This window comes from Theropithecus gelada, chromosome 17, assembly GCF_003255815.1.
Source record: "Theropithecus gelada isolate Dixy chromosome 17, Tgel_1.0, whole genome shotgun sequence".
NCBI classification, from domain to species: domain Eukaryota; kingdom Metazoa; phylum Chordata; class Mammalia; order Primates; family Cercopithecidae; genus Theropithecus; species Theropithecus gelada.
This window is the reverse complement of record NC_037685.1, coordinates 28,700,876-28,772,964: the sequence shown is the minus strand read 5'-3', so window position 1 is coordinate 28,772,964 and position 72,089 is coordinate 28,700,876. Positions and strand designations below refer to the sequence as shown.

Genomic DNA, 72,089 nt, shown 5'->3' with positions numbered 1-72,089 from the left:
TTACAGGGTTTCTTATACCTTAGCTATTTGGGTATAACCTAAGTCCTTAGCAACTCCACAAGCTTTATATAATTTTACTTCTTCAAAACTCAATTAGAGTTTTGAATTTTGAGTATGGAAATTTGAATTTCTGGATCTGCAGAGAATGTCTTATTTGCATTTGCTTCCCTTTCCTAATACTACTCTTCCTTCTCTCGATACGTTTCTATTTTTAAATTTGTCCTTCTATACTAATATTTCTATCTCCTATTAAAATAGAATAAAATAACAACCAATGAAACAAATAAAACGTGCCAAATATCCTTAAAAACTCAGCAATTTCCATGACTCTTCTTGGGGTTTATAAATTACACAACACCAGCACTCTTCTGTGAATTTCCCCCTGGCAGATTCTGCTCCCAGTGAGAAGAAACAGCAACTTTACCTCCCAAGGATCCACAGGACTAAATAAATAAATAAGCAAACATCTCTTAAGTTGCAGTTTGCTCTTTTTCTCAAACAACTAGGGGAGTAAGATACATTTAATGCTATTCAATTACTTTTTGGGGGCCACCTTTTTAAATGATTTATACACAAAAATGGTTTGCATTTCTCTTGCTACATAATCTTGAGCTTATTCCAAACAAACAAAAAAAAAACCCTTCACTCCTACCAAGGTCACAGTAAAACAGGGCATGCTAATTGTTTTTCTCCAGTTACAAGTTTTATTTTGGGGTTGCAAACTGTTGGTAAGGAAAAAGACCAAGGGAGATTGGTAGGAGTTGCATCATGCTGGTACAACTGACGTCAATATTCATGATTGTAGTAAAGTTTACCGGAATGGAAAACCAAGGGCTTGGCTTTATTTGTAGGTGTCTACTATATTTTGTACTTATTAAAAAGTAAAATTAACCGACAACTAAAGTTCAGATATTCATTTTCAGATGGGTGAGGTTTTCAGTTTCCTTTGACTACATCTCGCTTATTTATTTCATCGTTTTTATTTCTGTCCTGCTGTTAGGAGGACTCTAAACAAATTTTCTTAAACATATTTTCTTTGTCTATAGAACATTACATTTGGGTTTACACAAAAATTCAGTACTATGAAGTTTGAAAACAATAACAAAGTGAATATAGGCAGTTTTCGAAATGGAAGATGTAAACATTACAATTCTTGGATTCTGTTCAAGCTAAGTATGAGGTTATTAACCAACTAACAAAATTCTTAACTGAGATAAGGCTGACAGGCAGTCATAAGATGTATAGAAATATAACTATTAGCAGTTTTTAATTAAATCATTTTGTTTCCTTCAAGAGTTATTTTATTTTATTACACATGTGCTACTTTAAGTGATTCCAATCCCCTGTAAAAGTAAGTTGGATGGGCATGGTGGCTCACGCCTGTAATCCCAGCACTTTGGGAGGCCGAGGCGGGTGGATCACGAGGTCAGGAGATTGAGACCATCCTGGCTAACATGGTGAAACCCCGTCTCTACTAAAAATACAAAAAATTAGCCAGGCGTGGTGGCGAGCGCCTGTAGTCCCAGCTACTTGGGAGGCTGAGGCAGGTGAACCCCGGAGGTAGAGCTTGCAGTGAACCTAGACCACACCACTGCACTCTAGCCTGGGTGACAGAGCAAGACTCCATCTCAAAAAAAAAAAAAAAAAAAAAAAGTAAGTCAATGCTCCTTTTTTTTCTTTCTGAGATTAAACTCTCAGCATAATTCCTGAGTAAACAAAAAAGAAGTATAACCATAGGCTTAGTGTTACTAAGAAACAAAACAGGGGGAGGGACAGATAGCTGACTAGACGCAGCCATAAAACACCCCTCCCATACACACACACACAAACACAAAAGTGTTGAGTAATCCGTCACACTTAGAAGATATTTTTTAAGAGAAAACACTGAAAGTCAACAGAGAAGTGTCACAGACACTGAGGTTGAAGACGGAGGAAGCTGAGATGCCTGCATGCAGTTACTGAATGCCAGATCCTGGTCCTGAACAGGTTCTAAGGAAGGGTTCAGTGAAAGAGCTCCTGGGTACCACACTACTGCTGTGGACCTCTGCGATCCTAGCTACAAGAGATCCCATTACCCCCACAGACATTTGTATTGACAAGGGGAACTGCTTGGAGAGTGGGCAGTGGCAGCTCAAACCTGTGCAAAGTCCAGAAGGTTTTACGGATAGGGCTGCTACAGCCAACTGCAGTCATAGGTGCCCATCTTTCAAGGCTCTCCATCTTGCTCTGAATGACTCTAGTCCCTGCAGAGCTGGGATGGGAGAGACAAGGGCTGCCTTTCCTGCAAGACTTCTCTGATTTGCATGCCCCCTTGTCTGCCATTCCCTCCCAAAGTCCGTGACTGGATGCTCCCACAAGAGTGGTTGCACAGCACAACCTTCACTGCCCCACCTGATGGTTTTACCAGTGGTGTGGTAGCAATTTGGCCCCCCTAGCACAACCAGCGCTCAACCCCAAGGGATGAGAGGACACAGCTACAGGCCTGTTCTCAACCCCTCAGCTTTCAAGCACACTGCCCAGGGGTACTGAACTGCAATCTGTGGTCTAAGCTTAAGGCAGCAAGGTGCCTCACTGTCAGAACTCTGAGAAGAGTTAGGCCTGGGTTCGTGCACTGGGGCACTAGAACTAGGCATCTCTCCCTTTGCAACACAAGTCCAGAAAGGTTGTAGCCTGTTGGCCAGCCATGGCTTCTGTCCAAGACAGCTCTGCAGCCCAGAATACCTGGAACAGCCCAGTTCTCTGGGCACAGAAGTCTTGGGATAAAATTAGCTTGTTGGGCCTGCTCCTGGGAAAGACACTGAAAGGAAATCCAGGCAGAAGAGCACAAGCTTGGTGGTGCCCATAGCCATCTGCTGGGCAAAACATCCCAGGCCATTAGTGCCACACCAGTTTCACACCTCCAGCACACTGCAGTGCCTGGAGATCCTCATCCCTTGACCCACTGTATATCACTAGACCACCCACAGAAACAGCACACAACATACTTTGACTCTACCAAACTCAGAGGACCAATAAATCTCTGGGGAGTTGCTGGCCTACTGGTGACCTATCTTCAACTCAAGTTGCCCCTAGGGAATGGGGAAGGGCAGACAACCAGGGCCCCACTTAGGGCTAAGTCAAGGTAGGAATGGTTCCAGTGATTTGCAGGGGTTCCTCCAAGGCCTAGGAGCAAACATGGTGCGAGGGTCATCTCTTGCTCCATCTCCCTCTCCCCAGAGCACTGCCACAAATGAACTGGAATACGGAAGAGGCATGTGGCTGTGTGAGAGCCTCTCTGCTGACACTACTACTCTTAAATATCACCTGATGGATTGCACCAAAAAAAAAATAAATGCCTTCAGCATACATCGCCTGTGAAACCAAGTGCAAGAAACTAGCCACAGTGAAGGAACCCATACAGAGGTTTGGCCCTTTGAAAACACCCAGAAATAAAGCCAACTGACTATTCACAACATACGCCACAGTCAAACACTCAAGGGAAAAAATAAAAACAATAAAAAACAGAAAACCCACCCAAATGACAGCAACTTCAGAAAGAAAAAGAAACACCAGCCTTCTCAGATGAGAAGAAATTAACTGTATTTTTAGTTCTTAGAGAAATCTCCAAACTGATTTCCACAGTGGCTGAACTAATTTACATTCCCACCAACAGTGTATAAACATTCCCTTTTCTCTGCAGGTCCTCCAACATCTGTTGTTTTTTGACTTTATAATAATAGCCACTTTGACTAGTGTGAGATGGTTTCTCATTGTGGTTTTTGGGTATTTTTTCACATGCTTCTTGGCTGCTTGTATGTCTTCTTTTGAGAAGTATCTAATCATTTCTTGCCTGTTTTTTAAGGGAATTATTTTTAGGGTTTTGCTTATTGGTTTATTTAAGTTTCTTATAGATTTTAGATATTAGACCTTTGACAGATATAATACATAGTTGGCTAATATTTTCTCACATTCTGTAGATTGTCTGCTTATTCTTTTGATGGTTTCTTTTGCTGTGCACAATAATTCTGGCAATTCAAAAAGTCATAACATTTCTTTACTCCCAAAGGATTCCATAAGTTCTCCAGCAATAGATCCTAAACAGATTGAATTGCCTGAGATAAAAGACATAGAACTCAGAGTTTGAATGGCAACTAAATTCAGGAGAAAATTGAAACCCAAGCCAAGAAAGCCAGTAAATGATCCCAGAAAATCAAATACTCCACGTTTTCACTTATAAGTGGGAGCCGAACACTGGGTACACATGGACAAAAGATGAGAACGATAGACACTGAGGACTATAACTGGTGAGGGGGCAAGTGTTGACAAACTATCTGTTGGGTGCTAGTCTTACTACCTGGATGATGGGTTCAATTGTACCCCAAATTTCAACATCACACCATATATCCTTTTTTTGTTGTTGTTGTTTTTGAGACGGAGTCTCGCTCTGTCGCCTAGACTGGAGTGCAGTGGTGCGATCGTGGCTTACTGCAAGCTCTGCCTCCTGGGTTCATGCCATTCTCCTGCCTCAGCCTCCAGAGTAGCTGGGACTACAGGTGCCTGCTACCACACGCAGCTAATTTTCATATTTTTAGTAGAGACAGGGTTTCACCATGTTAGCCAGGATGGTCTCAATCTCCTGACCTCGTGATCTACCCGCCTCAGCCTACCAAAGTGCTAGGATTACAGGCATGAGTCACCGCGCCCGACCTCATCACAGCATGTATCCTTATGACAAACTTGCACCCTGAATCTAAAATAAAAGTTGAAAAGAAGAAATAAAACCAAAATCAAAGTGTTTAGTATATATTTAAAGCTTTATGTCTAAATATGGTATTAATTGATATGCTTTATTATCTATTTGATTTTTATTATCTTACATACACTTTCTACACATTGAATTCTCTCTGATAGTTCCCATGCAATTTTCTGTGATAATAAACATGCTTATGCTTATTAATTAGTAAGGACATTATTACAGTGGGAATTATAGTAGCTAGAACTCAAAATCAAATGCATATATTCTGTTTATAAGAATTGTCTTCTGGGACCAGGCACGGTGCTTCCTGTCTGTAGTCCCAGCACTTTCGGAGATGATGGAGGGCGGATCATGAGGTCAGGAGATCGAGACCATCCTGGCTAACACGGTGAAACCCCATCTCTGCTAAAAATACAAAAAATGTTAGCTGGGCCTGGTGGCAGGCACTGTAGTACCAGCTACTCAGGAAGCTAAGGCAGGAGAATGGCATAAGCCCAGGAGGTGCAGCTTGCAGTGAGCCAAGATTACATCACTGCATTCCAGCCTGGGCAACAGAGCGAGCGAGACTCCTTCTCAAAAAAAAAAAAAAAAAAAAAAAAAATTGTTTTCCATGGGGATACTGGTTAATAATTCTGAAACCATTATACATATACACTAGAATTAAACAGTTAAATAAAGGAATGGCAGATAGTGGAAGCCAGGTTTGTTACTTTTGGAGTAGGAGGTAACAGATGAGCAAAGGGTAGCAGCTTGGACAATCATGGATTAACGGATTAAAGTTGAGATATCACTATGAATTTAATGTTTAGCTTAATACAGACACAAATAGTTATGCATAGGAATATTTCTAGATATGTATAAAAACTTGGGTTAGTATACACTTATATATTTTCTTGGTCTATGCCTTTCTAGTAAGAGGAACTAAAAATGAGGATGCACAGCTGTGATGAGCAAACCTAGCACATAGATGTTGGTTTCTAATACCATTTTCTAATGCTTTTACTTTGAACACAAACAATTCAGTATCACATTTGACTATAATATTTCAAATGCAATTATATGTAAATGTTAGGCATTTTGTTTGCTTATTTGACTATTGCATGGCAATTAAAGCAAATAGCTGAGAATTAACTTTGTATTAACGTTACAGTGCAGAGTTATTATTCATGGAAAAAAAAGCCAGGAGACTGAACTTTCCTTGAAAACATACAAACTTAGTAAATCCAGAGTAGATTTAGCAAGGGCACGGGGTTTCCACAGGGTGGAAATAGGGCTTTAAGTCAATTGTATCTGAACCTAAACAGAATGACATCAAATTCATCATCTACTTAGAAACACAAGAAACAGGCATATAGTGATAAAAGCAAGTCATGAGAAGTCAAGATAACTAAAATAGAATGTTAAATATAGAAGAAACAATAGGTTTATTTAAGCTAGAACTTTCATTATAAGAATGAGAAACCAAAGTTTCTTGTGAAAGTAAAACCTGGGTGGGCACAGTGGCTCATGCCTGTAATCCCGGCACTTTGGGAGGAATTTGACTTTGTGACTGCTTGAGACCAAGAGACAAGCATGGGCAACATGGTGAGAGCTCCTCTCTACAAAAAAAAAAAAAAAAATTCACATCAACTGGCCCTGGTGGTGCCTGCCTGTAGTCCTAGCTACTTAGTAGGCTAAAGTGGGAGGATTGCTGGAGCCCCAGATTTCAAGGTTGCAATAGTGCGATCGCACCACTGCACTCCAGGTTGGGTGACAGAGCGAGACTCTGTCTCTAAAAGAAAGAAAAGGAAAAGAAAGTAAAACCTAAGGTGGGTCATGAAGAATGGCTAGGAGTTACCCATAATGAACAGAGAAAGAATTTTGAAAACAAAGAAGTATTATGTTACAAAGAACTGGAGGTAAGAAAGTAACATGGTATAAATAAAAACAAAAAGCTAATATTTAGAAAAATTTCCAGATTTGTTTACAACAATAAAATATATGAAATATATCTTTTATGATCTTATTAATATTATAACTGAATTTGTCTTCTCAATGCTGAAAGGGTATATCAGAAATGCAAGAAACATGAATAGATTATTTCCTAAAAAATGTTAAAAGAAATAATTTCTACCTTCATTTCAAGACACCGATATATATACACTATACATATATATAAAACTAATAATTAGGTAATGTATATACTATATCCTATGTAATATATATTATTCATATATAAATATAAATGCATACAAATATATATACACATGCATATATATCTATATAAGTGGTAGAAAGAAATCTGTCAAAAAAGATATAGAGACCAAAATCTCAAAAAAGCAAAATAGTTCTGTGTGGGCAGATGGTTAACATGACCCTTTCCTCTCCTATGCAAACTTTTGTTCTGTGATTAACTGCTTAGCCCTGTTCCTCTAATAATACCTTGATAAAGTGTTATGTCAACTCAATAACTATGCAGCATTGTTTTTGATGAAAAGACATCTGATGAGAAAATTGCATCTAGCCTAGAAGAAGCAAAAATACGTGACAGTAGCCATAGCTTTGAGTTCCTCTGGGCATAGTGATTCCTTTAACTGGGACTGCCACTTAGGAAAGCCCTAAGACTGTTTTTAGATACAGTGGCTTTTCTTAGAAATAAGACATCTAAGCCAGGGCTATTTCTGAAAAAGAATTATTGTAACCATTGAAGTAGATACTGAAAAATATCATAAACTTAGATAACATATACTTATCACTCAATTACTAATAAAGGAAGACACATACATCTTGACTCCATAAAAAGAAGTGCCAGCACAAAACAATGTGAACAAGCTTCCAACAAATATTTACTGAATCTCTGTGTTATGCACCAGAAAAAAAAAATACATTAATTTAAAAAGTATATAATTAGGATATAAAAATAGAGACAATATTTTTTGAAAGACAGCCTAAATTCACAGTAGATAACTTACTGCTTTCTTGCACACAAGTATGTGGCTATAACTTTATATACCAGTATATAATGAAGCTAAGAACATCATTAACAGCAAATATTTTATAGCACGAGAAATTGCTTAGGTAAAAAGTAGTCAAACATATTTTTAAATTAAATACAAAGGCATACCTTGTTTTATTGTGCTTTACTTTATTGTGCTTCATAGCTTGTTCCTTTAATGCCCTGATAAAGTGTTATATCAACTCAGTAAGTAACCACATAGATATTGTGCTTTTTACAAATTCAAGTGTTGTGATAACTCTGCATTAAGCAAGTCTATCTGTGCCATTTTTCAGCAGCATTGGTTTACTTTGGGTCTTTGTGTCACATATTGATAATACTCAAGAGTATTTCAAACTTCTCTATTATTATAGATTGACCAGTCTTTGATGTTCCTATTGTGATTGTTTTTGTTATGTCACTAACCACACCCATATAAGATGGTGAATTTTTTTTCTTTTTTCTTTCTGAGACAAGGTTTTGCTCTGTCACCCAGGCAGGAGTGCAGTGGCAATTATGGCTCACCACAGCCTAGACTTCCTGGGCTCAAGTGATCCTCCCACCCCAGCCTCCTGAGTAGCTGGAACAACAGACATACACCACCACATCCCGCTAATTTTTGTATTAGCAGAAACAGGGTTTCTCTGTGTTGCCCAGGCTGGCCTCGAACTCCTGAACTCAAGTTATCTGCCCAACTAGCCCTCCCAAAATGCTGGAATTACAGGTGTGAGCCACCGTGCCTGACCTTAAGGTGGTGAGCTTAATCCATAAATATTTTTTCTGTACTTACTGCTCCACTGACTGGCCGTTCCTCTCTTGCCCTCTCCTCAGACCTTCCTATTTCTAAAGGACAACAAATTGAACTTAGGCCAATCAACAGCCCTACAGTGGCCTCTAAGTGTTGAAGTGAAAGGAAGAGTCACACATCTTTCACTTCCAATGAAAAGCTAGAAATAATTAAGTTTAGTGAGGAAGGCATGTTGAAAGCTGCAATAAGCTAAAAGCTAAGCCTCTTGCACCAAACATTTCATCAAATTGTGAATGAAAATGAAAAGTTATTGAAGAAAATTAGAAGTCCTACTCCATCAAACACATGAATGATAAGAAAGTAAAACAGACTTATGCTAACATGGAGGAAGTTTTAAAGGTTTGGATAGAAGATCAAACAAGCCACATTCTCTTAAACCACAGTCTAATCTAGATACAGGCCTTAATTCTCTTTAATTCTGTGAAGGCCAAGGGAGGTGAGAAAGCTGCAGAAGAAAAGTTTGAAGCTAACAGAGGATGGCCATGAGGTTTAAGAAAACGAGCTCTCTCAATATCATAAAAAAGCAAGGTGAAGCAGCAAGTGCTGATGGAGAAGGTGTGGTAAGTAATCCAGTAATCCAAAATATCTAGCTAAGATAATTGAGGAAGGAGGCTAACAACAGATTTTCAATGTAGAAGAAACTGTCTTAAGTCAGGAAATGTCATCTAGGATGTTCATAGCCAGAGAGCATAAGTCAAGACCTAGATTCAAAGCTCTAAAGGACTCGCTGACTCTTATTAGAGGCAAATGCAGCTGGTGGCTTCAAGATGAAGCCAATGCTCATTCATCATTGCAAAAATTTTAGAGTTCTTAAGAATTACTCTAAATCTACTCGCCTGTCTTGTATACATGAAAAAGCAAAGCCTGGATGACAGCACACCTGTTCCCAGCATGGTTCCCTGAATATTTTAAGCCCACTATTGAGACCTACTTCTCAGGAAACAAGATTCTTTTCAAAAAATATTGCTCAGTGACAATGCACCTGGTCACCCAATATCTCTGATAGACAAGTAAAAGAAAATGGATGTCTTCATGCCTGCTAACACAATGTCCATATTGCAGCCAATGTATCAACTTTCAAGTTTATATTTTTTAAGAAGTAGATTTCATAAGGCTATAGCTGCCATAGATTATGATTCCCCTATTGGATCTGGGCAAAGTAAATTGAAAACTTTTGGAAAAGATTCCAGACGACATTAAGAACATTTGTGATTCGCGGGAGGAGTTTGAAATATCAACATTAACAGCAGTTTGGAAGAAGTTGATTCTGACCTCCATGGGTGACTGAGGGGTCCAAGACTTTAACAGAGGGAGTAACAGCAGATGTTATAAGGCAGCAGCAGATACTGAGATGACTGACTCCAAGTTTAAAAGTTCTTCTGTGGGGAAAATGCTAGCAAACATCATCACGTGTTACATAGTAACCATTCATGAAAAGAAGAGTCAAATGATGTGGCCAACTTCACTGTTGTCGTATTTTAAGAAATTGCCAGGTCAAGTGTGGTGGCTCACGCCTGTAATCCCAGCACTTTGGGAGGCTGAGGCAGGTGGATCACCTGAGGTCAGAAGTCCAAAATCAGACTGGCCAACATGGCAAAACCCTGTCTGTACTAAAAATACAAAAATTAGCCAGGCGTGGTGGCAGGTGCCTGTAATCCCAACTACTTGGGAGGCTAGGGCAGGAGAATTGCTTGAATTTGGGGGGTGGAGGTTGCAATGAGCCAAGATCGTGCCACTTCACTCTAGACTGGGTGAAAGCACAGGACTCCATTTCAAAAAAAAAAAAAAAAAAAGAACAGAAAAAGAAAAAAGAACAAAACAAGAAAAAGAAAGTTCCACAGCCAACCCAACTTTTATCAGCCATCATCCTGATCAGTTAGCAATCATCAACATTGAGTTAAGAACCTCCAGAGCAAAAAGATTATGACTCACTGAAGACTCAGATGATTGTTAGCATTTTTTTGCAGTAAACTACTTTTAAATTAATATATGTACATTGGTTTTATATACATAATGTTATTGCACATTTAATAGACTACAGTATGGTGTAAACATAACTTTTACATGCACTGAGAAATCTCAGAAAGCTCATGAGAGTCATTTTATTATAGACGTCTGGAACTAAACCCACAGTATCTCTGTGGTATGCCTGTATATACATGCTCATTTTAAAGAAAGGCTAAATGTAAAACAGCAATGTGTCAATAATGTTATTCTCTGGCTAGTGAGATTTAAAATAACTTTTCTTTTTGTGTGTATATATTTCTTCATTATTTTATGGCAATATGCATATAATAGTCAACATAAATTTATTTCAGGCATATAATATGTCAGTAAAAATTAAACCTGTATAGAGTTTAGCAATATGCCAAAAATTAGATATAGTTGATAATGGTAGAAAACCAAGTAGTACTGTCCATTTTATTAATTGAATTGTATTACTATTACCAGAGATATTTGAGTGTAGTGTCATAAAGTCCTATGGAAACCAAGGGGAAGCTTAATTGCTACCTCCAGAGAACAGTGAAAATTTATACATTTGTTTAAACACTACCTTATAGAAATAAGATGTGCTTGAGTTTGGAGTCTTACAATTTCACAAAATGTCAAGCACTTTTAGAACTAATCCTTTGTAAATTTTCATATCTTTTATAATCAAAAAAATTACAATAAAATTAAGAACAAAAATACAGTTTAAACGTTCAAATTTTATTTTAATGATATCACCTAATAATGATTTTACTCATAACTACACGACATATCATGTACATTAGTTTTTTATACACTCACTGAGATTTATCATGGAAATTTAACATTGTGACTCCTCAATTTAGAATTATTTATATATTTAGGCTCAATATGTATTCTAGAGGCTTAATTTCTGAAATTCACAGCTACATTTAATACACAGGTCATAGGCTCATAGGATCTTCTTCCTGTAACATTTATATGTCACAAAATTAGGGATTACTAAATAATTTTTATTTTTGTTTGAAAAACTACATTAAAATGCAGAATAAATGCAAACAATGTAATTTTTCCTATTTCATCCACATTTTAAAAAATCATAATTTATATCCATTTTTATGTGTCATGAACGTCTAGATACAAAAGTAGGATTTATTTTCTTGGTGTCTATCCTCCAAGAGAGGTTGTGAGCATTCATCTTAATCAGGATACCTTTAGGAGTACATGCTATAACTCTAAAACAAACACATAAATAAGAGAATATACTGAAAAACTACAGCAATTTTATATATTCTAAAATATTAATAAACCCATTGCTATCCTCAAAGCAAAGTAAGACCCTATATGTTTTTCATGTGGAATAGAACACAAAATTTTTAGCTGAAGATGAAGTCACAGCCTGTGAAGCAATAGTACCAAATACAGTCAATAGCGGCTTGCATTGGACTTCAGAGAAGATTATCTGACAAATGGCAATACTGCTATTCTTCAGGTAAAATTACAGTCCCATATAGCTGAAAGTGCAACACACAATATGTATAAAATTGTAAACTTATATATAGAGGTGATAAAAGAAAAAAAGAGGCTGGGCACGGTGGCTCACACCTGTAATCCCAGCATTTTGGGAGGCCGAGGTGGGCGGATCACGAGGTCAGGAGATCGAGACCATCCTGGCTAACACGGTGAAACCCTGTCTCTACTAAAAATACAAAAAAAAAAAAAAAGAAAAAGAAAAAGAAAAATAGCCAGGCATTGTGGAGGGCACCTGTAGCCCAGGTACCAGGGAGGCTGAGACAAGAGAATGGCGTGTGCCTGGGAGGCGGAGCTTGCAGTGAGCTGAGATTGTGCCACTGCACTCTAGCCTGGGTGACAGTGTTAGACTCCATCTCAAAAAAAAAAAAAAGAGAGAGAGAAATCCAGGAAGATTTAGACCTAGCTACTAGGCTCTGTAACAACGTTGTAATTACAGGATGGAAATCCTGAGCTGCAAATAGAAACCACATCTATGAATTAGGCTCTTGGGGGACCAACATAAGAAAGAGACAAACAAACTAATATATGAGAGTAAGACAGAGAGACAGATGATTGGTAGTAGGTAGGTAGGTAGGTAGGTAGATAGATAGATAGATAGATAGATAGATAGATAGATAGATAGATAGATAGATGCCACTTTCTTAAAGCGGCCAATTTAACAATAATTTTTTTAATAAAAATTAAAAAATATTTTACTTGATAAGACTGGCCACTTTATTTCATGAAATCAAGTGGCCAGGCTTATCAAGAAAAATGATACTAAGAAGTACAACAAAATAAAGTATATATTTATTCTCAAAAACACGCAAGAAAATATAGGCACATAAGACTGTGTGTGTGTGTGTGTGTGTGTACTATTGCTGCAGCTTCTTCACTCTCATAGTTCAGTGATCAGGAGGGAGTGTTATAGCCCTTTCACTCCTGCAGTTTGGTGAGTTCCGAGTTCTTGTCTAGGAATTTGTCTCCTTCCTATTGCTATTATTATTCAATGATTAAAAAACCCAAATATATTTATGATATGGAAACAAAAATTTTTTAAAAAATGCAATGCATTAGGTAGGATAATTTCTATGTTGCATACATTGTGAAAAATAAATTTTAAGACAATAACTATAAACCACCAATAAATCAGCATAGTAAGTAAGAGTTAAAGTATGACTTTAAAGGATATACACTGAGTGACTTAAACATAAGACTATTAGAATTTCAAATAAAATTCTCAGAGAATAGTTGACAAGTAGTATTTAAATAGTTTGAAAGATAAACACTGAGAGGTTTGTTTCTACATGTATGGCATAATATCAAGAATGAAGACAGAATGCTGCTTCATTGACCAGAATATTTCAGGTCCTCTAACAGTTACATTTCTCTAGGAGTTTCTGTACTCAGATGAAAAATCATTCAAGAATGACGCTGAAATAGATATATTATGTGAATACAAAAGACATGAACAAACTGAAAAAACTGCCTTTCACAAAACGTGCAGAAAGTCCTAAAATAATTATGTCAGAAAAAGAAAACTGTATCTAGATATAGGTAGATAAAATAAGTGAAATTGTGCAGAGGCACTGATAAAATATATTGAAAAATAAGATTAGCTATTCATTGACAGGAAATAAATAATTACCTATGTTGCTACCTTAAAAAAGAGTTAGAATGAAAACATTGGCCATATGGAAATATACAGTAAGAGGAGACAATATAGTTTACTGACAACGTACACCTTGATGAGGTTATTTCCTTAGAAAGTGAGAATGAGTAAAAAGTACTAAACTGAAATTTATATATTTAATACACATATATTAAGCAAAATAGTACCTAGGTATTATCTATATATTTTACTTATATTGTATTTAATATAATCTGAAATAAATTTAGACTTGTGTGTATGAATGCATATGTATGTATGTGTGTGAGACCACCGGGCTATGGAGTTAAAAACCATTAACAATATAAAGATAAGAAACAGAAAAATATCACAACAACAAAAATAATAGAACAATGACAGCTATGAAAATTAAATACATACACACATTCTCCCTTTAGTGTACCAAAAATTAAAGAAAATATCATAAATGCAATTTTTTGCTTGTATTATTTTTATTAATGCACACTAATTGCACAAATGTATGGATTACAGTGTGATATTTTGATATACAATGTGTAATAATCAAATCAGGGTAATCAGTATATCCATCACCTCAAACACTTATCATTTCTTTTTTGAAAATATTCAAAATCCTCTGTTTTAGCTGTTTGAAAATATACAATAAATTGTTGTTAATTATAGGTGCCCTACAATTATATAGAAACTATAACTTATTTCTCCTATTTTATGTGAAGTATAATTGTAATTTTATATTCAGTAACAAATCTCTCGCTATCTCCCTACTCTTCCCTACTTTTCTACTCTCTAATTCCATGAGATCAACTTTTATAGCTTTTACAGATGAGTGAGAACATGTGATAATTTGCTTTCCTGTGCCTGGCTTATTTTACAAATGCAATTTTGAGATTTTAAACTAAACTACACATTAAAGTACTTCACTTCAAAATTTGTAAAATGAAAGTAGACAGTATTTCAAGAGAAATACAGAACTTTAGGAACATTTATTAAAATAAATATTGAAATCACATCTTTAACTTTTAAAAAGAACAGTAAATGAGTAAGAAGCATAAATATGGTAAATATTTTAAAACTTGGAGAAGAAAATTTTAAATGGACAAATAAATGATATTAAGATAGAAAATAATTTCTTTTGGCCAGCAGCAGTGGCTGATGCCTGTAATCCCAGCACTTTGGGAGACTAAGGCACGTGGGTCACCTGAGGTCAGGAGTTCGAGACCAGCCTGGCCAACATGGTGAAACCTCATCTCTACTAAAAATACAAAAATTGACCGAGTGCAGTGGTGCTAGCCTGTAATCACAGCTACTCAGGAGACTGGGGCAGTAGAATTGCTTGAACCCAGGAGGCAGAGGTTGCAGTGAGCTGAGCTTGAGCCACTGCACTCCAGCCTGGGCAACAGAACAAGACATCATCTCAAAAAAAAGAAAGAAAAGAAAAATAAAATAACTGTTTTTAAAAGCAAAGAAAAGATGAGTAACCAAAAATGGACACATTTTGTAAAATCAAAAGTAAAATTTGTCTGGGCGTGGTGACTCACCTGTAATCTCGGTGCTATGGGAGGCCATGGAGGGGAGATTGCTTGAGGTCACGAGTTTGAAACCAGCCTGGGTAAAATAGCAATACCCTGGTTCTACAAAAAAGAAAAAGAAAAAATTAATTCGCTGAGCATGGTGGCATGCACACCTGTAGTCCTAGCTCCTGGAGAGGCTGAGTGGGGAAGATCACTTGAGCTCAAGAGTTTGAGGTTACTGTGTGCTATCATTGTGCCACTGCACCCAAGCCCAGTGACAAAGTGAAACCCAACCTCATTTAAAATTTAAAAAGAAAAGTAAAACTTATATGAATACTGTGTAAGTATAAAAAGTAAACAACAGTCTAGGAAACATTTAAAGTGCCAGTGACAAGAATAATTAGAAGAAAACCACTCTGATGAGGAAAAGCATTTAAATACTATCAAAAACAAATTCCCAGGAAGGAACTACAAAAGGCCAACAAATATGAAAACTTCTTGCAATCAAAGAAACACAACATTTTAAAACTCTGAGATATAGTGAAGATGTGAAGACATGGGAAATCACAAACTCCTCGTAAATTAACACAACAAGCAATTGGGCATAGTATAATAAGTGTTTAAATGTAATACTATAGTTAAATATATGTAGTCGATATGATATGGGAGTTAAAAAGAAATTGTTTAGGTAGATGTGAGGATAGGAAGGCCTTGGTAAGATTTCTATTTTAATAAAAAGTGGCCCCAAATCATTTCTTTTCTAACAAAAAGCAGCCTGTAAAATTGAGCTGCAGACATAGAAGCAAGCTGGAAGCCTGCACAGGTGAATGCCAGGCAGCTGTGCCAACAGGAAAAGGCCACCTCAGGGCTAGGCATGTTCAACATGGCGGCTCCATCTTCCACTTTCTCTGTCAACCATGTACAACATGGTGCTGGCCAGGGAGAAAATTCATTTGCATAATAAAAGATTAGGGTTGGGTGGCCAAGTTTCTTTGCACGTGCTATGTAAAGTCACACTTGATCCAACCAATTTTTGGGCCCTGTGTAAATCAGACACTGCCTCCTCAAGCCAGTCTATAAAACCCGGTTAACTTCACCAAGGGACCAAAAGACCCACTTGGGCGCCCCTCTCTCTGCAGGAGGGAGAGCTATTCTCTTTTCTCTTTCTTTTGCCTATTACACTTCTTTTCTAAAACTCACTACCTGTGTGTCCGTGTTCTCGATTCCCTTGGCATGAGATAACGAACCTCGGGTATTTACCATAGACAACAACGCCTCTTCAGATATACTATATTACTAAGAAAAATCGTTATGAGAACACAAGTCCATTGGTAATACTAGTATTTGTGCAGTAATTAAAAATCTCAACTAAAAATATAACACATCCAAGTGTTAGGAACTGAGGCCATCTGAATTCACATAGCTTAACACTGAAGATTGAGAAGTTTGGTCAGTTGTGTCAACATAAGTTAATTTTCTACTTCCAAGAAATTTCTACCCAACATGATAAAACCATAAATCAATAATTTTACTCATTGCTTCTGAAAATTTCTGCAAACCCATCTATTTGAGAAACAGTTTGCACATCTGGGTAGCGTGTCTTCTGATAACTTATCAGACAAAATTTTACTTATGAACTTGCTTTAAGATTGTCGCTCCTCTGTGTCCACCACTTCTAAACTATTACGCCATGAATTTTGCCCAATCCCAATCAGTTTCCCATTTTGAAAGACTCATTTAAAAAATCAGAATCTCTGAAAATAAGACACTGAGAATAGCTTTCTTTGTTTTATTTTATTGTTAATTAAAAGAATAACTGTATACATTTATGAGGTACGGTGGTTTTCATATATGTATACATTATGGAATGATTAAATGAAACTAATTAGCATATTCATCACTTCACATTTGTGTATGTGTGTTTTGTGGACATTTAAAAATCTAACCTCTTAGCAATTTGAAGTATGCCTTACATTATTATTAACTATATTCATCATCCTATGCAACAGATACCCCAAACCTATTCCTCCTGTCTAATTGAAATGTTGTATCCTTTGACCAACACCTCCCCATTGCTTGTTCCTTCCTTCCCCTCCCATCCCCCCAGTCTCTGGTAAGAACCATCCCATTCTCAACTTCTATGAGTTTGCCTTTTTTTAGATTTCACATACAAGTGAGATCATGCAGTATCTGTCTTTCTCAGCCTATTTTACTTAGCACAATGTCCTCCATGTTCATCTAGGTTGTTGCAAATGACAGAATTTCATTTTTTAAAAAACCAGACTGGGCACAGTGGCTCACGCCTGTAATCCCAGCACTTTGAGAGGCTGAGGCGGGTGGGTTATCTGAGGTCAGAAGTTTGAGACTATCCTGGCCAACATGGTGAAACCTTGTCTCTACTAAAAATACAAAAAATAGCCAGGTGTGGTGGTGGGTGCCTGTAGTCCCAGCTATTAGGGGTTGCTTAGGCAGGAGAACTGCTTGAACCCGGGAGACTGAGGTTGCAGTGAGCCTAGATCACACCACTGCACTCCAGCCTGGGTGACAGAGCAAGACTCCATCTCAAAAAACAATCAATCAAACAGACAAACAAAAAACAACAACAAATCAGCAATCCCACTTCTGACTATATATTCAAAAGGATTTGAAATCAGCATGTCAAAGAGATATCTATAGTCCCATATTTATTGTTGCATTATTCACAATAGCCAACATATGAATTGTATTCAGCCTTAAAAGAGAAGGAAATTATGTCATATGCAACAACATGGATGAAACTGGAGAACTTTAGTTTTTAAAGCTTATTTAATTATATTCAATGCCACAACTAAAGATCTGCTAGAATTTTAAAAAGTCCATGGCATCAGTAAATTTATTTTTTATGATAAACTAAAACTAGTAGAGTTCATGATGAGGAATTTACATTGAACATGATGTGGAACACTTGGGATACTTTCTTTCATATTTTTAAATTAGCCTCAAATCTCAATTACCTTTATTTTATTTGGTTGATAGTGGTTCCTTCTGCTATTAGTCGATACCTCCAAAAGATAGCAAATACCATTTTAGCGCTTGAAATATCAATGTGTTTTTCTCCTAATCTCCATTCTTTTACATCATGAGCTCTTTAAGAAAGGAAACTTGCCTAATCCATCATCTCCACTAACATCGTGGTTGGCACATTTTATGTATTTCATATTTGTTAAATGATTGAATGTGAATAAAAAAGTTTCATAATTTATCTATAACCTAATGGCTATAATTTTTAGATTTTTATGTGTTTACCTTAGAAATTGATGTTACAATGATTCACATGCTTGAGTAAGAAGAAAATAACTATTCATTTTTTAGTATAAACAAGATTATTTTCATTTTATGGCTGTGTAAAAGAGGTAGCCAAAAGAATTTCTAAAGAAGATTGTCTCCCTGCCCATCCTATTTGATCTGACTATAAGCCCTCACTATTAAGGGTTGGAGACAATTTGTGCAACCTTTGACTAGCAATTTCTATTTGTAAAGTTTTAAACAGTTGCGAGCTTGTATCTTTGTTGGTTTACATGACTTCTTTTTAAAATTTTTCTCCATCCTCGATATCTTTAAAAACACTATTTTTTCCCTTCTACTATCTGCTTCAATAACTCAGTCATTTGTGTTAATTCATTTATATCCTCCATTTTAAAATTAATATTTATATTTTCCAATGCTTGTCTTCAGCCTTAATTCTTCTTGTTCTCCTTTTAATAATTGTAAGATCTCAATTATTTACATAAATATAACAACCTCCCTAAACATGATCTCTAGACTAGACCTATAGAAATTAGCAGTTCTTTCCTGTTTTGCTTTTTGTATGTCAGGATGATGATATCCATCTCCAATTGCAATTTAAATAATATAATGTTAATAATTTAATAAGAAATTTAAAAACATTAAGAAAGTTTCTGATATTCTACATGTTTAGCAAATACTCAATAATTTTTCTCATTGATCATGATTGACTTTGTGAGAAAAAATGGTACATGTATTAATTCATCATTGCTTTTATAACATTGGGCGATATGACATAGGATAATCTCTCCACAGCAAGACCCTTAACTTAATCATACCTGCAAGTCCCTTTTGCCATGTAAAAGTAACATGTTCACCAGTTACAGAGATGAGCTGTGTGTACCTTTAGGGGCATTTTTTATTCAACCATGGGTATTCTTTGCTTCTGAAATACTAACATCTATCTCATATGCAAAATATATTCTTTCCAAAGACCCCCACAACTCATTACAGCATCAACTCAATTTCAGAAACTCATATAAATCCCATCAGCTAAAAAGTACTCCAATCTCATTATCTAGATTAGCATGGATGAGACTCAGTGTGTGATCCATACTAGTCAAAATCCCTTGCCAAGTATACACTCAACAAACTAGAAAACAAGATATATGCACCCTAAATGTCATGCTGTGATAGGCATGGAATACTGCCTATAGAATTTTTTTTTTTCAGAAAGAAGAAAATGAAAGAAAAAATAAGTGATCATTTCCAAGCAAATTCAAAATTCAGCTGGACATGTTCTGTTAGCCTTTAAGGCCAGGAACAGTCATCTCTGAGCTTTGGCTCCACCCTTCTGGGTTCTCTTCTCTGCATTCTGAGCCCTAGGCTCCAGGCTATGATTCACTATTTATTTTACATGAAAGGTAGTACATGTTTGCAGCTTTGTAATTTTCATGGTCGATTTCCTGTCAGTAGAATTTTGGGAGTCTGATAGCCTTCTATCATTAGCGCTTTCTCTGTCCCTTTTGGTCCAAACTGGCAGCATATTGACTGGTGACTGGTATGACATTTTCAAGTATCTTGTGACTCTCTCATGAATTCCTGGGGGGTTCATTATGTTAGAAAAGGGGCTTCTGTACAGGTCTTTCCTAAATAGCCCATGTCTATATATATATATATATATATATATATATATATATATATATATATATTTTTTTTTTTTTTTTCTGCTGAGATGTCTGAATGGATCCATAAATCATACACCTAATCTCTTCCAAGAGTCTCCCATGTGACTGCATAATGTGACCTTTTGTTTCTTCTGAGATCCTAGAGAAAGGTTGTTCAGGCAAACTCTTGGCTTTCTACACTCTTTCCTGACAGTGAGTCTCCTAATTTTAGTTCTTTTGCAATCTGTATAGGCCTAGTCTGCAAAAGCAGGTTCAGGAAACTGTTTTTTTTTTTTTTTTTTTTTTTTTTTTTAACAGTTCTTCTCCCAACTTCTCTCTCTCTACTTGCATTTAACTATAAACAGTAAGACAAAATCAGGTCTCACCTTCAGCACTTTGCTGGGAAATTTCCTCAGCTAAATATACAAGTCCATCTCTCACAAGTTATGCTTTCCAAACAACTATAGGACAAATATCAGCTGGGCTTTCTGACATGGTATAACAACAATCCACTTTCCTCACATTTCCCAGAACATATTCCTTATTTCCTTCTCAGTCCACATCAACAGCGTCTTTCACAACATACTTCTACTATGAGTCTATTTATGATAATTTAAGTATTTTATGTGAAAGCACAGGTTTCTCTACCTGCCTCACTGCCTCCTGGGTACTTACTAGCAACATCCTTAATATCCATATCTCTACCAGCAGAAGGTTTTCGATAATGATGTTTCTCTCTAAAAGGATATGTAAGTTTTTATTCCTATATTTCTCACTTACTTTTGAGCCCTCACTGGAGGTCTTTGATATTCACATTTTCACCAGTAGTCTGAGAAAACCATACTAGGCTTTTGCCATGATGGTTCTTGAAATTCTTATAGTTTTTACTCATCACCCAATTCTAAAGCCACCTCTATATTTTAGATATTTGTTACATCAAAACCCTACTTCTGATGTCAAATCTGTATTAGTTTATTTTTGCTGCTAAGCACATTAACACAAGTTTAATGGCTTTAAAAATCATGAATTTATTATTTTAACATTCTGGCAGTCAGAAGTCAAAAATCAGTTTGAGAAAAATTCTAATTATTAGCAGAGATAGTTCATTCTGGGGACTCTGAAGCTGTGTTTGCAAAAATTATGACAGTGAGAAAAATCTGACATCGATAGAAATTAAGAAGTATCTGAGACAGGTCTCAATCTGTTTACAAGTTTAATTTGCCTAGGTTAAAGAGTATGACCCATGACACAGCCCTAGGAGGTCTTGAGAAACATGTGTCCAAGGTGGTTCGGTTACAGCTTGATTTTATACATTTTGGGGAGACAGAAGACATCCATCAATGCATTTGGGATAAATTAGTTCAATCTGGAAAGACAGAATTTTTGAAGTGAGGGCTTCCAGTTCATAAGTAGATTCCAAGATTTTCTGATTGGAAATTGGATGAAAGGCTTACATTATTATCTAGAGATATGGAATCAATAGAAAGTAGTATCTGGGTTAAGATAAGGGGTTGCAGAGACCAAGGTTCCTGTTATGTAGATGAAGCCTCATAGGTGGTCTTTACAGGCAATAGATGGGAAATGTTTCAGACCTTTAAAAGGTGCTATATCCTCAGCTAATCTCTTGAGGATCAGAAAATGTCCAAGAAAGGGTAGGGGATTTCTCTATGGAATGTAAATTTCTCTCACAAGAGATAGCTTTGCAGGTCCATTTCAAAATATTTCAAGAAATATATTTTGGGGTAAAATACTTTGATTTATCTGTCATGTGATGTTAAACCAGAGTTAGATTGGAATTTGGTATCATATTGCTACAAAGATTCTGTTTTATAAGTCTTAAGACCTTTGTTTTAATGTTAATGCTGGTCAGTTTTGTGCCTAAATTCCAGTGGGAGGAGAGTATAATGACACATGTCCAACTCCTCATCCCTTCCCTGTCATGGACTGAACTAGTTTTTCAGGTTCCCGTGGATCCCCTTGGCTGAGAAGGAGGTCCATTTGGTCAGTTGTGGGGCTTACTTAGAATTTTACTTTTGGTTCACATAGGAAAATTATGACAGTGAAACAAACTTGATGTAATCGACCCTATCTTGCTTTTAACCTCCAAGCTGCCATTGTTCATTACTTTGCATAGGCCCAAGTAACAATAGGAGGAATTTAGTTTATAGTTTAACTATGAAACAAAAATGATAATAGCCCCTTCCCAAAACAAACTTCTTCCTGGGGATCAAACAGACTTTGTAAAACTAACAAATTGGCCACAAGGTTAGAAACTATGGTTCAGGAGTCATGCATTCAGAAGCCACAAGAATTCTAACCTTTCCAATCACTCTTATGGATAATATTACTATTGTAAAATCTAAGATAGGTGTTTGAGATTTTTTTTAAACCCTGTATTCTGATTCTGATGGACCAACTGGCACCACCCAGATTAGTAAAATGACTCCACTCATTCTACAATCCCACTCAGGAAATAAGACAGAGAGAAAAACCTACCTTGACCCCTATGATTTCATCCCCCACCTGTCCAATCAGCTTTCCACACTCCCTAGCCCCCTGCCCACCAAATTATCTTAAAAAATCCCTAGTCTCCAATTTTGTGGGAGACTGATGTGAGTTCTAAAACTCTGATCTTCTGTCTAGCTGACTCTGTTTTTATTAAACTCTCTATTGTGATAACACTGTCTTAGTAACTTGGCTCTATCTGTGCAGTGGGCAAGAAGAACCCATTGGAGAGTTACAACTCTAGGAGAGAATTCATTTCCTTGTTTTGCCCACTTTTGAAGGCTGTCCTCGTTCCTTCTAGCCATCAGACGGCCTTTTTTTCCCCCCTCTCTTTCCTTCCATCATTCATTGTCTTCTTTCTCTGCCTCTTTCTCTGCTATCTCCTTATAAGGCCACTGTGATTACATGGAGCCACCTGGATAATCTGACTCATCTACCTTTCTCAAGATCCTTAACTTGATTACATCTATAAAGTCCCTTTGCCTTATAAGATGACATATTTACAGATTCTGGATATTAGGATTGTGATATTGTGGGAGTGAAGGAAACATTATTCAGTCCACCATGTTATATTTCAAATGTGATGTATTCCTTAAGAGATATAATTGCATAAGTTATGAGTCACAGAACACGGCTTTTTGACTACATTCATTAGTTCCACTATAGCACTAAGAACTGACACTTCTCTTAAAAAAAATATTTCTTAGGGTTGCAACTGCAATGAAACAGTAGAAAATTCTAGAGCCTAGTATTCACAATATTAAATTAATGCTAAAAATTCTAGGTGAACTTGAAAAAAATGAACGTGATTAACATAGATCATTTTAAATTATTGATATATAAAATAGCATCACACCTTTCCTTTTGTGAAAATAGAAAGTTTAATCAAATGTTGTAGCTCATCTTTCAAGAGTCTCCAGTGTCATCACTGAAGAGAAAGGGGAGATTCAGTTCCACTGGAGAATTTTGAGAGCACTAATATTATTCAGTATAAAGAATCCCTTTTTCCTATGCTTTCTATTTGTGTTCTTGGCTATTTTGAAAATAATAAAAATGGAACGTAAAAAAATGCACTCATTTCTGGTGGGAAATTATTTAGAACTCTAATTAATGCAGGAATTTTTTTTTTTTTTTTTTTTTTTGTGACGGAGTCTCACTCCGTCACCCAGGCTGGAGTGTAGTTGGGCGATCTCAGCTCACCGCAACCTCTGCCTCCTGGGTTCAAGCAATTCTCCTGACTCAGCCTCCTGAGTAGCTGGGATTACAGATGTGCACCACCACGCCCAGATAATTTTTTTGTATTTTAAGTAAAGATGGGATTTCACCATGTTGGCAAGGCTGGTCTCGAACTCCTTACTTCAGGTGATCTGCCTGCCTTGGTCTCCCAAAGTACTGGGATTATAGGCGTGAACCACCATGCCTGGCCTAATTAATATAGGATTTGATATGAGTATACCAAATATCCCCCATCATCTGTTAACAAACTAATGAAAACAAGACATGACCATTGAAAGGATTCCAAGCAATATGCCAGAAGAATGCTGGAGATATTTTAGCGTTTTACATTAACTGTAACTTCAAAACACATCTTAAATGGAGACGTATTTAAGGTGGACTGAAATTCCCTTATGGGATTAAAATGTGATAACCTGAAAATTTTTTAACAAAGTTATTAAAATTAAATTATTTAATCATTTAATTAAATAATTTAATTATTTAAAATAATTAAAATAAACCATTACTACTTTTTGTAGTTATTTAAATAAATGCTTAAATAATTTATCTTACTTTATTTATTTATTTTTCCCGATTAGCAGTATAATGTTTAAGGAAATCTTTTCTCACTTTGGCCATAAATCATTGAATCCCAATACTGGTATTAGTCTAAATATTGTATACTTGTGAATTTAATCTTATTTGAAAGTATTACCATTAGATTTGAAAGTATTATTAAAATGCCAAGGCAATGATATAATTTATACACTAAAATATTTGATAAGCCGTGTGGTAATAATTTCACTAAAGTGGATGTGGTATCTTTTCCTCATGTTGTCGTCCTTTCCAGGAAAAATATAATAGACTACATAGATTTTATAAAATTGCTTATACAATTTAGGAAAAAGAAGATTCTCTCTACAAAATCAATACAATCAAACCCAGAATTCACTCTTATATCCATACACACTATCAATCTTTATATCTTGTTCATGTCATCTCCAAATTTTAACTCTGGGGGAATTGCTACCTTTCGGTTTTCACCATTTTAGAAAAGTCACAATCATTCTTGTTTAGGTGAATGCATTAGCTGGCTTCCCTGTTTTCTTCTCCACCCTCTCCACTGAGCAGATAGAGAAATCTTATTTAACATGAAATTATGTGATTTTTCAGTTTAAAGTCAACAGTTTTTCATTACAGCTAGAAAGAAACTGAAACCTTTTCATAATGTTTACCTTTAGGTGTCAGCTTGACTGGGCCAAGGGATAGCCATATGGATAGTACAACATTATTTCTGTGTGTGTCTGTGAGGGTGTTTCTGGAAGACATTCAGCATTTGAATTGGTGGACTGAGAAAAGAGGATTATTTCCACCAATGTGGGTAGGCACCATCCAATCCATTGAGGCCCAAATAGGACAAAAAGTGAAGGAGAAGCAAATCCACCCTCTGCTTGAGCTGAAACATGCCTCTTCTCTCAGGCCTTTGGTTTCCAATGGAATTACACCACTGGCTTTTCTGGTTCTCCAGCTTGCAGAAGGCAGATTATGATCGTGGAGCTCTCAACTTCTTAATCGTGTGTGCCAATTCCTATAATAAGCCTCATCTTATATATGTCTGTAGCTTTTTGTTCTGTTTCTCTGAAGAACCCTGACTAATACATTTTTACCATGACCTAGAAATAATTGCAGGACCTAACCCAATTCAGTGATTTCATTTCTGAGATCATCCACACTCATTCACTCTTTTGTAATCACAATGACCTTTGGCAATTCCTACAACAAACATGCCACATTCTTCTTAATTCAAAGCCTTTGCGTTTATTATTCACTCTCTGCCAAACATTTTTCCACTGCCACCGGGCATGGCTGGCCCCTAGCATCCTGCAAGTTTCAGCTGAAACATCATCCCTCCTGAAAGACCATCCTTTTTGTTATTCTGTATCAGAGTCACAGCATTTCCCTCAGAGCATTCAAATACTCCATATTTATTTAGATTCTTCTTTTTTCATGTTTCCTGCATGAGGGTGTAATTCGACTCTGGCAAGAATCTTGAGTATCCTGCTCATTTTTGTTATTCAAAATGCGGAACTGTGAGTCTAATGATTAAATTATGCTGGATAAATAAGTAAAGAGTGGAGGAATACTAAATATTTTCTTTACACTTTACAGTATATGTTATACTAGAAAATATATGTCTCTTTCATGTAAAAAGAAAGATGAGCTATTAGAAAAGAAGCAATTTAAAAATATTTGGAATCAGGGCAGAGCTCTAGAGGCAGAGAAACAAAATTAGACAAAAATGACAAGTAAATAAACACTTTTCTCCTTTACTATTTGGATGCAATAAATCTATTCTTTTGCAAATATGACCTAGCACTGGTTGAAAATAATAATGCATTTTTGCAATGTCAAAAGCTTTAATAAAACTTGTTTAAGTAGCAGATTTATGCAGATATTAGATATGAATGAAATCACAAAGGTTCCCAAAAGGTTTACGACCATTATATCAGCATTTATCATATTCTTTTTTGTGCCTTTTTCTTTGCTTGAATGTAGAGTTTCATAATGCTTTGAATATTATTTGTCAGTCAATAAATACTAGTTACAAAGGGAAAATTAATTACATGCCATAGTTGAACATAAACCTGATTTCATTATTCCACTATTGAATACTTTTCAGTAAGTTGCCACTGAGTAATAAACTCCTGGGAAAGTGTTTACCATCTTATAATATTTGGCCTCTCATTGTCTCTCAAAATACCTGATGCTGACTTACTTGTTTGTTTGCCTTGAAAAGATACCTTTTACTATGGCCATTTTCCTTCATTGTATCCATTTGCAAGCTTTCTCCTCATGATTCAACATTCAGCACATGTTTAACCTGCTTTGTACAACCTTGTAACTCCCCAGGTGAATTGGGGTTTCTTCTCTGAACTCTCAATTGCATTCTGAATTCTACTCTATTCTTATCATCCCAATGCTTTCTTTTTTATATATATATTTCTCTTCCTTACAATTCTTTAAGCTATCTGAAAACAAACACTTTTTTTCTTATCCTACCATAATACTTAGAAAACTGTGTGTTGCAGAAAGGTTTCAGAGTCTTGAAATACGAAATTGGCTGCAACTGAAAATTAGCATCACTCCTAACAGAAAAGGTAGCATTGCTATGAAGCTGCAGTCTGAGGGGTGGGAATTCCCTTAATGCTTAATTGCACTTCCTTAATTTCAAATTCTAATTAGCTGTAGGAAGCCTTTGTTGTTTCGATATTTCCCTTCTCATAATTTTTAATGTGCCTATAATTCCAAGAAGAATAATAGGGCAGATCAGTTCTTAATGGGGACTCCTCACATACTGACAGCCTTGTGCCCTCCAGAGAGTTCCCCAGACCCTGGCCATCCTGGACTTAAAAACCCTCATGCTTTCTGTTTCGCTCTAAATCCTTTCAAATCTCCTAATTGATTTTTATTTGGAGGCAGTAGTGATTCAGTTGAAAATGCACTATTTAGGATATAAGTTTTGCATCCTTGTTTGGTTTGAAAATTTATTCAATGAATGCCTTATCTTTAGATGTAAATACTTAATCGAGATGGATTTTAGATATGTCAGTTTAAAAATATTATGTCTATATCACAGGATTTTTTTTTGTCGCCAATTTAATAAGTCAATAAATGTGAAGAATGCTGATGCAGTCATAGAACATTCCGGGCAATAAATGCAAGTTAGTCAAATGCAAAATTATAAGATTGTTTACATGGCATAGATGGAAAGTATACCTCAAATTCTGAAGACTAAATGTTGTATCTGTAAAATTGTAAGTAATAAGAACCATGTAAATTTCAAAATTTAGAAATAAAATCCTTTGAAGTCATTTTGTTTTCAAATTATATAGAAAATGGCAAGAAAATTGTAGTTAATCAGAAATGCCTTAGAAATATATAAATTACACTGCTATGACTAAATGTATCATGGATTACTTATTTCTGAAAGAAACATTCTTATGAAAAATATGCTTAATGAAACAATATAACAAAAAAAGATAATATTCCTTTCCTCATGAAGTATTCTTATAGGCATTTTCTCATAATCTAATAATTTAAGAACTATTCTAAGTTATTTTTTGATTTTTAATATGATTCATATTACATTCACTTTCAGATAATTATAATGTCCTAAATTTTATGAGAAATATTTTAAAAAATTAATATAAAACAGAGGTTTAATTTTTTTGTCTTAATATAACTCATCTTAAAAGCGATATGTTAGAGTTTTATTTTACCATTAGTTTTTCCAAAACTCGTGCTGCATATTCATTGGATTGCTTGCAAAAAGAGACTACCTATTTGTCAGGAATATATCTCTGTGTTTTTCACTTAATTAAGAGGAAAAATTGTTTTATCCTTGCAAAAATATACAAGACATTTAGAATGTTGCTGTTTATAGCATGTGAAAGATACCTAAAGTAATCATGATATGGTTTGGCTGTATCCCTACCCAAATCTCATTTTTTTTTTCTGTTGTTGTTGTTGTTGTTATTTTATTTATAATTTATTTTTACTATACTTTAATTTCTGGGATACATGTGCAGAACATGCAAGTTTGTTACATAGGTATACACGTGCCATGGTAGTTTGCTGCACCCATCAACCTGTCACCTACATTAGGTATTTCTCCTAATGCTATCTCTCCTCTATTCTCCCACCCTGTGACAGACCCTGGTGTGTGATGTTCCCCTTCCTGTGTCCATGTGTTCTCATTGTTCAACTGCCACTTATGAGTGAGAATATGCAGTGTTTGGTTTTCTGTTCTTGTGTTAGTTTGCTGAGAATGATGGTTTCCAGCTTCATCCATGTCCCTGCAAAGGACAGGAACTCCTCCTTTGTTATGGCTGCATAGTATTCCATGGTGTATATGTGTCACATTTTCTTTATCCAGTCTATCATTGATGAGCATTTGGGTTAGTTCCAAGTCTTTGCTATTGTGAGCAGTGCGCCATAAACATATGTGTGCATATGTCTTTATAGTAGAATGATTTATAATCCTTTGGGTATATACCCAGTACTGGGATTGCTGGGTCAAATGGTATTTCTGGTTCTAGATCTTTGAGGAATCACCACACTGTCTTCCACAATGGTTGAACTAATTTACACTCCCACCAACAGTGTGAAAGCATTCTTATTTCTCCACATCCTCTCCAGCATCTATTGTTTCCTAACTTTTTACTTGCATGAGATGGTATCTCATTGTGGTTTTGATTTGCATTTCTCTAATGACCAGTGATGATGAGCTTTTTTTCATATGCCAAATCTCATTTTGAATTCCCACGTGTTGTGGGAGGGGCCCGGGGAGGAGGTAATTGAATCATGGGGTGGGTCTTTCCCCTGCTGTTCTTGTGATAGTGAATAAGTCTCAAGAGATCTGATGGTTTAAAAATGTGAGTTACCCTGCACAAGTGCTCTCTTTGCCTGCTGCCATCCATGTAAGACCTGACACTCTCCTCCTTGCCTTCTGCCATGATTGTGAGGCCTCCCTAGCCATATGAAACTGTTAAATCTAGTAAACCTCTTTCTTCTTGGGTACGTCTTCGTGCAATTACAACATCTGCTATCTCTTGTATGTCTTTATCAGCAGTGTGAAAATGGACTAATACAAATCCTCTTTACTTTCTATCTTTTCCCAGTTTCTCCATCTCATTTAGTGATTTGGTTTGGCTCTGTGTTCCCACCTAAATCTCATCTTGGAGCTCCCATAATTCCCACGTGTTGTGGGAGGGACCCTGTGGGAGATTATTTAATTATGTGGTCGGGTTTTCCCCGTGCTCTTCTCATGATAGTGAATGGGTCTCATGAGATCTGATGGTTTTAAAAACAGGAGTTTCTCTGCACAAGCTCTCTCTTTTTTGCCTGCTGCCATCCATGTTAGATGTGACTTGCTCCTCCTTGCCTTACACCATGATTGTGAGGCCTCCCCAGCCATGTGGAACTGTAAGTTCAATAAACCTCTTTCTTTTGTAAATTGCCCATCTCGAGTATGTCTTTATTTATTTATTTATTTATTTTTTATTTTTTAGAAGGAGTCTTGCTGTGTCGCCCAGGCTTGAGTGCACTGGCTTGATCTCAGGATCTCTGATCACTGCAAGCTCCGCCTCCTGGGTTCACACCATTCTCCTGCCTCAGCCTCCTAAGTAGCTGGGACTACAGGTGCCCGCCACCACGCCTGGCTATTTTTTATATATATTTTAAGTAGAGATGGGGTTTCACTGCATTAGCCAGAATGGTCTCGATCTCCTCACCTTGTGATCCACCCACCTCGGCCTCACAAAGTGCTGGATTACAGGCATGAGTCACGATGCCCAGCCTCAAGTATGTGTTTATTAGCAATGTGAAAATGGACTAATACATTTACTATGGCCTGATTTTCTTGCCTGAAACAATTTATTGTTCTGTTCAGTTTAAACTCATTTACTCACAAATGATCGTGATGGCAAATGGTCTCCACACTGACCCACAGATATGACTTTATCATTATTTTACATTCTCACTTGAGCTTCGTTCAAAGTCTGTATATATTGACTTTTCCATAAACAGAGTGTTCACCTTTAGCTATTGATTTAAAACCCTGACATGAAATTATTTTTTAGAGCTCAAAAAATGTAAAACATGTGTAGTTATTTGTACATTAAGTTCTCTTTCCTTCCAGCTTATCCTTTACTAATTGATAGAGTTCATTGCAATAAAAAAGCCAATTTTTAAAAAGTGGAAATCATACAGTTTAGAAAATTTAAAAGTTTGCTAGAACCTGAGACTTGTCAAATGATTTTTAAAGTATATTGTTAATATTTTTTAAAGTATACGTTTTTCTTCTGATTACAGTAAAAAAGCTATTTCGAAAATATATTGAAAGAACAAAAATTTTGCAAATCTTCATGATACAATAAAAATGAATACTCTTAGAAATTAAATTGATTAGAAAGTGGATAATTAAGAGAAGTCAGGTTGCCCTTTGACATTTTATTTTTCATCTCAAAGTTTGCTATAAGGTATGCAAGCTAAATAGTTACAGATAATAAGCGAATAGAAAAAGAGGCAATAGAGTATAAAGACCTGGAAATGGTATTTAGTTAGATAACCAACAGACCTCTGATATTCCATTCATGTCTGGTGGCTTCACAGTTATTATTATGGAAGTAGGAATTATTATGTCAAGCATCTCTGATTCAGTCTCCGTGAAAAGGAAGAGAAACAAAGATCACAATAATATTTGTTTAGTCTTTGTAGGAATGAACTTAATAAGAAAATCATGTTGTATTTTCAAAGTACTACACTGATATGTTTTATGTTCTCTGATAAAAGCAGCAAAGCACAAGCTCTCTGTCTGATCTCAAGGTGCAGGTGGACCAGCAGCCCATTCTACAGAGACCAGAGGTGGGGGAAGAGCTTCCTCAGACCCTGGAAGATGTGGTACACTGGCTTAGATACACAGGGCCCCCCAAGTATGGTTTTGTGTCTTAAGATACCAGTTTACTTTAAATAAGAGCAACAGGCTTCTAGGCTGTCCTCCGCAGAGGACACTGGAGAGAGTGCTGAGTGTCCTGAGAGAGGCTACTGAGCAGGTGCTTGAAGGTCCTTTCAGCCTGGCTCAGTGCAGAGTTGGGGTGTCCGCTTGAGAAAGGAGGCACAGGGTTTGGGTGAGAGGCAGAAGTCATCAGAACTGCCCAGGTTTTTTGAAAACTGAGTGCCCATTGACTTACCAAATTTACATGACTTGAGTGTTGAACCCAATTAATGTCTATGTGTCACCTTTCCTAGTTCTAATCTTGAGACCCTGGGGTCACGGGGAAGGTGTGAGAAAATTGGGGTCAGAATTAAAAAAAAAAAATTATTTTCCATGACTTACAGGAGCAGAGTTTGCAGTGGTTACATATAAAAGCATACTCCACAGATGTAAAATGTATTAATGGAATTTTGTTGTGTGCACGCTCATTCTCCTAAATTATGCATTTAGAAGATATTAGAAATATGTGAGATAACACATTAGTACAAAATTAACTACAATCTTTTACTTTCTTTATATCTACTTAGAATAATAAGGCTTTAACCATAAACATTTAAATTTTGTATTATTCAGTTAATCTATGTAATTTCTTGTTTCTGTTGTTTAGAAAACAAAATGTGTTTACTACTTTTGTAAAGGTACTCACCAGCTCCTTTAAATGGTGCCAAAATTCACTCAAGATAAATACCTCAGAGTTACTCTTAAATTACATTTTTATTACATCCCTTACCAAATTGATCAGCATATTATCTCTACTTTTACATACATCTCAAATCTTCCCAGGTATCATAAGTTAAGGGTAATATGAGGCCATTCCTAGCATATTTTACTTAAGACTATTTATATTCAAACTCAAAAATTAAATCTTTGTTTTAACTGCTTTAAAAAATAAATATGCCTCATTAAAATAAGGGCACTGTAATTGTCTAGAAGAGAATGTAATATGAATCATATTGGAAATCTAGAAATTATCCATCATATTGTCAAAATTACCATAATTTCTCCCACCAACTACAATAGTAACTTTATAGCTCTTCTCATTGCTACCAATTTTACCCACCTCCTTTCTCTTGCTCCAAAGTATTCTCTAGAGCAGAGCTCCAATGATACAGAAAATAATAATAATCTCTATGCATTTGTTAAAACCCACAGAACTGTACATAACAAAGAGTGAACTTTACTATATGCAGATTTTACAAAATGAACCAGGATATTGGAGAATCCCCAGAGGAAATGCAGGCTGTGAAAAATAAATTTTACTGAGTTACTAATGCACAGCATAATCTCACCAAAAGGGGTTGGGAAAGAGGAGCTAATTTAAGTCACCCTGGAAAGGAGAATTTTCACTGAATACTGGGAGGTTAAAAACAAAAGAATGGTACACAAGGATCATCTTTCAGCAGTTAATTTGTTTCTTACATGGTTAGGGGTTAATTCTGAAGCTATATAACTACTGGAATTGAACAAATAAATAAATTGGAGCTAACATAATGAGAGCTAAGTTTTGCACTGGCAGAGAAAGTTACACATATTTTAAAAACCTACAGTATATACTGTGCTGCTGGGTCAGAAATATTAATTTGAATTTATGTTTATTCTGATATAGAAATAATAAATAATTATAAATATAGATATGTGTACATACATGGGATAATACAAACACACACACACACACACACACACACACATATTCATATATCCTAGCTCAGTCTACAGAGATGACCTAGAAACAGTGACAGTCAGTGTAGCAGTGAGTAGCAGTGAGAAAAGCTAGTGCACACTTATCTTAATTTTTAAACGCAATTTTCTAATTGAAGGAATCTGGGATTCCATGGAAAAATGGATTCTAGGGATGTGGCTTGAAAAATGCAAGAGAAATTTATGGCATGTGGTAGTGATAGAAAATAAGAAAAAAAAAAAGATGAGGCCATGTCCAAGGGACACAGGAGCCAACTTGAAAGCTCCCAATAGCTAAATCTGGAACAGTTTAAGCAACAGTATAAATAAAAATAATCTCAGACTAGAATTGAAATAATAAAGTACACATTTATGAGTCTATATGGATATAAATTACTTATTAGATAATAAATGATTTATTAGATAAATCAATAGAAAAGATATGAATCTTCCTTAGAGAAGAATTCTAAATGATACATTTAGAAGAAACGTAGAAATAGAAAATCATGATTAGAAGAGTACAGTAATAATTGCCACAGGCAACACCCACAGGTGGATGCTACTCAAACTATCATCTCACAAATAATTATTAAATACTGTGTGGCTTTAAAATATTCAGAAATGTTTATACTCTTCCTCTACGAGGTGGAGCTGAATTTTATTTCTTTTTAGCATGGACTGGACTTAGTGGCTTGCTTCTAACAACTAGTGTATGGAAAGTGGCAAGGGATATTTCTTTGATATTCTTTCCCAAAATAAATAATTCCAGTATAATCATGATACATTTGTCCGACCATGTAATTTATAAAGCAAGGAGATTTAATTGGCTCATCGTTCTGCTGGCTGTACAAGAAACATAGCAGCTTCTGCTCTGGGGGAGGGAGACCTGAGGAAGCTTCCAATCATGGTGGAAGGCAAAGGAGGAGCAGTTGTCTTACTACACACTTTTACAAGGCCAGATCTCACGAAAACTCACTATCACAAGTACAGCACCAAGGGGACAGTGCTAAACCATTCATGAGAAACCATCCCCATGATCAAATCACCTCTCACGAGGCCTCACCTACAACATTAGAGATTACAATTCAACATGAGATTTGGGTGGGGGCACACATCCAAACTACATCACACAAGAAGACATTAGACAAACCCAACTCAGGAACATTTTACAAGACATCTGAACAGTCGTGAACAGCAGGGAAGAAAAATAAACTGTCACGGATTAGAAAAGACTTGGAGACATGGTGATATGGTATCTTGAATTGAAAAGTTAAATAGAAAAGGAGATAAGTAGAAAAACTGATGAATTCTGAAAAATCATTTAACAGTAATGGAGCAGTGTTTCTTAGTTTTCATTCAAGGTAACATGGTGATGTAAAATGTTATTAGAAGAAACCAGGTGAAGAATATATGCAAACTTTCGGAATCGCCTTGATCACTTTTAAGTGGATCAAATATTGTAAATAAAAAGTTAAAATAATAATGATGTTAACAGTAATAGTCATTATTGTTTTCATTACAATGTTTCCTGCAGAAACCTTGCTGTAGTGTCCTGCCACAATCACAGTGACTTCCAAGCTTTCCATATAGACCCTTGGTTGGCAGAACTGATCTCCTTCCCTTCCCACCTGACTTGCTCACTCTATCTAAGTTGCAAGGACTTTTTGCTGTGTGTTCCAGGCTTAAAGCTTTTAAAATTCCTGTTTTTGAATAAAAATTATCTTCTGAGTACCTTGCCTTATGAAAACATATATATATTTCCTTTCTTATTCCTTCAACCTACTTTCAATTCTCTTTTAAGTGAAAAAATTATAAAACCAATCAACTGAATTTTAACATTCACTTAGATATTTTATTATATTGATATTAAATTATCCTTCCTAACTTCTCATTTGCATACAAACCTAGGATATAATGGATCTAATGAAAATATATTGTTTTCAATTATAAAGTTAAGAAATAAGTGTCTAGTGATGGCTTACAAAACAAATTAGTTCAAAATATAATTGAGTTGATTATATATTCATTTTGTTACAACTTTTTAAAATATGTACTCACCTGGATGATTTAAAACAGATGCTTTATGGATGAAAGCTAGCTCCGTCTACTAAGGGCTCTTTATTTTATAGATAAAGCAGAAGATGCCAAAATGGTTTGTGACAAGTATGGATAATATAGCATAGGCAACTTATGGGAGTCTCGGGACTTATATTAGCTTCCTAGATTGTCAAGCTAGTTTACTATTTACAGTTCCCACAGCTTAAAACAAAATAGAGTCGGGGGGATTTTCCTTATAAAAGAAAACTATTTGTTCCACAGATTTTGCATTTTGGGTCTATGGAATTAGTGAAAAACTAAAAGTCATAGTCACACGCAAAGTGGTAGAACTAATCTATGTCAGAAACATTTTTATTGAGATAAATGGGTATAAAAATTTCTAAAGCAGAGATGTTTCACTAAAGTAAGTTGTCCCCCTCCATGAAGAACACTTAAGAGTATTCATGAAATATTAGAAATGGTAAAGCTGATAACTAAGTATGAAGGGAAAAAGCTATGTACTGCATATTGATTGAACACAGAAGCAATGACTCCGTCTTTCGAACATTAATAACTTCTTAAATTGCACATTAAAATCCCATCTCATGAATTTATTATTTAAAACTCCAGTAAATTTAATGTTATCTCTAAGGCAACTATTATAGAGACTTAATGGATTTCTTAATTAGGATATAGTATAAATGGTTATAGAACGCTAATTAAAATGGAGGGTTTGAGAAGCAGCCAAAATATGAAGAAATTATTCAAGCAATGATTTTATTAAGAAAACGAAAGGAAGCTTTATTCAAAACATTCAAAGGAAATGTACAAATCATACACTTCATTTAATCAACGCAATGTTTTCCATGAGAATTAATATGTATTGGTTCCCTCTAAACATATATTCCATTTTACTTTAATATCTTGCAAGTTACCTAATTCATTTTGTTTTATAATTGGATTGTATTAATTATGCAGAGAAATGAAAATACATTTCTATGATAGTGGCCAAATTTGTTTGTACTTCTGGAATTTATTTCATAGTGTTATTTATTTGAATACAGATTTTCATTATAAATATATCACTGCATTAATGTTTTATCTGGATAACTTTAGTAAATGTTCTTATCTATAAAAAGTTGATGTGATTGAAACTATTTGGATAAGAATTTTGAAATTAAGAGTATATTATTTGGCATTGCATAATTAATATAATTCCACTCAAAAATATCTACAGATATTTTATATTATTTATGTTTATATATATTTCTTAGTTTTAGAATTTCTTGTTAGATAGCAATTTTATATTTTTTACTGGTCTCTGTATGGAGAAAATACATTGTTCTGTATAAAAGCAAATCATTTTCCTAGAGTTGAAACAGAAAATGAAATTGATTATAGAACTTTGGAACTATCTTACAAAACTGAAGACCAGAAAATGCCACTTAGGGTTCATATGGACTGGCATCTGGAACAGGAGAACTTTTAGGGACGTGTGAGACCTTCTTTGCCTGAATTCCTGTGATAGTAACCTGCATGGGCTGACACCTCTGCTTTTCTGTATGAATCTACTTCATTTCTCTCTTTCTCTGAACTGAATTTTACCTCTTTGGTACTCCTATAGAAAACACATCCACTTCAGTATTCCAGATTTCTCAAGTCCTCAGTTCAAGTAAACCAAGACCTCAATTCAAGTAAACCAAAATGATTAAAATTAATCATGTTTCCAATGCAAAAATCTGGCAAAAAGAATTTGATTGGCCTAATTTGGGTCAGTGTTCCTTCTTGGTACAGTCAACCACAGTCTGGTGTTTGGATCTTATAATATAAATGGGTAAGTCTTTGTCCATCCTTTGAGTAGGGTAGTATAAAACACACAGAGAATGCATTAACTATTTCTTGTAAATTAAAATGTTAATACACTTAGGTTTATAAGAATCAACTCTTCAATGTTTAGTTGGCATAATTGACTTTAAAGAATACAAGCAAGATAAAATTTTTGTCACTTATGTTAAACAAATATATAATATTAGTGTATTACGTATTCCATAATATCTCACTGGAGTTGTTTATGATTGAGTCTAGATTTGTTTTTAAATGCAGCCTAGCATCAACACCATAATATTTTAAAATGTTAAATTAATGTATTCTCAGAGTTGATAGAGAACATATGATAATTCCTAAAGCATTGCCAGTTTATCTCCTATTTCTAAACAGATATCAGTATCACCTTTTAATCTCTAATAAAAGTGTTATCATCAAGGCCTTTGGCTGTTAAACAAAGGATTTTAAAATAATCTATCAAAGGGCCTAAGCCCTTAAGACATTTCTAAGCTATATGTTTAAAAAACAGAATAGTTTCAATATCCTTAGGATTCTAATTAAAATAAAAATAATAATATATTTTATGCTTTTGGATTTTAGTTTTTGTATTGATTTATTTCAACCCACATAAAACATACAATGTTTTCTTCATAGAAAACATATTCACTGATAAAATATCTTCCTACACATTAAAAACCCAAGACAATATAGTCCTATAATGTCGCAATAAATATCAAAAAATATTTTGGCATCTTGATAGTGTGTATGGACTATGTCTTGTCTAGTGAATGAAATCTCCACAATGATATAAGAAATTTCAAAATGAACAGCTTGCCTCTGAATATCTCTAGAGCAGCCTAGCCTTCTGTATTTTTAAAGTGTAATGTCATTTCTGGCACACAAAAAATACTCAATAAATTTCACTGAATAACAGGTGAGTAAATGGATGGGGGGGGAAAGCTAAAGTTTAAATCAGAACAGGGATTAAATCAGTCATTAGGAAAGGCACTTGAACCCGTTTCATTAACGGGAATAATCACTTTTATAGAGTTTATCTGTGAAGAAAATCAAATCCCATTTCTGAGCACTACCTTTCTTTTTGGCACAAGTTGTTTTAGTCTCACTTTCACGTTTTCTGTCTTGGCTCTGGAATCAACTCTCTTTCGAAAGAGCACTAGTTTGTTACAGTTATAGTGGAGAATGGGATTTGGAAGACAAAATTGGCTTGCAAGGTTTACAATTTTACAAAATTGAAAGTTTGGGAAGAAAATCCTATTGGGTTTATAAAGGATTTTTCATAGCAGATGACACTGAATAAATAGTAAATAGTAGAGATTTTTATTAACTAATTTTTGTTGGTAGTATATACCTCACCTAGTATATAGAATATAGTAATTCAGTATTCACAGAAAAACATCTTAAAAACATATATATATGTTTATAAATATATGTTTTTTATATATATATATAAAATGGCTACTGTATTTTCTGTGATTGATATGGTTTAGCTCTGTCCCCACCCAAATCTCATGTTGAGCTGTAATCTCCAGTGTTGAAAGAGGCACCTAGTGGGAGGTGATTGAATCATGGGGGCAGATTTGCTGTTCTCGTGATGGAGTTCTCATGAGACATGAGATCTGGTTGTTTGAAAGTATGTGGCACTTCCTCCTTCACTACTGCTCTCCTGACAGTCATGTTTTCTGTACAATCTGAGGAACTGTGAGTCAATTAAGCCTCCTTTCTTTATAAATTGCCCATTCGCAGGTAGTTCTTTATAGCAATGCAAGAACGACTAATATAGTGATTTAGGCAGGGATTTGAAATATTTGTGGTAAAGAAATTTCTTATTGAATGATTTTAAAGCTGTAGGCAGGGCTTGATGACTCATGCCTGTAATTCCAAAATGTGGAAAGCTGAGGAGGGAGAATTGCTTGAGGACAGAAGTTCACGATCAACCTGGGGAACATATTGAGACCACATCTCTACACAAAAAAAAAAAAAAAAAAAAAAAAAATTCATTTTGGGAGGCTGAGGCGGGTGGATTAGAAGGCCTGAGGTCAGAAGTTCAATACCAGCCTGGTCTACATGGTGAAACCCCATCTCTACCAAATATACAGAAAATATCTGGGCGTGGTGGTGGTTGCCTGTAATACCAGCTACTCAGGAGGCTGAGGCAGGAGAATCGCTTGAACCCAGGAGGCAGAGGTTGCAGTGAGCTGAGATTGTGCCATTGTGCTCCAGCCTGGGCAGCAAGAGTGAAACTTCGTCTCAAAAAACAAACAAAAAAAATTAAAAATTATCTAAACATGGTGACATGTACCTGGATCCCTTGAGCTCAGCTGTTTGAGGTTGCAGTGAGCTATGATTGTGCCACTGCACTCCAGCTTGGACAATAGAGTGAGACCCTTTCTATGAACAAAAAAAAAAGGAAGAAAAGAAAACAGAAAAGAAGAGAAAGAGAGAAGCTATAGATTTTTCTTGCTTAAATATTGACTTTTTTTGCATTATAAAAAACATATATTCTATATGTTTTATATACTTATAAAATGTTAAGAAAGACAAGTGAAATGTTTAAAATACCATTAGGCTATATTAGATAATATATTTTTCATATTTTATAACTCAATTAACTATATAATTTAATTAAATATATTAAATATTACTCAACAGTATATCACAATACACAATATTATATAAATACATACACTTACATAAAATATCACTATAAGAAATCATAAGTAAGTGGGAATTTAAAAATTTACATCTTATTCTGCTTTGGAGAATGACTACTTAGATAATATGTGTTTTCTTTTGAGATAGTCATTTGGAGGATTTTTTTAAATTTGTTTTCTCACACATAGGTACCAGGTAATTTATATGTTGTTAAATATTAATACTTTATAAGTTAAAATTTGTTATTTTCTAATTTCTACCTGAAATTTGTCTGAATAATTTGTATAATAAGAACTCTCCTGCTAAGAGCAACTACACAGACAGAAATACAAAACAAAACTACACGCATTATCAGAGGGCAGCTAAGACAACTAAGGCTTTGTGTAGACAATCTTCCAGAGAGAGGAGAAAAAGAAGAGAAATGTGTTGAATAGTTCTGCTTTTAATTTTCTTTCCTCCCTTGGCTTATGTGCAGATCCTAAGCACTGGGTATGAAGGCCAAGTAAAAAGTGTTGGTTCTGGGCAGGATCTACAGTCACATTTCAAGATTACCAGCTCATCTTGAGAGACCAAGACTTGAGAGACCAAGACCCAGGAGAAAAGGAAACCTCAGAGAGGTGAGCCTGAAATTCATGTACCAATTTCCCCTGAGGACTTTGTCAATTCCTGAACTTGCAAGAAGAGTAAAAAAACAAAAGTAGCAGCTAAGATGGTAAAAAAGCTTCTAAAAATTGCCAGGAACACCACACACACACACACAAACACACACACACACACACACAGACACACACACTATCCACCAAGGAGGAGGACTTCAGGAAACCATTCCAGACTTTGAGTTGAAAATACAGAGGGACTACACAGTTGGATCGAAGGTGAATTAGAAAGGATTAGCCTTCACAAAGCTTGACTTCTAGTCTTGAAATACGAAGATTCCTGACAGAATCAAGGATGCTTAGAAATTCTCTGATTGCTAGCGATAAAAATAATCAAATCCTTACTGGAGGATAATGAATACCAATAATTTACATATTCTTCATAAACAAGATATAGCATTCATTTAACAATTGCCAGGTAGACAAGAACCATAAAACCAAAAAGAACAACAACAACAAAAATCAATACGTATTCACACATGATTCTGATAATAAAGGAATCAGACAAGCTAAAAGACTGCAAATATGACTAATATGACACAAACTATCCCTGAGAAGACCTTCTTCACTATTTTAATGATCTCAACATAATCTTGATTAACAAAACAAAATGAAAGCTTATATGTTCTTCAGAAAGAACAAAGTGTAAATCAATCTTATTTCTGAATTAAACAAAAATATTCTAAACAAAATATTAGCAACACTAATTGTGGGTATAAATTGGTAAAAAGTTTTTGGACTACTGTTTGACATTATGAATTATAGCTGAATGTATGCATAATTTATTACTCAACTGAATAATAAGTAATGTCATTAAAAGTAAAGGCAAAAACCACAATTATGTTTGCACTAACCTAATACTTACATATTGAACAGAAAGACATTCCCATTTTGTATCAAGAGATCTGTTAAAGAGTGTTTACAGTAGTGTTATTCCCAATAATCAAATGTTGAAAATAACCCAGATAATAACCTAGTGGTATATTACTAACTTTTTCCTACCTTCCTACAAAATGAAATTACATAACCACTTCCTTTACGATCTATCATTCTAGTGCCTCCCAGAAGGGTAAGTAATGTATCTGTTGATTTTCAACTTGCCTAAATGACTAACTTTACTAATATAATAAAGGCATATTGACAGTATACTAGGTTGAAGCTGGGGTTGCAAATTGAGTAACTTCCAGTCCACCTGAAGTTTTATCCTTCATGATAAAAAGAACAATCCACAGGAATCAGCTGCTCCTTCAGCTTTAGTCCCTGAATGACACAGGAAACAAACCTAAATGAAGTTCTTTGTTCTGTTTAATCCACGTGAGCTCATTATAGTATTTCCCATATTTCAGCCAACCTAGAGACACATAAATATGGCATAAAAGTTTGTACTGAAAGTCACTGAGAGTTTTATGGTTTTAATGCAACATTATGCAAAGGAAGGAAGACCAACTTAATTAATGAAATCTCAATTATTCATCAAAAGCAGGATATATAAGTAAAACGTGGTATATTCTTGTAATGGAATAATACACAGTACACTGTAGGTGGATTTTATAGCTGTAATATAGAGCATGTGCATGACAGAGTATAGCATATGCACTTTACAAAAGATTCCAAGAAATCAAGAAGGTTTTTTTTTTAAAAAAGGAAAACACCACAAATTTCATCACCCACAAAGAATCATTGTTAAAAATACCCTAGACTAGCCGGGCACGGTGGCTCACGCCTATAATCCCAGCACTTTGGGAGGTCGAGACGGGTGGATCACAAGGTCAGGAGATCGAGACCATCCTGTCTAACACGGTGAAACCCCGTCTTTACTAAAAATACAAAAAATTAGCCGGGCGTGGTGGTGGGTGCCTGTAGTCCCACCTACTCCAGAGGCTGAGGCAGGAGAATGGCGTGAACCCGGGAGGCGGAGCTTGCAGTGAGCCGAGATTGCACCGCTGCTCTCCAGCCTGGGCAACAGAGCGAGACTGTATCTCAAAACAAACAACAAACAAACAAAAATTACACGTCTCTATGTACATGTAAATGTAGGTGTTAGATAAACAGATAATATAGAGTCCATAGACAGATAGTATTTTATAAAATGTAATCAATCTTTATTATCTCAGAATATATTACATTAAATTGCACTTAAATTTATCGGAAGAAAAAGATACGCAAAGCAAAAGATATCTGTGAACTTCTAATAAGTATTTCTTCATAACAAGAAATTATAATTTTAAAAATCCACTTAAATTTAATTAAAATTATGAAAAATATTACATTGTTGGAGTACTTGTTGATTTTAAACATAATTCATCACTATCTAGTGACTCCCTGCTCCAAAAATTAAGTACTATATCAGTCCTCTCATCTTCCATTAACTAATGCTAACAATAATTATATCTTTAAGATTCTAATGTAAACTTTTATAATATTTATATTTTTTTAACACAAACCCTACAGCTAATTCATCCTGTTTTAATAGATTTAATACTTACACAACTCCTTTGTTACCTTCTCCATTTCGTTTATGGGTTCATATTTATATTGTTTTGTGAAAAGTTTATCTAATACCCATCGTTTTGTCTTGTTTATTCTTTCTGTAGAAAGCCTCAGGCAATCATGGATGCTCTACTCCCACAGAGTTCTTTCAGGTTTGTGTGCAATACGTTAGAGAATGCTTAATTTTGGGTAGATAGAGAAGCTGTTCACAGAAGCCAAGTTAGCAAGAGAAGCTGGGACATGGAAATCTTAAACTGCAAAAAGTTGGATCCTCATCTATGACTGTTAATTTATCCATGCTACATACAAGTTAGCATATGACTTCTGCTTTATGTTTAATGTCCATATCATAGATGACACCCATATGTTTGCGTTAGTAAATTCATTTGGAAATTGTTTTTGTGATAATTGATTTGAAACAAGTTATCTTTGAATATCGTGTTTCCTTCTCATCGACAATGTTAATCCTTATTTCTTAGATTTGCTTCCCGTGTCTTTGAGGATACTTTTCCATTGAAATCATGCCCTTTGCTACACCAGGCCATGAATTACTCATATGCAGGACAGCCTACATCTTCCCTTTATCTCCCATCTTTTGTATAATCAGCTTTACAATTTTGTTCTTCTTATGTTTCTTTTGATAATTTCTTTAAAATTTTCCCCTATGCCTTTAATGCGTTTTATGTCATGTTTATTCTATTTTTGTTTGCTTTAATATAGTTTCTATTTCTGTATTTTGTTTTTCCCTACATTGGATTCTGAACTCTGCTGGAGACATGGTTTGTAATCTTGTAAGCCAATGGAGATTTCTCTGTCTGAATTCAGTTAGTTTTCTTGGACCACTTATTTAACATTTTTTATTCACTGTTTTATACTATATCTAAGTTAGACTGATACTGATCTTTTTTGTTTGTTTGTTTTACTATTATTTATCCTTGAAATATAGTCTAGGGGGAGTTGACAATGGAAAAGCTTAATCAATAACTCTACTAGAGTTTCAGTGTCTGAAATATTCTTCCAAGTCTGTTGTTTAATTTGCCTTGGGGCTGTAACTATCCCTTATTTCAGTGAAAAATGCACTTTAACCTATTTGCACATAGCATGCCACATTTTCTCTTTGTGCTTTGATTGGCCAATTTTGCAGAAGAGCAAACAATTTCTTTAATATTTTTAACCTGAAATCTCCTTTATCACAAATTTAATTTTATGTAGGATTTGATTTAAAATAGTTATTTCCATTATTGCATTTGATTTTTTCTAGGCTTAAACATTTTTTCTCTATATACTATGTGATGATTAATACTGAGTGTCAACTTGATTGGATTGAAGGATGCAAAGTATTGGTCTTAGGTGTGTCTGTGAAGGTGTTGTCAAAGGACATTAACTTTTCAGTCAGTGGGCTGGGAAAGGCAGACCCACCCTTAATCTGGGTGGGCACAGTCTAATCAGCTGCCAGCACTGCCAGAATAAAAAGCAGAGAAAAGAACATGAAAAGACTAGACTGGCTTAGCCTGTCAGCCTACATCTTTCTCCCATGCTGAATGCTTCCTGTCCTTGAACATTGTACTCCAAGTTCTTCAGCTTTGGGACTCGGACTGGCTTCCTTGCTCATCAGCTTGCAGACAGCCTATTGTGGGACCTCACGTTGTGATCGTGTGAGTCAATACTCCTTAATAAATTTCCCTTTATATATGTATCTATCCTATTAGTTCTGTCCCTCTAGAGAACCCTAATACATGCTATTTTATATATATAATATACATATATAATATATCTTCTTGAATATTATAATTTTTATACTTTTACTATAAGGTAATTAATTTGAAATTTTTAATGTCCTTTGTCACAGGCCTTTAATATATTTTTATATGTGCCAAATTGATTATGAATATCTCAGCATTACTTTTGAGTAATTTTTTACTGATTTATATGTACTTGTACAGTTTACTCCTCTTTCAGCAATGTGAAACCACAGATTTTTGAACGAGAAATTGACCTTGTCTAATTTAGGACATTATTTTATTTACCAAAAAAAACAGAGTTGAAATGTTCTGATTCTGAGTATATTTTGAAAATTTACTCAACAGAATTTCCCAGTAGATTGGCTATGGGGTAGCAAAATCAAAGGAATGATGGATGACCTCATATTTAGCCTAAGCAAAATACACATGTAACAGAATATTCTACATCCTTTGAAATTATTTATAATAGGAATTTTCAATGACATTGTGGCATAAACTTAATATAATTTAAAAATAAATATGGGATACAAAATTTAAATAGAATATGGATATCATCATGTAATTGTGTAATACAATGAAATCTAAAAGTATTTTAAATATGTAGCATGAGTTATCACTATAGTATTGTGAATAAATTGTTTTATTTATTTTCATTTATCAATTGCTATTTTTAAAAGTAAGCAATAGGTATGGAAATTGCATATCTGAGTATGTTTTTATATATCTATATATACTACAAACTATAATCAATAATACTGTGTTATTGTGTTCCCACAAGGTATACACACATGAATTTATAAATTACATGCAAAAATATATTGAGTGTCTTATCCAGTACATTACACAAGTGTTACTATATATGCACACTTTTATTGTAAAAAGTATGTTCATGTTCATGTCATCACAATGTTTAAGTATCTATTCAGAGTTATATTTTAATACTATCAAAGAACAAGAAAACAGAATCCTGCAGTTTTTCAAAGAAAAACTTCTGAATAGCAAGGACAGTAAATGTAACTCTGAGAAAGAAACAAAACATAACATAACTTTCTTTTCATTAAACGTAAAGAAAATGACAAATGCAGCTTAATCTACCTTGTGGCTATAAGCCCTGCATTTATTTGTGCTGAACCTGACAGAATCAGAACTTTCTTTTATACTTTGAAATGAAGTGCTGAGGTATGAAAAACTACATTCAGATACAATGTATATGATAACTAAGTCAACATAAAATTTCTAAATTAATCTTATATCTATTCATTTCTACCAGTGACTTAACTTAAATAAATCAATTTCAAATATAACCATTCTTCACATTACAGTACTGTTTAAAGTATAAAATTATTTTGTAATAGCAGTTATTTGCTTACAAAATCAGAAGTCCAGACCTAAGGAAATGCTGAGAGTGAAAAAAAGAATTTGCTGGGCTATCCAACTACAAAAAAGGGCATTTCGGCCAGCAAGGTGTTCAGTACCAGTAGCAGCAATGATAACACAAACTAACCTTTATCAAGTGCTTGCTGGATGCCACTCATTGCCCTGATTTTCCACATGCAAGGTCTATTTAATACTGAAAACTAACTTAAGAAGTTGGTACTATCAGTACCAAGTTTTAAAATAATAATTTGTATCATTATTTCTTCATTTTATTTATAATTTTGAAATCTTTTATAATGGTTACAATAGAACAGTATAGGATAAAACAGTATAGGAATATTAGCAAACAAACAGTCACCGGGCTTGTGACCATTATTTATGAATTCTGTTATAAAAAAAGTTTGAAGGTCATTGCCATAAGTCATAAAAGTTATTAAGATTCTTGAGCAAGATAATAACTTTTATTTTAGAATTTTTTTATTTCAGAGTTGTTTCTTATGCTACCAATAGACATTTCATTTTTAGAAAGAGACCTCTGACACCCCCAAATATGTTCTGGATTAATAGTAAAATTTAGTTCAATCATTTTAATGTAGAAACTTGTATTAATAATAAAAACATTTGCCTTTTGAAAATTATTTTTTCAGCAATTTGAAAGATTGCTTAAGTCAATTTGCTCAATATTTATTTCAACGGTTTTCATAGATGAAACAGCTCACCAAAACATGGTTCCAAATGGCAAACTTGACCATAGACTTGAATATAAATTATGTTAAAACAAGATAAAACAAGACGGAATACAAATTAATCTAGCATGTCTAATCTGTGATAAATCCCAACACAATGAAAGCAAATGGATATGGGAGGCAAACCTCTTCTCTTAGGATAATTTACACACTATACTGTGATATATGGGCCAAATGAAGGATACCGTGTCTACCTGCACAACAGACACACAAAAGAAGCATCCTCTCCATGTAACCTATAGTTTGCAGTTCATTCACATCCATTCATTCTCACATCTGCCCTTTGCCCTATTTGTTTCCTGTACTAACATATTCTTTCCTTACCTACCTAGTGAATCTACTCCATTTTCAGTATCAACTCAAATGTCACCTCTGAATGGTAAGTCTTTGTGCTTGACCTGGACCATAATCCTCTCCTCTCCTCTCCTTCTTTCTTTCTTTCCTTCTTTTTGTTTGTTTTAGATAGATAGGATCTCACCCTGTTGCCCAGACTGGAGGACAGAGGCGTGATCATAGGTCTCTGCAGCCTTGAACTCCTAGGCTCAACTGATCCTCCTACCTCAGCCTCCTGAGTGGTGGGGACTACAGGCACGCACCACAACGCCCAGGTAATTTTTTTTTTTTTTTTCACAGAGACAGGTTATCACTATGTTGCCCAAGGTGGTCTCAAACTTCTGGCTTCAAGCACTCCTCCCACCTAAGCCTTGCAAAGTACTGGGATTAAGGCATGAGCCACCGCACCCAGCTAGTTCAGTGATTTCTAATGTCTTCCTTTCTAGGCCGAATTCTTTGCATTCCCACATAAACACAAACTCCTTGATAGGTGCTTGCTGTCATATTCACGAGACACACTTAAATGATCAAAAACTAAATTATGAAAATAATGTTTCAGTGTAGAAAACTAGACTAAGAACTAGAGCTATTCAGACTCCCAAGTTATTTTTTCCTAAAGGTATTCTATATTAAAGATATTTTCTTTTGTTGTTGTGATTAAAGTAGACAGCTTACTTGGCAACACTGAGCCAATTCAACATTTGATCATATCTAGATTTACTCAAGAGTAATGTCCTGTCGTTTCTTATCACCACCATTAGCAGTGCACAACTTCTTATTAGCCTTATCACCTATTGTTATGATAAACGAAACACAAAACCATTCACCCAAAGCAGCTGTCTTTAGAGGGTAATAGCTTCTTTATCTAGCTGCAGCAACGCTCCTGACTTTGACTAAAGACTGAAATTTTATTCTAACCACTATCGGACAAGGCAACTGCAAAGGTATTCCTTAATTGTTTTTTTTTTTTTTTTTTCCCTGCAACTTTCAAATTCTGGAGAAAAACTTATTTTGTAAAAGAAATACCAACATTACAAATGCTTAATATTTCAGATGACTAAATCTTAACACTTTCCTAAAACATTTAAGGTGTCTAAATATTTTACTTCTCTTGTTCATATTTGAATATTACTGATTATATGAAGCCTTATTTAGCTCAATTTAAAAATAAACATTTTTTGGTAGGAAGGTATTAAACTGAAATTAAGTCTTTTATTTGATGTACATGTAACTGGATAGATGTTCACATGTTCTTTTACTATCTTAATTATCTTAATTTATAACCTAACTTGTTCCCAAATAATTTTTGAAGTGGTAATATACCCAATTTTTAAAAACCTCATAGCTTTAGACACACAAAAATCATTTTTAAGATGACAAAACAAAGATAATTTATATTTTTAAAAATATTCAAAGAAAGAAATCTTTAGCTTTTTCTCACATAACAAAATGTAGTGCTATAATTACAAAGCACAACATTAAGATGTAAACTATTTGAGTAAATATATTTTTGCTCTTCTAATAGTGTCTCTCATAATTTTCATTTGAACTAATAGGAATTTTGAAAAGCAGAAATAAATCTGTCATAAGCTATATCCATTCAATCTGCTACTGCTCAAATAATTCAAAACTCCTTTTCTTGAGATGATTTGGAACGTGTCTTTGTCTTTTCCTTTTTTATTTAATATTTTGTACCTTTAACATTGTACGTATATCATAAATCTAGTACGTGAAGCAAAATAAAGTGAATGTTGAGAAACTCAGTAATAATTATTTTGAAAATATTTTGTTGTATATATGTCAGTATAAAACAAATATATGTAGTATTAGAATTGTTCTTACTGTGTGAGTGTCTGGTTTTAAGAAGATGTAACTCTGATAACTTCCACTTTAATCAGTATCAATGGGTTACTTTTATTGAAAAGAAAGAATGTATTATATTCTAAAACTTTGAAAAGTTTAGCTAAGGTACTTCTATACTATAACAATCTATAATGAAGTTGCATATACAGTTATTTTATTTTTCAAAAATCAGAAAAAAACAACATAAAATAAACAATATCTTATATTAGAAATAAAGTACTGCAGTTATTCTAAATTTTAGTTATTTAAGCTATGCAATTTATTAACAGCTTGATTTTCATAATAAGTACGACAAAAGGCATGCATGTTAAATAAGACATTATCTGGAATTAAAGACTGCTTGCTGATAGCATGTCACACCCACTTGATTCACTAGAATGTACAAATTCAACTTATTCCTCGTTTGTACCACACCCTGGGAATCATGTAACTATAGTCCAAGACACACATTAAGAAAATGCTATTTTATATTTCCCTGAAATAAAAATACACAACTGTCTGCCTAAGCAACCTATTCTACCTTAGACATTTATGTGCAACAGATAATTTTGGAGCTTTGAAATTATATTGTCTTTACCTGAATTATGAAACCTATTTGAAAGCCTCCAAATGCCTTCAAGGAAAGCAAAACATTGAATGGCACATCCTGGGCATCAGTTTATCTACATGAAAAAGGAAAAGTGTGGTGATTTTCATATTTTTAATCTTAACAGTATCAGAGGTTGGTGATGGAGAAACATTTTTGAAAGGAATATCTATCCCTCCTGTTCACAGTATGGAACATGAAGTCAACCATACCTTCCTTTTGTTGGTTTCATCACTTTATAGCCTTGCCTAAACATAAAACTATCAAAAACCCAGAAGATATGTCAGAAAGGATCCAAGACTTGCTGTTTCCTACACATTTCCTGTGAACAATTAGAGAGTTGTGTTCTTCTCTTCTTTATAATAATGTGACTTTTAAGTCTTTTTAATTCTGTACCCAAATGAAGCATTAAAAGCGGCTCCTTCTCTGAAAAGAGAGAGGAAGAAAATAATACATCTTTGCTTTGAATCATATTTTGTCAGCTCTAGAGATGCCCTGGAAAGGCAAAATTAAAATTAAGCAAATTACTCTTTTAAGAATTATAAACGCTCATTGGAAGGACCAAGCCAGGGATTTCTGCAGCACCTGTCTCTATGAATCCACACTCCATTTTACTCCTTTGTTTTTCAGAAGTGCGTGGAAAAAATCCTTGCACAATATGATTTTTGTAGGACTTCGTAAATATCTTGTTTGAAGCAAAAAGGAAAACAAGTCAAGATCCTAAAGCATAGAGAAGAAATATCTACTAAATTGTAACAGAAAACAAAATGATGGTCATACTTTAAAAGATGCATTGATCCCTCCGTGTTGCTAAGACAGATGTAGAATTATCTGCAGATAGCTGCAAGGCCAACTAGAATGTGGTTACATCTAATGTTTAAGTGAGAACATTGAGTTTTGCTATAAGATAGCAGGGAAATTTCAAGAAATAATAAAGTAAAGGAAATAAGAAGCAAAGCACCAAGAAGGCATGTATATAAAACACTACCAAAAATGTCTAAATAAAATAAAATAAAAATCATAAAAATGATTTAAAGAACAATCATTTGTAATACAATAATTCATAAATGAAACACATTGGAAGTATTAAAACTAAGTTTAAGATGTTACTATTCTCTCCAGGTACGTTATATTGCAAAATCTACCATTGTTCTATTATAATTGATACAAAATCCGTTGGTTTTTGCACACACTATAAACAACTATAGTGTGTTTGCAAAACAACTTCCAAGTGATGTAAACTTGGATGTGAGCACAGCTCTATCACTTAATAGGCTCAGTCACAATTTCTATATCTATGAAAGTGAAATGGTTGGCCTTATATGTATTATTACTGTGTGATATGGTTTGGCTCTGTGTCCCCACCCAAATCTCACGTTGTAGCTCCCATAATTCCCACATATTGTGGAAGGGACCTGGTGGGAGATGACTGAATCATGGGGCAGGTCTACCCCTTGATGTTCTCGTGATAGTGAATGGATCTCATGAGAACTGATGGTTTTAAAAATGGGAGTTAACCCGCACAAGCTCTCTCTTTAGATGTGACTTGCTCCTCTTTGCCTTCCATAATGACTGTGAGGCCTCCCCAGTCATGTGGAATTGTAAGTCCAATAAACTTCTTCCTTTTGTAAATTGGTCAGTCTCAGGTATGTCTTTATTAGCAGCATAAAAACTGACTATTACACTGTGAGACTAAAAGTAAAATAAATATAAAACATTCGGCATAGTGATTATCACATCAGAAGTATAAGTATTTACTACAGTCATGACTATTTTTCTATTTCTATTTTACTCTGTTGAGTGATTTTAATAGTTGTTACACTAGCGAGTAACATACTCAATAGTATGTTGAGGCAGGTTTAGAACTGGTTTTGGGTAGAGGTTGAAAGAGTCTGGAGAGCTAAGATGAGGAGAAGATGAGGAGAAACATATTTAGCCCACAGCAATCGCCAAAAGTTTTGGTGTGAGCCACATAACTTTTGAGGAATATCTCTTAGATACAGATCAATTTTATCTATAGTTCATTGATAAAAGCAATATTCAGTGAAGTCTTATTACAGGCCAGTCACTGTTTTGTTTAGTGAGGATAAAGTAGAGGCTAAGACTGACAAGACTGAAATAGAAACCCACATGGATGACCTGTACATACTATTTAAAGAAACAGTGCATACACACACACACACACACACACACACACGTATAGAGATACATGCATATATATGCATACATTCACATATTTACATATAAACATATATGAAATGTTGGACACTGTTGAGTGATGTGAACAAATAAAGAAAGGTGAAGAGAACTTAACCTTGACAGGACTTGACTAAAATGAGGTGATAAAATTTGTGAACAACTGATGAACAAATTTTCCAAGGGGAGCAGAAAGTGATATGTCCTGTAATGGAAACAAGCTTGACAAAATAATTGGCCTATATGACTCAAGTATATGAGAGGAAAAAATGGGCAATAGGAAATGAAGCTATTTACATAACAGTGGCACAAATTATTTGGAATCTTTAAGCCTTGAGAAAGATTTGAAGTTGTCATTCAAGTGTGGAATCATGCTGATGGAAAACATCAATGGCAACTCATTTCCCTTCACAACATGAATACAATGTTATAGAATTAATTTTAGAGAATCTCCAAAGACCATTGTAAACTTTTAAAACTTTTAGTTGTCAGGGTGTAAGAAAAGACTATAGAAAAATCAGGGATATTTTTTACATGGAACCCATTTAGTCTACCCATTGTCAACATTCGTCAATAGACCTGAGGGCTCCAGCACAAGTACAATGTTCAGGTGTCCCAGGAGTTTTCTCACCTGGATTCTCAGATCACAGTAGACACTTTTCACAATCAGAATTGCCATTTGAAAGGTAGTAGGGATGAAGGAGAAATTAAAATTTTCCACTTAGTGTTGTGTTAGGTTAGAGTCAGCTGTGTTTGGGATGGGAAGAAATTAGGGCTCACACCATAGCCAAAAATTAGGGTGGCTTTTCATTTTTAATGATTCTAATCAAAGGATGAGTTTCATTGTTGGAGATCACTTTTCTAAATAGAAAGTGCACATACTCCAAGTTATAGAGCAGAAGCACTGCAGTGGTCCTATAACTAAAATAAATCAGGTTCTACAAAAATTAAGACAAAAAATATTACTTGATGCAGCAGTTTCAAACATATGTATGTAATATATACATATATAAGCAGTACTATATTTATATACACTGATTTATTAAATTGGAAATATATTAATGATTCATTTTTAACAGCAATTATACAAGAGTGGTCATAGTAATACCAATCCTTATTTACATATTTTTGATCACTTATCATGTATTAATGACAACTAGGACCCCCACAAGTCTAAAATAAGATTGTGCAGCATTTTCTGAAGTAATACAAAAGTAAAAAATATCAATTATCTATCCCAGTTTTTATGACTTTAAAAAGTTTTGTAAGACATAATGATAAAGAATATTTATAGTGATAGAATATTATGGGGCCAGAAACTCTTGGAATCATAAGGGAGACTCTTCTGCTTTGGGGAGCTCTCCATATACACTCTGGATATTAAACCAATTTATAGGGCACAGAGTCAAATGATAGCTTATGATTATGCAATTAGAATAAGTCACACATGCCTTGAACGCTTAAGTTATGGGAGCTAAACAATATTTGCTTTGGCTTAAAACTCTTCGTGATTGCTATGGGCTACATATGTTTCCCCTCATCTTCCTGTCTTCTGAGCACTCCAAACTCTTCCAACCTCTGCCCAATGCCCAGTTCCAAGGCTGCTTCTAAATCTTCAGGTATCTTCATAGCAACACTCTAACCCCAGTACCAATTTTCTGTATTAGTCCATTTTGTGTTACTATAAAGTCTGGGTAATTTATAAAGAAAAAAGAGAGTTATTTTGCTCACAGTTCTTTAGGCTGTACAAGCAGCATGGTGATATGGTTTGACTGTGTCCTCACCCAAATCTCATCTTCAATTATAACTCCTACAATTCCCATGTGTTGTGGGAGGAACCCAGTAGGAAGTGATTGAATTACGGGGGCAGGTCTTTCCTGAGCTGTTCTCATAATAGTGATTGAGTCTCATGAAGTCTGATGGTTTTAAAAACGGGAGTCTCCCTGCACAAGCTGTCTCTCTTGCCTGCCACCATCCACATAAGATGTGACTTGCTCCTCCTTGCCTTCCACCATGGTTGTGTGGTCTCCCCAACCATGTAGGACTGTAAGTCCATTAAACCTCTTTTTCTTTCCAGTCTTGGATATGACTTTATCAGCAGCATGAAAATAGACTAATGCAGTAAATAAGTACCAGTAGAGTGGGTGCTGCTGAAAAGATACCTGAAAATGTGGACATGACTTTGGAACTGGGTAACAAGCAGAGGCTGGGACAGTTTGGAAGGCTCAGAAGAACACAGGAAAATGTGGGAAAATTTGGAACTTCCTAAAGATTGGTTGAATGGCTTTGATAGAAATGCTGATAGTGATATGAACAATAAGGTCCAGGCTGGGGTGGTCTTAGATGGAGATGAGGAGCTCACTGGAAACTGGAGCAAAGGTGACTCTTGTTATGTTTTAGCAAAGAGACTGGTGGCATTTTGTCCCTGCCCTGGAGATTTGTGGAACTTTGAACTTGAGAGAGATGATTTAGAGTATCTGGCAGAGGAAATTTCTAAGCAGCAAAGCATTCAAGATGAGTCTTGGGTGCTGTTATGGGCATTCAGTTTTATAAGGGAAGCAGAGCATAAAAGTTTAGAAAATTTGCAACTGACAATGCAGTAAATAAGAAAATATCACGTTCTGAGGAGAAATTTAAGCCAGCTGCAGAAATTTGCATAAGTAACGAGAAGCCAAATGTTAACCCCCAAGACAATGGGCACAATGTCTCCAGGGCATGTCAGAGGTCTTCATAGTAGCACCTCCCACCACAGGCCCAGAGGCCTAGGAGGAAAAAAAATGGTTTTGTAAGCCATGCCCAGGGTCCCCTTGCTGTGTTCAGTCTAGGGACTTGGTGCCCTGCATCCCAGCCACTCCAGTCATGAATAAAAGGGGCCAAGGACAGCTCAGATCATGGCTTCAGAGGGTGCCAGCCTCAAGCCTTGGCAGCTTCCAAGTGGTGTTGAGCCTGTGGTGCACAGAAGTCAAGAATTGAGGTTTGAAAACCTCCACCTAGATTTCACTGGATGTATGGAAATGCCTGGATGTCCAGGCAGAAGGTTGCTGGAGGGGTGGGGTTCTCATGGAGAACCTCTGCTATGGCAGTGTGGAAGGGAAATGTCAGGTTGGAGCTCCTACACAGAGTCCCTACTGGGGCACTACCTAATGGAGCTCTGAGAAGAGCGCCACCATCCTTCAGACCCCAGAACGGTAGACCCACCAATAGCTTGCACCATGTGCCTGGAAAGATGTAGGCACTCAACACCAGCCCATGAAAGCAGCTGGGAGGGAGGCTGTACCCTGCAAAGTCACAGGGGCAGAGCTGTCCAAGACTATGGGAACCTACCTAGTGCATCAGCATGACCCAAATGTGAAACATGGAGTCAAAGGTGATCATTTTGAAGGTTTAAGATGTTACTGCTCTGCTGGATTTTGGACTTGCATGGGACCTGTAGCCCGTTCATTTTGGCCAATTTCTCCAATTTGGAATGACTGTATTTACCCAATGCCTGTATTCCATTGTATCTAGGGAGGAACTAACTTGCTTTTGATTTTACAGGCTCATAGGACAGAAGGGACCTGTCTTGTCTCAGATGTGACTTTGGACTGTGGATATTTTATTTAATGCTAAAATGAATTAAGACTTTGAGGGACTGTTGGGAAGGCAGGATTGGTTTTGAAATGTGAGGACATGAGGTTTGGAGGGGCCAGGAGCAGAAAGGTATGGTTTGCCTGTGTCCCCACCCAAATCTCATCTTGAACTGTAACTCCCTCAATTCCCATGTGTCATGGGAGGGACCCAGTGAAAGGTGATTGAATTATAGGGGTGGGTCTTTCCTGTGCTGTTCTCATGATAGTGAATGAGCCTCATGGGATCTGATAGTTTTAAAAATGCGAGTCTCTTTGCACTAGCTCTCTCTCTCGCCTGCTGCCATTCATTTATTTGACTTGCTCCTCCTTGCCTTCCACCATGATTGTGTGGCCTCTCCAGCCATGTGGAACTGTAAGTCCATTAAATCTCTTTTTCTTCCCAGGCTTGGGTATGTCTTTATTAGCAGCATGAAAAGGTGTAGGCACCTGCTTCTGGTGAGGGCTTCAGGAAGCTTTTACTCATGGTAGAAGGCATGGCCGGAATAGGGGTACATGTGTCACATGGCAAGAGATGGAGCAAGAGAGAGGGGGCAATATAGACTCCTTTTAATAACCACATCTCAGAGAACTCATTACTATGAGGAGATCACCAAGCCATTCATAAGGGATCTGCCCCTATGACCCAAATACCTCCTCTTAGGCCCTGTCTTTAACATTGGAGATCACATTTTAACATGTGATTTGGAGGGAACAAACATCTGAACTGTGTCATGTTTCCTAAAATTCATATGTCAAAAACCTAATCACCAATGTGAAGGCATTAGGAGGTGGGTCTTATGGGAGGTAATTAGGTCATGAGGCCTTCATGAATGGGATTAGTGCTCCTAAAAACTAGGCTTCAGAGGGCTGTCTCTGAACATGAAAATGCATTCCAGCACATGAAAACATAGTCGTTTCCTCAGGAAAAGGTGGTGTTTACAAGAACCAGAAAGCATGCTCTCAACAAACACCAAATATGCCTGTGTCTTGGTCTTGAACTTCCTGGCAACCAGAACTCTGAGTAACACATTTCTGTTGTTTGTAAGATACTTGGTTTATGGTACTTTGCTATATCACCCTGAATAAATTAAGACACTATCCAATTACCTACTTGCTTACAACAGAAAGATTAATAATTATTTTGGTGTTGATGACATATTTGTGAATAAACGAATTCTAGATTTATTTCTTTTTCTTTCTTTTTTTGAGACAGTCTCACTCTGTCACCCAGGATGGAGTGCAGTGGTGATCTTGGCTCACTGCAGCCATTGTCTCCTGGGTTCAAGCAATTCTCCTGCCTCAGCCTCCTGAGTAGCTGGGATTACAGGTGCACGCCAGTATGCCTAGCTAATTTTGGTGTTTTTAGTAGAGACAAGGTCTCACCATGTTGGTCAGGCTGGTGTTGAACTCCTGACCTCACATGATTTGCCTGCCTTGGCCTCCCAAAGTGTTGGGATTGTAGGCGTGAGCCGCCATGCCTGGCCCTGGTTATTTTTCTTCATTGTTACCATCAACATACACAGTTGAACATGTTGATAAAAAGCAATGCAATTTTGGAAACTGTACTCCATGATATATATAAATTGCCTGGTAAGTATGGAAATGTTTATTTTTTGAGACAGTCTTGCTCTGTTGCCTAGTCTGGAGTGCAATGGTCCGGATCTCCACTCACTGCAACCTCTGCCTCTTGGGTTCAAGTGATTCTCCTGCCTCAGCCTCCTGAAGAGCTGGGGTTACAGGCATGCGCCACCATGCCTGTCTAATTTTTTGTATTTTTAGTGGAGACAGGGTTTCACTATGTTGGCCAGGCTGGTCTCGAACTACTGACCTCATGATCCGCCTGCCTCAGCCTCCCAAAGTGCTGGCATTACAGATGTGAGCCACCGCACCTGGCCTATTTTTTATATATATTTATATAAAAACATATACATATTTGTAAATATTTATATATAATTTAATTTATTTGATCTTTGTTTAAAATTTATTACAACTGTATTTTATAAAAACATACAATGACAACAACTCTTTTTGCTAAAATAATCAAGTATTTTATTGAAAAATACCCTCAATTACATAAAGCACAAAAAGGAACAATTTACATACCAGTGACCACAGGAAGTGTATGAATCAAGAGACCACCCAGGTAGAATAAAGGTATTATTTATGATTAGCTACTAAAATATTCTCATTCTTAATTACTGTTGAGCTCTTTAATTTTTTCAAATTAACTGTAAACTATTGTTTAATCATTTATTAACCTTTACCAGCAAGAATGGCAACCACATAATTGACAGAATATATTTGTTTCAGAATGTTATATTAGATTGAGCCAAATGAAATTTCTAGTATCCTATTTGGTTTTAACCAAATTGATAATTTTATATGTTTCAATAAAAGGATTTTGTTCATTTTGCCCTAAAATATGTTTGTTTAAGGAAGGTGAGGTTTTCCATTTAAGATGGAAACACTTGCACTATCTTTGTAAAAAGTAAACTCTCGGTGTGTGTACACATACTTGGCTGGCTCTCTCTCACACCTATGGTAAAAAATAAATTTGCCACTATATATGTATGTAAATAAACACAAAGTAATTACATGGTTAATAAATACATATCAAAGTGTTATGTGAGATATAGCATGAATTATAATATTTAGAAAAATCAAGGAATTCTTAAATATTACCAAAATATTTCTTAAATATGTTGAATGCATTCTTAAAAACTTAGTGTGAAATAGTTTTATATGCAGCAGATATCTCCCAGTTATATTTCTACCTATAATAAATATTAAAAGATTAATGAATTGGCCATGAATGCTACAGAATATTAGTGTATCATTGCATAAGCTATCAATGCAATGTAAGATCCAAGGATATAAAATATGAGCTTAATAGCTAAAAAGTGTTTTTCTGATTTGTCAAAGAGACACATATTTTTATTTAAATAGATACTACACCTTTACAAATCAAGTTTCTGTGGCATATGGAACATTAGATGAAACAATATAAAACATAAAACATATATTTATATTAAATACATATAAAACACAATGCCATGACTCTATAATACATCTATAATTCATGCTGCTGATGAAGGCATACTCAAAACTGAGAAAAAGCAAGAGGTTTAATTGGACTTACAGTTCCACATGGCTGGAGAAGCCTCAGAAACACGGCAGGAGGTGAAAGGCACTTCCTACATGGCAGCGGCAAGAGACAAAATGAGGAAGAAGCAAAAGGGAAACCCCTGATAAACCCATCACATCTCGTGAGACTTACTATCAGAAGAATAGCACGGAAAATTACCTCCTTCTGGGTCCCTCCCACAACACGTGGGAATTCTGGGAGATAAAATTCAAGTTGAGATTTGGGTGGGGACACAGCCAAACCACAGCAATAAACAACTAATTTAACAGGTAAATTTTTGGCAAACTAATCAAATTAGAAGATTAATTTTGTTTTTAACTTTCTGAAACCCAAGACATAAAGGGAAGAAATATTTCATCATTATAAATTATAATATTTAATATTTTAATTAATATTTAATTTAATTATAATTTTATTACAAATAAAAATAGTTTAATGTGTCACATGCTTTTAGTTTTGTAGGATTTGTTTTGTTTTTCTGTAGAGAAAATTTTCCCTGGCATTAAATCTTATTAAAAATAAAAGTAGCACAAGAGTCATTTTATAAAGTAACATAATAAACATTACACTAAATTTTATTTTTGCAGAACATGCATAAAGTAGACATGTTTTATAATGAGTTTCATCAATTCAAATGCATATTTTGTGGAATCACAGCCATGCCAACAGATTGCTATAAAGAGCTAGAGCATACTAAACCAAATATAGAGTTTGGGGACGTTTAAGTTGATAGAAACAAATGTTAAAAACATAAAGAAAATCTAAAAATGTCCCTTATATCATCTCTTATGTCATATAGACAGCTTTTAAGTGGATTCCAAGATTTTAAGAATGCAATCTTAATCTTACCTCATGCATTTGCATAAGCTAATTATGTTTAGCATGCCACACCAACAGCAGAGTGGGGAACATTACAATAAAAAATATGTTAATTTTTATAGTTCTGGCTCCTTATTCCCCCAACCGAAGCAATAAATTCCCATATTTTTGCGTTCCAGGCATGTCACTTTTGAAAAGATAGTGGTTATCGATGTGTACATAGTTTGTTACTATTATTAAATCATTAATGGACTCTGATGAATCTTTTTAACAGTGACTTTCCAGGAAATAAAAATGGATTCAGTTTGATCTTGAGCAAATCTGGAATAACGTGCCATTCCATGATAACTTTATTATATTATGTTATATATTATATAGTATACAATGATCTTACCCATTTCCCATCTTCTTGCATTTTTACAGAATAGATTTGATCTTATCACCATCTAAACCTCACTAGTGTAGAGAAGTGTTTGTGTGTGTGTGTGTGTGTGTGTGTGTATGTATGTGTGTTGAGAGAAGGTCTTTTTCATTTTATTTACTTACAGATTCTCAAACAAAAGGCAATTATAGTTCTCTTAAAATATATTATTTGGCCTACCTATTGCAAGTAATATGGGTGAGACTTTTCTACAATAGATTATATGTAACAGGATATTTTAAAGAAATGTCTGAGGTATAGATGTCCTTCTTTGCAAACTGGCATATTTTTATATGCTTAAGAAATAAATATCAAAGATCAAGTTTACAGTCCTGAAAGCTAAAAATGTTGACATATCTTTACTTTCCAGGTAGGTCATCCTATCATTTCTGGGCAATAAACCACATACATTCTAAAAGTAATAAAAAGAGCTAAGCTACATATCTGTCCAAGGACTGATATGAATGCCTATTTGAAACTCCCATTTTTTTTTTTTACAAATCACTGAAGAAATTTAAATTTGTCATGGAAAAATAAATAATGATAATACTACCCATAGACTTAGCCATTGAAAATCAAAATGATTCTTATTACAATATCTGATTTTGAGTAGTGTTACCACTTCTTGTGAAGTTGGCTGAAATATGTGCTTTCAAATATATTTGGCCTACTGGACATAAATATTTTCTATTGCTTACATTTTTAAATAAGAATTTATAATATTTACCACACATCACAATTTCATTTTTAGAAAATAAATATGATTTTTAAAGCATGCTAACAACATAGATAAAGATTATTGTTATTTTCTCCAGCAGATTCACTGAAAAGTAACTATTTTATTGTCATTCGGCACAGGATAGTCATTTGAAGCACTTGTAATATCACTGTACTTTTTATGGGAAATGGTATGATACTGGAGTATTAGCCTTAGGAGAGACCATGTGATATTATTCTCTCTTGGCAGAACCTTATCACACAGAGCATGAGAATGCCAAAAAGAACAGGACTACCAGGCTGCTTCACAGAAATCTTATGTCATGCTCTAATGCTGATGTGTGACCATTCTGTAATCTAGCTGGTTAGTGATCCTTAATCAATTTAGTCATTTTAGCAGGGTTCTTTTTGGTGAATTAATTCTTTAGACATATTTCCTTTTTGTCTCTGTGTTGAAATAATATTTCAGATTTTTAAAATCTGAGAAGAATTTTTATATTACAAATCATTTTTCTGTAACAAATTAAGATAGGAGATCCTCCAGTATCAATCAGTAAGTTAGACATGTGATATGCTTGTTCCATTAGTACTTGAAATTTAAAGTGAAATATTTAATGATAATCGAAAAAAAGAGTAAACCTGAGTGCAGTGGCTCACACCTGTAATCTCAGCACTTTGGAAGGCTGAGGTGGGAGGATTGGGTGAGCTCAGGAGTTTGAGACCAGCCTGGGCAATATAGAGAGACTTTGGCTCTATGAAAGTTAAAAAAGCAAACTAGTTAAGTGTTGTGGCTCATGCCTGTAGTCCTAGCTACTCCAGAAGCTGAGGTGAGAGAATTGCTTGAGCATGAGAGGTCAAGGCTGCAGTGAGCCATGATCACAACTTTGTACTCCAGCCCGGCCAACAGAGCAAGACCCTGTCTCAAAATAAATACACCAATAAAATTTTTAAAATAAAGAGTATATAAAATCATAAATCTTAATAATTAAACAAGAGCAACAATGGAAAATAACACTTATTTTGGTAGATTTTAAGGTAGTTAAAGCCATGGACATTCAAAAATATTATTTTATCCAAATATTTGGCATGCCTGATTTGACTGTTTTAAACACAGCATAGCTAAACACACCCTCTTTAATTAATTTTTAAATATTTATTTAACCCAGACACTCATAAATCCTTTTTACTGACTGAATAGACAAATGTTTCTAATTGCATAACAAATACATTTTTAGTGAGGACAAATGTGATATGCAGTGAACAAAAATATTCAAAAAGATAATAGATTAAAGGAAATGCATAATGCATACACACACACACACACACACACACATACACACACACAGAGAGAGAGAGAGAGAGAGAGAGAGAGAGAGAGAGAGAGAAAGAGAGAGAGAGACACTCTCTGTCACCCAGGCTGGAGTGCAATGGTGCAGTTCTGGGTCACTGCAATCTCTGCCTCCCAGGTTCAAACGATTCTTGTGCCTCAGCCTCCCGAGTAGCTGGAACTACAGGCACGCACCACAACGCCGGCTAATTTTTGCATTTTTTTGTAGAGACGGCATTTTACCATATTGGCCAGGCTGATCTCAAACTCCTGATCTCAGGTGCTCTGCCAGTCTGGGCCTCCCAAAGTGCTGGGATTCTATGCCTGGCCTGGAAATGCATACAGATTTTTAAAACTTAGCTTGAATTATATGGAAATATTAATTGCAATAATGTACTGTGTATTTAGATAACTCAATATAAATTAAATAGAATATAAATGAAAGTTAAATTTTAAGTTAAATTTAATAACAAAAATGATGTTAATTTTTTACAGATTACAAAACATTTTCAAAGTTTTGTTTGACAAGTATCTAAAACGTCCTGAACCCAAGGGCCAGCTAATTAAAATCCATTAAATTATGGCCATTTTATAGGATCACTGGGAGTCAAGAGAGCTCTTATTGCAAATACTTCAAAATAAAAAAATTCTTCATCACAAAGAAATAGGTTTACTTGCCCCTAAAACTTGTTTAAAACAAATAAATCCAAGTTTGAGGATAAAATGTATGTTTTACATATTTATCTGTAATATATACACATAAACGTACATATGTGGCATTTTGTAGGTCTGTACACATAGTATGTTTTCTATTCGAGGGCTCTTTTTTGAAGCGGAGTCTTGCTTGGTTGCCCAGAGCTGAAGTGCAATGGTGCGATCTCGGCTCATGGCAACCTGTGCCTCCCAGGTTCAAGCAATCTCCTGCCTCAGCCTCCTGAGTAACTGAGATTACAGGCACACACCACCACGCCTGGTTAATTTTTGTATTTTTAGTAGAGACAGGGTTTCACCATGTTGGTCAGGCTGGTCTCAAACTCCTGACCTAAAGGGATCTGCCTGCCTTAGCTTGAATTAGAACCCTATTTTATACGTGAAGGTCTAAAAATCTAAAGAAAAATATTTTAACCTATTTATGAAGCAAATTCTATCTATTGCATTCTAAAACAGAGTGATGACATTATAAAAATGATGAATTATTATAAATATGTCTACATATCCAATTTTTAAATATAAGTTAAATCAAATTTTAGAAATGTATACATTTCTACTGTGTAACAAATGAGTTATAGTACTGGGGAGCCCCAAAACCAAAACTTCTCTGAATATACTATTTACATATACTGTACATTGTTCAAAAATCTTCTGTTAATTTGATATCCAAGTGCTTTCAAATACTGAAAAAAGAACATTCTTTTTGGAAATGAAATTTACAGATGCAGTGTCCTCCATAGAGGACTACTTTATCTCTGCTTAGTTCTTGCTTGTATCCTTCAAATCAGTATTAAATTTAGTGGTGATAAGATCTACATTTTAGTTTTCTATTTCTGCCATAAGAAATTGCTGCAAATTTGGAAGATTAAAAACACAAATTTTATTATTTTACATTTCTGTAGGTGAGAACTCTGACATGGCTTTCCCTGGGCTAAGACCTCAGGCTGTGTTCAGTTTTGACTTTCTGAAGGCTTTAGGGGAGAATCCATTTTTCCGTACATTGAGATTGTTGCTGGAATGTGGTTCTTGGCAGTTGTAGAATTGAGTCCCCCACTTTCTTTCTGTCTGTTTGTTGAGGGTTGTTTTGAGCTTTTAGAGATCATCCATATTCCCTGATTCATGGCCCCTGCCTACATTGTCAAAACCAGCAACAATGAATGGAATTCAGGAGTCTCTCACACTTAGAATCTCTCCTTTTCTTCTGTCATCACATCTCTCTAACCAGTTCTTCTGCCCTCCTCTTTCATTTCTAAGAGCCCGTGTGATTTTCTTGGTCCCATCCAGTTAATCTCAATAGTCTTCCTATTTTAAAGTCCATAATCTAATTCCATTGGGAAAAATTATTTATTCATGTAACATAATTTATTTACAAAGGTCAGGGATTAGACCATGGACATCCATCAGGGACGCTCTTCTGCCTATCACAATCTATAATCAGTTGAAGTCTGCTTTGAGAATTCATTCCATAGTGTTAACTCAATAGAGAGATCCTACAAGAACATTTACCATAGCCTTCAAAGTGTTACGACCTCAGCAGCTTTACACTTGCTCTTCCCTCTACCTGAAAAGTGTTTCCATGTTTGCTCGAATAAGGTCCCCATCTCTGTATGGTGCAGGTCTTAATGTAAAAAGGATTTCCTATTCATATGTAAATTAACCACTGGTCGCATTTACAATTTATCAGATTACCCCAATTTATTGTCTTCATAACACTTATTACTTTCTAAAATTATCTGGTAAAATGAAAATTAATCTAGAAAAAAACATGAATACAGAAAATAATAACTACACTTTATGCAAATCTTGCTTGAATTGGAAAAACAAAAGGCTACTTGGTATTCTTATAGGAGATTAGAATAGAATAGGATTTCATGGAAAAATCAATCTGTGTAAGAAAACAAAATCCAATATAAAATGTGTTATAGTGGCAATGCATTGTAATAAAAGCTTAATAAAATAGCAATCTAAATGGAGTTATATTAGAAGAGACAGGTAACTGACTAGAAGTCTGTTTTTAAAGGTGTGGTTCAAATAGTAGGTCTATATATTCTACATATGTTATCATATATGGAGAAGCTTCCCATTGAAGCTCCTTTTTATTATCAATGGCTTGATATTATTATTTTAAATGAATGAATTTGACATATAAAATTCTAAGTTTATAGATTATTATTACTAACTAAAAAAAAAATTGCTTTCAAATTTGCCTCTTACCTGCAAATGAGGCAGGTGTATTGGGAGTAAAATGTTCTATTTTCCTGTGGCTAGTGGTAAACATTTCTCGAATCTTTGGCTCTTAGAAGTTCTTTGCTTCTTACAGTAAGTCACATTAAGACTGAATAATTTATGTTAAAATCATTGTTAAAAGCTGGGTGTGGTGGCTCACACTTGTGATCCAGCAGTTTGGGAGGCTGAGGTGGGTGGATCACTTGCGCCTAGGAGTTCAAGACCAGCCTCGGCAACATGGTAAAATCCCATCTTTGCCAAAAATAAAAAAAAATTAGCCAGGCTTTGTAGTACATGCCTGTAGCCCCAGCTGCTAGGGAGGCTGAGGCAGGAGGATTGCTTGAGTCCTGAAGGTGGAGTCAGTCTGCAATGACCCGAGATCATGCCACTGCACTCCAGCCTGGGTGACAGAGTGAAAACCTGTCTCAAAAAAAAAAAAAAAAAATTCACTGTTAAAATCTTCTACACATAGATATTAAGAAATATGTACTTCCACTAAAAATACTACCAATATATTACAAATTATATTAATTGAGAGTTATAAATAAGCTAGAAAATATAGTAAATGTTATTTATTAAACATTCGTAAAATGCATTTTTCCAAGTCAGTGTCCCTTCATTTAAAATCAAAAACTAAAATGTTTAATATTTTTACTTTTTACAGTGAATAAGAACAATGTTACCTTATCATCTAAATTTTAATTCAAATCTTCATTAAATGATTTTGAATGTTTAATGAACCAAACTGCATCTATTAACCTTTATGAAAGAGAACAGGAATGTACTAGTTTAATATTATTAACCATTATTTACCACAGTCTACATTTAGAAAAAATAATGCTGTAATGTCATTGTGTAAATTTATACTTAATTACCAATAGTTAATTACTGGTTCATATTTAATTACCAAAGTAGTTGGCCATTTTTCATATTTTGGTTAAATTAAATTACATCATAATTCATTTTACTTTATTTCATTCTAATATGTATAATCTTAGGTTTTATATTTAACTTTAATTGATGATATGAAAAAGAATATTGGAAATCTATTTTTGATATTGACATTTCAATAAAATGTTATTTTAACATAAAATTTTTAGTATTTAAATGCTAAAGATTCATTTAAAAATAGAATCAAGTACATTCACAAATACTGAAGAATAAAAAGGACAAATATGTGGATCAGATAGCTTCTGACAACAGATTGCCAAAAATATTCTCATCTGTCTATTAGATGTTCTCACCTAGAGTTTATAGAGCTGAAATACTGAATTTAAAAGTGCTTCTAGTCAAAATTTCAAGATATAGCCACTGAACTTCCAGAAAATTCTCAATGGACATAATTCCGTATCTTAAAATATAGCCACAACTAAATCACTACCACCATCACAAACCTTTTTTGATAGTCAGGTGTTCAATTTTGCCTCTGAACTTTGGAATGTGCACTGGAAAGCACAAAAGCTCCTGGCCAGGTTTCTCAATGCATTTTCCCTAGACAGCTGTCTTGTTGAACTGACTGATCCAGTGTGACCTGCTTCTGTTACTATCTTTCACACCCTGCCACTGCGTTCTAACTTGTATTATTGTTTCATTGGCTTTATTTACTCATTCTGAATTCTCTTTTTTAGTTAGCCTCCTAGCAACACAATCAGCTTCCCTGTCTTCATGCCCTTGGATCACACGGATCAAAGAAGAAACCCTGCCTCATACTGTCTCACCTCCACAGAATCCCTCTTCCAAACTTCCTGTCCTTTCTACTTCCCAATGATAGAGGGAAACTTGTAGACTCTTCTCATCAACAAAAGATAAAAAATTTATTTGTTCATATAATTCCAGACAGCAAAAGAGTCTCCATATTCCATTCTTTATTCCATTTCTCAAAGTATAAATGCTTAATTTTTTAACTACACACACACGAAGAATTATTGCTGTTTTTGTCTTCACTGAAATAGTTGTCAAGGTATAGTCCAAGAAGCTATGAAGGTCACCAAATATCTTTCAGGGATTCCATAAAGTAAAAATAATTTTAAAACTATTGCTAAGAAGTTATTATGTTTTCCACTGTCATTCGTTTATGAATGCAGAGTTAAGTTTTCTAGATACCAATGATGTGATATCATTCTAATAGCTTAACAAAATGTGGACTTGTGCATTCGTTTTTAAATTTTCTAATTTTAATTAAATATGAAATATGTGTGTGTATATATATACATAATATATCTCTAACAGAAGTTATTGGGTCTATCACTGCATTTATGTGTCTAAGGGGGTTAAAGATAAAATAATAGAGAACAGATTCTTCACTACATATGTGTTGCTAGTGAGTTTTACAGAATTTACAAGTTTTGCTTTATTCTCTACACCAGTTTAGGTGTCAGGAATGATGTATGTAGTAATTTGTAGAGTAGTAGACCAAACATTGATGAGCTGACAGGTGTTAGATATGTGCTATCTTTTGAAAGGTGCTGTATTGCATCTGATTAATTTCGCATTTCTGCTTTAGAAGGTTATATGTGTTTAAGTATAGGAATGAAAACATTGATGTAATAAGAACCTTAAGTCTTTGTGCCCTGAGGGTGCCATAGCAGAAATGAAGATTAGTTTTTAAAAATAATTCAGGAAAATCTGAGTCCATAATCAGCAGAGCCAGAGTGTTGAAGTTTAATGCTGGGTTATGTGAACCAAGACATAGTATATATTAGTTTTCATGCTTTCAATCAAAATCAGAGGTCTATTATTTACTGCAAGAATTCTCTGTGAATATAGCAAAGTGTGGGTGGTACTCAAAGTCAATTTAATTTATTGTGGAACAATACCCTCCCTTGATGCCTTCAGCAGATGCCCTCTTAGCATGGACTCTATTTCTCTCTCTAGGTAATAGCATGAGAGACAAACTACTTGTTACAGTAAATTAAATGCTTCCCACCTCTGTATCTCAGGTTTTCAAGAACTTAACTCTTGTATCTGTACACTGCTTATTTTGCTGAGAACTCTTTTAAACTTTGAACTTAAGGGAGTGGAATTGAAATCTGTCCATTAATATTTTCCATGCTGATATATTCAATCTTGAGGTTTTTTTAGAATGATGTGGACATTGGCTTACCACATAGTCAGAACATTAGTAATGTGAATTTGGATTATTAACTTAGTATTACTCATGAATAAGTAAGAAGAAATTAATAGGAAACATAGTCTTACTTCTTTGAGTTAGGTATAGACCCCTTGGTGACTGATTCCAATTAATATATTTCTTCTTTACTTTATAACTTATTAGTATTTATTAAACTATAAAGATTTAAGCTTTGTTTTATTATTTTGAAATAATTTATTTTTATAGATTTATGGATTTTTATAAAATCTTACTTTAAAATTTGGTGATAAGCATATGAATAAACTATAGTTTGACTACTGCATGTAGATAGTTAGTTTGAAGAACTACATATACTTTATTTCTTCATAGACCATGAGTCAGTAAACTATTGCTTGTGAGTCAAATGTGAGCCCTGTGATTCCACTACCAATTTGAGTATGAGCTACGAATGTTTCTTATATTTTTAAATGGCTAAACAAAATTTTAAAAGAATGATATTTTGTCATGTTTTAAACTTATGCACAATTCAAATTTCACTGCCCATAAATAAAGTTTCATAGGAACAAGCTTATCCTATTCCACTAGGTATTATTTGTGACTGTTCTCAAGCTACAATAGCTGGGTAGTTTCAGCAGTAATCAGGACATGTCTTTAAACCTTTCACCCCAAGTTTTCTCATCCACAGGTCTTAATTTTCATCCAGACCACCTTCTGCCCACTTCTACTGACCACAAGCTTTTGGATTCTGCCCTTGGTCTCTGAGCACAGCAGAATACGGGAGAATCCCTTCCTGCTGGAGACATGATGCCTTATCTTCCCTCCCAAAGGGCCATCTCTGCTTCAATTCCACTGCCAGCCACATCCTTGCTACTGCCCTCTTACTACTTCCTATTCCAGCCAAACTGTATTAGTTTTTAATTTATTTCACTCAGTTATTCTTAATACAGTTTAAATATAGACAATACAAAATATGGATATTTATTTTATTTATTATTATACATGCATATTCATGTTATCTTCGATGCTATTTGGTCCACACAGGAGGCTAAGGTACTATATTTACCATCTGACCCTTTATAGAAAAAGTTAGCTTACCCCTCATCTAAACTATGAAGACAGAAACATCTGTTTTGTTCCCTATTGTAGTCCCACAACAGGTGCAAATGTGTCCTCAGTGAATATCATTAAGTGAATAAATGATGGAAAAACTGTATTTTCCTGTATTGTCTAATAACCAGATATGTTCTTATTCTTTATCTGTCACCTATTTATCCTAATTTCAACTAACTTATCTTTTCCATGAATCATTCTCAACTAACTTCAACTGGGACTGATTTCATGAACAGACTTCAATCATTTTGTTTAACATTTCTTTGCTATTCAGTTACAAATTTTGTTTTTAAAGATCAAATATAATTTTGTGAATAATAAATTATTATACTATTTGTTGCTTGTTAGCAGGTGATTAGATGCTATATCCCTTGAGAACTAAGGTTCTCTGCAATTACTTGCATTTTCTACAGCATCTTATGAATTATTATTGACATTAATGTTCACAACATGTTTGTGGAATTCAGTGACTGAATGAATGAACTGTCTTCACAAGTGAAAAACTAAACTTCAGCAAAGCAAAATACTCATCAAAATTCAAATGTGTGTTTTAATTGACCTGGAGTTCAATGACACTCAGGAAAAGTAAGAATATGCTATACTAGTTCCACTAAAAATTAAATAAGTACATTAATTACTAGTGTATGTTACTATAAATATGCTTTAAAAATAAAGCCATCAGTAAATAGAAGTTGGCCAGCTAATGCAGCCAGGTAGAACAGCTCCCACTGAGGGACTGAGATGACTGCCGTGCTTCTAACAGATCTTCAGAGGGAAGATGCTAAGTGGGTATGGAGGGAAGGCACAGAAGCTGGACTGAAGGCAGATAAAGCTGGGAACCCTGTATGGTGCTATGGCACACAGGGACTCATTTCTGGACCACAACTGCTCCAGGAGAATGGGTGGGTTAAATTGGCCAGCAGCAACCTTATCTTGCCATGGGCCTCTGGAGCCCTGGCAGGAGGAGACCCCCTCAAACAACATGAAAACTCAAGTTGGCAGAAAGAGCTGCTTAAAGAAGGGGGAGGAGCAGCAAGTCAGCTGATGTGAAGCCCAGAAGGTTTGATGCAGAAATATCTGAAGTAGAGTATGGACAGGGATGGCCATTTCTCTAGACTTGACTTGCTGCCATAGGAGACTTTAGCCCTAGGGGAACTGTCAAACTAATTTCTGCAGGGTAGTTTTGCCCATCAGATAGGGCTGGTCTGATCCGAATAACCCTTGGTCTGCTCGCCTCTCCTGGGGCCTCAGCTTGGGCATGCCTGTTTGCAAGGAAGTCCTGGGTACCCTAGAGATCCACACTGTGGCTTTTGCAATTGCTGACTGTACCTAACTAATGGAGAGCTCTAGTGAGGTGGCCTCTATGGCCATACACAAGCCCACCTACTCCTTCCCCATACTGTAGCTTCTTCTGGGCCCACCCTGAGTGATCTCTCCTGCTTGAGGGGCACAGAGGAGACATCCAGGCCTGTGCTTGTCAGCATCTTGACCCCAACCCAACCCCACCTCAAGTGCAACCATGCATGCAGTTTCCAGTAACGGCCCACTGAACCCCCAGCTGTGTTGCTTGTGCCACTGTGGTACAAGTCTGCAGGACACAGGCACCCCAGTACCTGCTAACAATCTGCCACAACTGACACACCTCAACTCCCCCAGCACAGTAAATTCCAAACCCTGAGGAGCCAGAGAGAAAAGTTGGGGCACAGTAAGTGTCCTTCGGAGTTAGAGCACACAGTACAGGAACTGGGAGCTTAGTGTTGGCCTCCTGAAATGTTCCAGAAATGAAGCCGGTCTGCTGAAACCACATTATACCATACTCAATCCCTCACGGTCATCAAATAGGATAAAAAATATTTAAAAAAATTCAAATGTCAGCAATCTAAAAGATTGAAGGTAGATAAACCCATAAAGATGAGAATCAGCACAACAACCTTGAAAAACTTTAAAAGCCAGAATACCTTCTATTTTCCCAATGATTTCATCACTTCTCCAGCAATCATCTTTCCAGCAAGGGTTCTGAACCAGGCTGAGGTGAGTGAAATGACAGAAAAAGAATTCAGAATGTGAATAGGAACAAAGATCACTGAGCTACATTTGAAATCCAATGCAAGGAAGCTAAAAATCTTCATAAAACAATGTGGCAGCTGACAGGCAAAACAGCCAGTATAGAAAATAATGTAGCTATCCCAATAGAGCTGAAAAACACACTACAAGAATTTCATAATGTAATCACAAGTATTAATAGCAAAATAAACCAAGGGGAAGAAAGAATCTCAGAGCTTGCAGACTGGCTTTCTGAAATAAGACAGTTTCTCAAGAACAGAGAAAAAAGAATGAAAATGAATTAAGAAAATATCTGAGAAATAGAGGTTTATGTAAAGAGATCAAATCTATGACTCATTAGAGTCCCTGAAAAGGGTGGGGAGAGTGGAACCAACTTGGAAAACATATTTCAGCACATCATCCATGAGAACTTTCCCCAACCTAGCTAGAGAGGCAAACATTGCAATTCAGGAAATGTAGACAACTTCAGTAATATGCTTTACAAGAAGATCATCTCCAGGACACATAATCATATTTTTCAAGGTCAAAATGAAAGAGAAAATGTTAAAGACAGCTAGAGAGAAAGGTCAGGTCTCTTACAAAAGAAAGTCCATTAGACTAACAGTGAACCTCTAACAGCAGAAACCCTTCAAACCAGAAGAGATTTGGGGCCAATAGTCTACATTCTTAAAGAAAAGAAATTCCAACTCAGAATTTTATATCCAGTCAAACTAAGCTTCATAAGCAGAGGAAAAATAAAATTATTTTCAGACAAACAAAGGCTGAGGGAATTCATTACCACCAGACTTCCCTTAAAAGAGCTCCTGAAGGAAGCGCTAAATATGGAAAGAAAAAATTGTTATCAGCCGCTGCAAAAACACACTGATTTACATAGACAAGTGACCTTAAAAGACTTCCCTTAAAAGAACTCCTGAAGGAAGTGCTAAATATGGAAAGGAAAAATTGTTATCAGCCACTACAAAAGCACACTGATTTACATAGATAAGTGACACTATAAAGCACCCATATAAACAAATCTGCAAAATAATCAGCTAAGATCATGATGACAGGGTCAAATCTAGGCATAACAATACTAACCTTTAATATAAACGTGCTAAATGTCCCAATTAAAATACACAGAGTGACAAACTGCATAAAGAACCAAGACCCATTGGTATGCTGTCTCTAAGAGACCCATCTCACATACAATGACACACACAGGCTCAAAATAAAGAGATAAAAAAAATCTTACCAAGTAAATGGAAAAGAGAAAAAAAGTCGAGGTTGAAATCATAGTTTCTGACAAAAC

General features: G+C 35.2%; 1 long non-coding RNA gene across 1 annotated transcript; it reads left to right on the top strand.

Annotated features, from left to right (window-relative positions):
• The first annotated feature begins 40,045 nt into the window (after nucleotides 1–40,045).
• Nucleotides 40,046–68,839, top strand: LOC112611115. Its single transcript, XR_003116551.1, has 2 exons — nucleotides 40,046–40,190; nucleotides 68,313–68,839. It is a non-coding gene; the product is annotated as an uncharacterized LOC112611115 (long non-coding RNA).
• Nucleotides 68,840–72,089: the final 3,250 nt, after the last annotated feature.